Source organism: Nesoenas mayeri, assembly GCF_963082525.1.
Source record: "Nesoenas mayeri genome assembly, chromosome: 1".
In the NCBI taxonomy this organism is placed as follows: Eukaryota; Metazoa; Chordata; class Aves; order Columbiformes; family Columbidae; genus Nesoenas; species Nesoenas mayeri.
This window is the reverse complement of record NC_137541.1, coordinates 45,284,574-45,356,662: the sequence shown is the minus strand read 5'-3', so window position 1 is coordinate 45,356,662 and position 72,089 is coordinate 45,284,574. Positions and strand designations below refer to the sequence as shown.

Genomic DNA, 72,089 nt, shown 5'->3' with positions numbered 1-72,089 from the left:
AGACAAACACATTTGCTCATGACGCAGCTAAAGGGCAGCTGTCCAGTCAATGAAAACTGAAGAGAGAGAAAATGTTGTTTGTGTCCCAGTATCACCCTGGAGGGCAAAAAAAGTCAATCTTAGCCTCTCCTGGAAGAACCATGAAGGGGAACAAACACCAGAGCCGACTAGTGACAGTGTGACACCAGAGAACAGGGTCATGTTCAAACCACAGCAACCCTCAGAGATTGGAGACCAAACCCCTGGTGTGAACTGCTGTCATGGAAATTGAAGAGCTGTGCTCTCCAGGCTGTGCTGTAACAGAGCATCCAGCTGAGATAGCTTCAAAAGTTCTTTTTGCTGTTATTGAAGCTACCAAGGAAAGAGGTCTGAACATGCTCTTGGAAGATTTGTCCTCTGGTGTTGGAGAAAACTATCTGTGCACCTAATGTACTGCAGAATGTCTTCAGGTATAGTTTAGGTTTCAAGAAAATAAAGTTCTCATGAACTCTCACAATCACTACAGCCTTAGGGGTTTGCCAGATAAGCGCCTTTGCATAAATGAGCTGTGCTTTAGCTGGGACAGTGAAATCTGGAATCGGAAGGGAGCCTTGAGTCAGGCCTGATTCTCGTTTAAGTTGCTGATACTGGGTTTGTCCTATTTTATAATAACAATATTTGTTGATGAACCTCAGGGCTGCATGAGTCCCCCTGCTCTGACATGGGGGGAGCGTGAAGCCCCATCGTGTTTCTCGCAGGCTGCTCCCTGTGCTCGCTTTGGCACCCTTAGCAGAGCCATGCTGTCCCCCTCAGCCAGCAGCTCATCTTCTGGTAATATGCCTTTAGCTTCTCCTTATCTTGAACTGGGTCTCTCCAGCCTACGTCAGCCTAGAGCTAATTTTGTCTGAGATGAGGTACTGATTTGTATGGGAAGGGCAGGGTTATAGCAAGCTGTAGCCGTGTTATAGCCATAGTTATAGCAAAGCTCTGCCATGGCTTTTGGATGCAAAATTAGATTTTAGTAGTTCCAGTTAAAGGTTCTTTGCTGTGCCTTTTTCAATGTTGTTTTTCAAGAATGGAAACAAAAAAATGCACAAAATATTTGTTATTCCCTCCTGAAGTCTGCTTTTATTATCACATATAATGAAATAACATAAATTATTAAAGATAAATCACCAGATACTCAGAAACAACAGCCTGTGGGAGGAAGGAACTGAAAGCTTCCCAACCTGCTCCAACCTCAATAATCTGAAAAAAACCCACACCAACTTCAAGGTTTTTTGGGGAGAAGGAGATAGAAGGAGTGGGATATTTCACCCTCATGCTATCATCATGGGATTATCATCTGCTGTGGAAAAAAAAAACAAAAAGAAAAAACAATCTTTTTATTTTGAGCTCAAGATCACAACATGTAATAGTTAATAAAATTGTTCTTGGGAAAATCCGAGGTCAATCAAATACCCACTCAGTTTGACTGTAATTATTGTGTTAAATACAATGAAGTGTTTAACCAGTAGTTAGAAATAGAGATAATCTTGCTTTTGATCTTTAACGACAGTGATTCTTTGCCATCTCTGCCTACTCTTTTACCTTTAAAACTAAGAAAGCACGCAAATAGCTTCGCAGCCCAAAGGGAGTTTGCAGTTTACTATAAATGCACACAGAGGCTTCATAAGAGCAAACCGAATTCCTCAGCTGTATACGGACAGATTCCTTAAATCAGTGCAGTCATGCTGACAGAAGTAAAAAATGGACCTGTCATCTCTGAGGAGCGGTTAGTCCACTGCTGTGCTCCCATGGGAAAGGGAAAGGCGATTTTCCCAACCGAAGGAATTGCTCCATAACGTGCGAGATCATTGAGATGCAAGTAATAAACCAAAACAGATGAAATATGCACAAAGTAAATAGATCAAAGACATTGAGATAATTAATTACCAGCGGTCCAGTTCTCAGAGAAAGGCTGTTCATTCACAAAGAAGCTACTGTACCCAACACTTCCCAATATTGGTGTCTACAGCACGGATTTGCTGATGTTTGTTAATGAGTAAAGACAGAATTATTATGGCAGATAACTGTCTACTCTAAGAGTTTATGTTCTGTTATGGTAATGCCTTGGCCTACAAATAAACTTAACTACATTAATAATGTTTTATTTAAGAAAAAGTGCCAGGTCCATTTTCTTATTTACTAATGTGGAAGTTTTGATCTCTATCTGCTAATCATTTGTGTGTTTACATAGCCATTTCAAAAGAAAACTCAATGGTATTTTGAACCCAAATTCTCCTAATTCTTAGTGCCTGGATATCCATCTTTTTAATCCCATTAGTACAGTGGGAATATTTCTGCAGTAAGGACAGCAAGCGTGGAAAAGATGAAACCCTGCATTAGTGCTGGCTCTTTGTCTGCCCACACACTGAGATGGTCTCATCTCCTAAGGAATTACTGGAATGATATAAAAAAAATTGACTGGATTTATTTTGTGCTGCACACTCTGGTCTGATGTGGAGCTGAGCACCTTGAAGGCACAATAAGGCTTGTGGCCACAGGGTTATTTCTGTGAGGAGAAGTGTGATATGAACCTGATGTGAACACTAGGTTTTAGTTGCTCTGAGTCTGCAAACCCAAAGGTTTGCCAGGTGAGAGGATGTGCTGGGAGCAGGCAGCAAGCTGAAATGCACCAGGAAGAGTGAGGAAAGATGTTGGTTGTTACCTGGGAGTGGCACCAGGCACCTACCTGCTGCTGGAAACACCAAGAGCTAGATTTAGCCATTAGGTATCTAAATCTCTTTAAAGAGTTGTATTTGAAGCATTTCAGGGAAGCTGCGTGTTTCTCAGAGAGTTTCTGAGGGATGCCGAGGCTGTTCACCCTATCCATCCCCAGCACCTTCTCTGCTGTGCCCTTCAGCCCCTAATTTTGACTTTTAAAACTATACAGGTGACTGAGAGCATGGGGCTGGAGGTCTGGGCCCTGCAGTTTCTCCCACTCTAAAATAAAGCAAAACACTTTCCTGGAGAGAGAAGCAAGGAGAGTGCAAAGGAGTCCAGACAGTGGTGGGGAGGTCAGGACAAGTGAGAGGCAAGTATCTCATGTAGGCAGGTGCCAGTGATTCGGGACTTTTGATGTCCCAGCTCTAGCTCTGTGTCTCCTGGGAACTCCACTCAGGTGAGACTCTAGTCTTGTGAAGCTGCCTGAAGGATGGATGGTGCCATAGATTAGGATTTCACCCACTGACACAGGATCTGTAAGCCCATGAAGGGACTGGGCAGGTGTCTCCACCATTAGGGGACAACAAGGGAGGTAGGAAGACAAAGGGGCTTGGGAGGAGAAGTGGGGCGACTGCTGGGACCTGAGTGGGGAGAGGTGGGTAGCTCTGGGGTGGAGGGTGGCTCTGACATGGATGCAGGAAATGGGAGGGCTCTGGGAAATGGGAGGTGTATAGTGCAGTGTCCGAGTTTGGGAGCACTGGTGGCTGTGGACAAGATTGGGATGGTACCTTGCAGGAAATGGAGATGCATGTGAGGGGCAAGCTTGAGCTCTGCAGCACATGGGATGGGGACTGGGGGCTTTGGGGCAAGAAGGAAGCAGGATTCAGGAACCCTCACCTAGATGGATGGAGGGATGAAGGGATGGATGGATAATTGTCAAGGGGTGACTGGTTCATCCTCGTCCAGGATTATCCCCAAACGATTCTAAGCCAACTGACCGTGTTCAAACCAGACAGGCTTCTGAGTGTTTTCTTGTGCAAATTTGTCACAGAGTCCTTCTCCCTTTAAACAACATCTCAGCAACTATAAAAAAACCCTGGATAAAGTGCTTTCCATCTATTTATATGAAAGAGGGGGCTGCAGCACATCATCTGTGAGACTTTGGGCATCATATCCGGCAAAGACCTCGCCATTGTCAGGATGTAACCACATCTCCAGCTTTAACACTTTCCCAGAATGGTGTCCTCCCGCCAGGTTATAGAGACTAAGCCAAGGGATTTCAGAAGCAGCAAGTGATAGGGGACAAGTGTAAAAGGCTTAGTTTACTTGGTTTAACACAGACCTTTAGTTTTAGCCATGGCCAATATAATAAGGCCTTTTCTTTATTTATCTATGCAGCCATGGGGCAGAAAGGGCAGAGGAGCTTAAAAGACTTATTCATGCAAACGAAGCTGCTGTGCTAAGTCCACTATTTACACACTGTGAATGTATTTCATTCACGTTAATGCCATGTGGAGGAAAATAGATGCAAGTCATGTGTCTCCAACTCCATGGCAGTGCAGAGGCTGAAAGTGCAACGAGAGGCCAGCTATCTTTGTATTCACCCTTCCACAAAATGGAAAGCTCACCTATGTACAAGAGCTGAAAGGGTTTTCTAAGACACCCACAAAAGAAAATAAAAATGCTTATGTCCTGTGGCTAAGGAACGGATTAAAAAATTCTCTATCATGTCTCTGCCTGTTTTATTTTAAGTAGAATGATTTCCCAGCTAAGGGAGAAGTAGTTCAAGTCTGAGACGTAATTAGCAATTTTCAAGAATTCCTGGTTCTAGTCTCTTGCTTGTGCCAGGCAAATTGGTTTTGCTGAACTTCAGCACAGTTTATGGAGAATATTTCAACATGTTACGGGCAAAGCTTTGGGCTGTAGATTGGTGAAACCTTGGTAAAAGCACAGAAAAAGACAAAAACATAGGTCACCTATGCAAGTTGCATCCCTGAAGTAGTTTAACTGTTCCCATGCAGCTACCATGATACTGGAATGAGCTGGGATTTTAAGAAGAGAAGAACTGAAAAATCAAGGCCAAAATAGCTTTTTGTTTAACCCAGAAGCCTGTGTCGGGGCTGGGGACAAGAGGAGTGCTGCGTGACAGGGTGTCCCAGAGGGGCTCCAGCAGCCAGGAGGGACATGGGCTCCCTGTCTGCAGATCATGCCTGGCTGTCACCTGTCCCCCTGGCAAATCTGTCATCCTGGCAAATACTGCTGAAGTTGTGACAGCCATTCAGCTGTTCTTGCTGGTGCATTTTGTGCTCCATGTGGCCTGTGCCAGGCTGTGTGGAGGCCCTGAGCAAGGTGTCCCAGCTCTGCTCGTCCACTGGTGCTGGGGACACTCAAGCTGGGGCTCCGCACAGCATGTTGAATGCCACCATGAGAGGACAAAGCAGTAAAAGGCCATCACCTTTCCCATCCCTGCACCATGTACAACACTAGCACCCCTTTTCCTCCAGCTCTGTCATGGCTGAAAAGGAATACACCATTAACAGCCTGCCAGTCCTACTGGATGAGGATTCCTGAAATAACACCTTCTATCACCCCTCCCTGCCTGGAGCAGGGTTATTTGCCAACTCAACCCAAGGACTAACCTATACCATGGGAACCCCTATTTAAAGAGATGATACTTTTTTAGCTACTCCTTTTCATAGCTAAAGTGCCTGGTGAGAAGTCAAGAATGATTCTCAGGCATCTCTGAGCTGCTGGGTAATTTGGCTGTCACAGAAGCACTGGGATGTGGGGGCCAGGGTGGCAGAGGACCAGTTTTATCTGACTCCTAGTTTTAGAGTCACCCTTTCCAGGAACATATTCAGAACTACTCTGGTTCAAAAGGTGCATTTCTTTGCTCAGCCATCCTTGTTTCCCAGGTGATTTCCTGATTTCTGTCCTGGCTTGAACATTTCAATAAAGGATGCATGCTAGGAAAGTCACTGCTGGAAAACTGTAGCCTTCCTTCTTGTCTCTTATGGTTTAGCAAGGCCACTGAGACCAAAATACATGTTTTTCCTACTGCATTAAACATTTTGAATGTATGCTAAAAATGTTAATAGGTTATTGAAGGGACCGGAATTTTTCCTTCAGGTGTGATGCCTTTAGGCCATTTGTGCTTCACATACGATTGCAGGTAAGGGCTTGTTACACTGGCAGAAACATGTACTTAATGAAATGTTATTCTCTGTCTTATTATAGCAACAATGGGAAGGAGCCCAAGAAGGAGGAAGAGAGGGCACCAAAGAGCGGCAGGAATAAAACCTCTGGAAATAAGAAGGAATGGTTGGGGCAAGGCACCGGATTTTGCCCTCTCTATGGTGATGTATCAGCATGATTTTGCTGATGGCCCCATGCTTGGTAAAGCTGCACAGACATAGTGCTGCAGTCCAAATCAGTAAGGAGGCTCCCTGAGAGGTCAGGGACGTCCCTGGATGGTGTCCAGAGGCAAAACGTGCATGGGAGGGCAGGTGGCCTGGGGGTGCCAGGGCTGGCACCCCAGCAGTGAGCTGCACAGCCCTGGGAGGATCCAGTCAGTCTCCATGGCCCAGAGGTGCTGTAGGCCGGCTTCACACTGGGGTTGTATGGCAAGGTTAGTGTCACAAGCCCTGGTGCTTGAAGAAGCATCATACTCCCTTTGACAGCTTTGTAGAAATTGGCTGTGCTGCTCTGCTCAGGTAATACCTAGCTGGGGTGTCCACCTCAGGGGATCCCATGGCTGTTTCAGAGGCTTTGATTTTCCTTTCTGGCTAGGTTTATCATCTGTTGTGGTGTGGTCGTCTAATTCTCATTGGATATCATAGGTTAAAATAGTGCTATACCGGCTTATCTTTGTCTTGAAGCCTCACAAGGTGAGTGGGCTGAGTTCTTCTGAAGGTATTGATTCCCATGGGCTGAAGTTTTGCAGTATAACTTGAACTAGCATTGGCTTTCGTTTGGGTTTCTCAATTCAGGTTTAACTTTAGGCAATTTGAAAATGCCAGGGTAGGAAAGGGCACATTCCCAGGTAGTTGCACTCAGCACATAGGCACAGGCTTTCTTGCTAGATGTTGGCAGAGTCTTATTGCGTATCCATGAGCAGTGTCTTGGGGGACAGAGCATGTTCAGGGCATTAGAGGCGAATAAAAAAGCTCCACATGCAAGGAGATGGAATCATTTGGCTTTTCAGAAGGGAAGGATTTTGGAGGGGAATGCTGGGCTGAGCAAGACCCTGTGCGTCAAGTGTCCTCAAACCTCACTGTGTGCCACGGAGCTCATTGACTTGGCTGGGAGGCGAGTGTGCTCCGTTCCCACCACCATCCTGACCACCTTGCAGGACCGTGCCTGTATTCTGACTCCAAAACCTGTAGCCTCAGCACGGCTGGGCGCTGGTCCCAGCCTCTCCAGCAAGCAGAGCGTGCTGTTCTGCCTGTCCGCTCGTGGCTTTCGCCTTTCTTCTGTCCTCCTGCTATTCTATTGCTACCATAAAACGCAGTTCTGACCTTTTTGTCCTTGGCAAGCTATTCATTTAAAATACAAATGCTGTCCTCAAACAGCAGTCATTAATATGAGGCAGCAAATTCTTTTCTTTGTTCTTTATTGTTGATTTCCCCTCATTGGGAAACTGGGTGGCAGGAGAACTGCATAGCTGCAGGAGCTGCTTGCTAATTGCATACTTTCAAATACTAATTTGTATGGGTTTGTTTGGTTATAAAGGGAGAAAGAAACGAGCCAGGGGGTCATAAAAAAAGTCAAGGTTATAAACCCCACAGAAGCTCTCTGGCCTGGAATTTTTATTAATTATTTAAATGTAAATTGCAGGCCCATGGCTGCACATCCATGCCTCCTGCCGAGCGCCAGGTAGAACAGTGCAATTTGCCCTGCAGAGCTTTGGTGTAGCACTCAATGTGAGGAGCTGAGCTCTGCCCTCAGCTGCCCGGGGACAAGGCTGGTGAGATGCCAACCAGGCCACTGTCCCCATCACAGGAATTGCTCCCAGCTTGAGCCCAGCCAGCTGACCCAAAAGGGTTCAGATCGTGGAGGGGGGCAAACCTGTTTCTGCCTTTGGGGAGCTGTGATTTGGAGTGCCACCATAGAATCATAGAATAGTTTGGTTTGGAAGAGACCTCTAAAGGTCGTCTAGCTCAACCCCCTGCAATGAGCATGGGAATCTTCAACCAGATCAGGTTGCTCAGAGCCCTGTCCAGCCTGGCCTGGAATGTTTCCAGGGATGGGAAATCTACCATCTCTCTGGGCAACCTGTGCCAGTGTTTTACTACCCAGTAATGTTGTGTCTTTGATGGTCTAAGGAAAGAAGTGAAAGAAGATACACACTGAATGTCTATTTTTACTAAACCAAGAGGTATAGCTGAAAAAGGGACAAGTCTTTGAGAACCTGTGCTGAGATTGCTGCCCAGAGTTTCCCCTGGGTGTGTGAAACTCTCAGCCCCACCAAGGAAAACGCTTAGAAAACATGGACTGCAAGATCCCACTGTTCTATAAAGCAATTGGAAGATTTGTTATGGAAAGTAAACCCAAACTTATGGATATTCAACTCTTTTAAGTGCTCAAGCCCTTGGGTACCAGTTCTTACGGGGTTATTAGCAAAGTTTTTTTGAACAGTTGTCTTTTTTGCCTGTTTCCAGGGTTTTTTTGCCATACTTGATGTCTTCCTATAGGTTCTTCCACCCCACCCATGGATGTCTGCCACTTTTCTTCTCTTTTTAAAAGGATATTTTTACATGACCTCTTCTAAGAAGCTCACAATGCCCATGCATGGTACTCACGCAAAGCAAGGGCGTTTCTGCCTACAGCAATCAAATCTGCCCCGTTAGGACATTATTATCCCTTTATCTCCTGCCCTGTCCCTGTTACTTGCAGTCACAGGTTTGGAGAAGCACTCCAACACCCAGCAAGAGCAGAGCATCCCACGCTCACCCTCAGCACTAGCACTGCCCTTGCACCCCAGGACCATGGCTGCTGATGGCCTGTCCCCCAGCAGGGCTGCTACTCTTGTCAGGATGCCTTGAAACATGTGCCAAGCTGCTGCAAATGTGACAGACAAACAGCTCTAAGGACCTGCTGTCGTGGTCCTCAGTGAATGATGTGACAGCAGACGGTGCCAGGAGGGACCTTCCCAGGGCAGCAAGGGTTGAAGGGATGAGCACGGCACACGGACCCATGATTCACTGTCACTCTGGTCAGAGCCGCCACCGTAACAGCAGCTAAAGATACCAGAGGGCTCCAAGGCTGCGAATGTGAGAGAGGCAAAGTCAAGGAAAAAAATTCTTTTGTATTTTATATTTGTGTTATTTTGCGTCTGTTTGCATGGGAAGGGTAGCTATCTCTGGTTTTTCACTCTCTTGTTGTCACAATACATGATACGGAGTCAATCTGCATTAAAAAAAATAGAATTGTTTATCAGTATATACTGCAATAGGCCACTGTTTGTTTTTTTTTTCTCCTCTGCTTAGTAAAGTAATCACAGTTGCATGACAGTAACAAGAGAAAAAAAAAACATGCAGAGGCACCAACTCTATCAAAAATAACTTATATTTCGTTATATAGTAATTGGCCAAGTCACACTGTTCGAGTGGGTTTACAGTGGAAAGCACTGTAACTGCAGGACGGCACAGCAACAAAACTAGTATCTAATTATAACACAAATGTTGTGTTGGCTGGGAACTGATACTTGAAGGTTGTTTCTCGGTTTATAACAGGCAACATAGTGGATCCCTTGACAGTAATCCTTGGGTTTTTTTGAGTTATGTGATGCTTAACATAATTGACCAATTCATTTCCTTAACTGGAAGAGAAGAGACGAGTCAGTAACCTTTATGGCTCATTATTATTAAAATACTGTTTAATCAAGGGGTGACAAGGAGAGAACTGGAGTGGAGGTCAGTGTTCAGCAGCTTACAAGTCACTAGAGTAAAGCAACTCAGCCACAGCAAGGAGGACTTGTAGCACCTCTGATTTTTATTAGGTGACCCTTACTGGCTTTCAAGCCCCCCCACTCTCTCAGTAGAGGGATTCTCCCTGTCCCAGTCTACCAGAGATGGGCTGTGGTGGGCTCTGGATCCACACTTCCCATTTTGTCATGGCTTTCATATACTCTGGAAAACAGAAGATGGGTGGATTTTGAACCATAAAGAGTGTTTTACTACCGTATATATCTGGTTCTTAGCAGGCTAAGAATTACCTAGCTAAGCCATCACCAGGAGACCGGGTGCTGGCATATGTGCTCCCCAGGACCAGGGGTGCAGCCACATGGTGGGTTCCCCCTCTGCCCCTGTGGCATCTGTGGCTCGCTGGTGGCCTGCTGATGGAGGGGACAGGCTGCCCAACCTTCTGCGAAGTCCGTGTCAGTACTGCGGCAAGTGCGAGTTGTGGTGGTCTCACCATGAGAGTGCTGCTTGTGAAAGCTCAGCCCTACTCTGCTCCTGAGTAGTGCCAGAGAAAGAAAACAAAGTCCAGCCAGCAAGACAAGGGTGACAGCACTTCTCCCCCAAGCCCTGGTCTCCCCGTAGCCCTCAGACCCTGCAGATTTTGGTGGAAAACATCTTTGGGCAGCACCTCATGTAACCCAGCACCAGCCTCCAACAACAAGACGGGTGCAGTTGCTGCAATGACTGAGGAGGGTGAATTGGGAAGACTATAGCTCTGTTACTCCTCAACCTTTTTCCACAGATATATTTCCATGGACTACAGATGGTTAAAACGAAGTATGATGAAGAAACATTCAGAAGATTTCAGAAACTATACTAAAATCATGGTAACACTCAGACTTTTACCAGCAAAACATCAGTCTTCCTTTATTGCCATTCACTTGAAAAAAAAACATCCTTAACATAACATGAAAGCAAAGTCCTTGCTTCCTCAGGTGAGGGAAACTCAGGGATTAGCCATGTAGGTTTATTATTCAGGATGCCTTTGGATAAGCTGTTGCCCAGAATACACTATGCTGCTAAGTCACACGGCAGGAAAAATAACAGTGCACAAATTGTAGCGTGAAGTAAGAAGTTCTCTCGGTTGTGGATTTGAGCTTGAAACTGGCATTCAGCTGGTAGAGACCGGACGGCTATTAAGTACGTCAACAGCCGCTGATAAATGCCAGGATAGCCTTGTGAACAGGAACTCCTGATGGTCTTTTCTCTTGTACTGTTGCTATTTTAGTTCTATTTGTTTTTTCTCTATTTTGGATGTTACATAGAGGAAAAAAAGACGCTGCACAGCTAGAGAAAACAGTCCTGGAAGGAGAAGAAAGAGGATGCCAGCTGGTCACTTCTTTGGTCTTGGCTAATATAACCGCTACATGTTCGACTTTTTCCAAATCACAAAGGGTTTAAGTGACAGGTATGGTATGTCATCATCTGCTGGGTATTCAAGGATTTCTAAGGATTTAAGCTTGCCTGCTGCTTGAATACAGGACGAGCAGTGATCCCTGTTCTCTGGCATGTGTAGGGCTTCCCTGAGGGTGGAAAGGGAGACTGGAATTCAAAGCAATTCTCATTTATTTAGTATTTCCCTGTACAAAAGCCAGGAGTTTTCCGAAGCTGACTGGAGTGCAGTCATTTGTGGAGAACAACCAGTGGCTGCTACCTGGGTTATGTCGGCATGTAACAATACCTGTCTGCCTCATGAATGTCAGACAAAGCTGTCATAAATCTTCAAGCCCAGCACTAAAATTAATGGGAATTGCAGAGAGCAAGACCTTGTCAGCTTCATAATAGGTCTGTGGGTGGAAAAAAAATTCTTGTGCTTTCCTTCAGGCATTAGGCAACCCAGCTACTGATGCTCAGTGGCCATTATCCAATTATAAGTGCTTTTTTTGCTCAGAAGAATTCAGTCGTTATCGCTTTTAATGTGTTAAATAGTCACCAGCCTGGGCAAAGGATCAGACCCTGCTGCAGTCTGTGGCAGAAGTTCCCCAGGCCAACTCCTCCACTCACCCTTCGGTCTTGAAGCTCTTTGCCACACCGTGTGTATTTTGCCATTTGCAATATTGCTTTGTCATTTCAGAGGTGACCGGGGCACAGCGGGGGCCTGACTGATCGGTATCGGCCTGGGGTGGGGTGTCCTGTTTACGTCCCAAGCAGGACTGGGAGTGCTGGCCCGTCTCACCAGCACCGTCCCCAGTCCCCGGAGCGCTGCCACGGGGTGTCGGGCTCCTCGGAGCGCCAAGGCCAGGCTGTTTGTCTGTGCTGTTTGTCGGTGCTGCATTGAATTGTGTTTACAGAGCCTTTTGGGATTTTTGTCGGTCACCCACTGTGACCAGAGAAATATTTTTTTCCTCCTCTGCCGCATAACTTGGCTTCTGTTTTCTTGTTGTTGTTTTTTTCCTCCTGCCTTTGTAGCTGTTGGCTGCGAGCAGGGCCAAGTCACGGGGCAGGATGTGCCGCTTCTCCGGAGGTACGGACATGCAAATAAATTACATGGTTTTCAGGAACTTTTCCGGGTACTGGAAGGTGATGATCTGTACTGCCACACTGTCAGCACAGCTCCTGGCACAGCTCTGACCTGCACCACTTCATCCCCTCCCGATCCCCTGTCCTGGGGGATGCTGAGGGCCGGGACCCCTCCCAAAATGTCTGTTTCAGAGGTTGCAGACGGGGTGGTTTGTGCTGCAGAGTGGCTCTGGGCACGCTGTGTTTGCACAGACAGCTCTGTGCGGATGTTGTCAAATCCCTTTGGTGGCTGCCAGCTGCACAAGTGGCAGTGACCTGTCACAGGCTTGGGGTCAGGTGAGTGCCACCAAATTGGCCTCCCTGTTCTGTCATCTCAGTGGCTCTGGGGGCCTTTTAGAGGACCTGGTTTGCAGGTCAAGAAACGACCCCCTGTTGCAGCTCTCAGCTCTCTGGGGAAGGGGCTGATCAGGTCTGGGTAGCCATGCCAAGCGAGTGGCGATGGCAGCAATGACTGAGGCTTCCTCACCTCCCACCACTGCAGTTCCTTGTCTGTGTGTTTGCACACAGCTGCAGAGGTGGTGGTGTCCCAGCTTGGGCCTCTGCTCTGTTTAACTTCCCTGTCCCTGCAGAAATCAGGGGAGGTTAATTCCCTGCTCTTCTGCAGGTGGTGATGCTCTTTGAGTTACAAAAGTACCTGTGCACCTGCCTGCCCCTGACCTGCCCCTCTGGGGAAGCTGGGCAGCTGTAATGGCCTCCTCAGGGTGCTCCTGGGTCTCTTCTGCAGCCCTGGGGGGGTCAGAGGACCCTTACACAACCATCACCTGCCACCAACACCTCATGTTAGGTGGGGTGCATTTCCAGCTCTTGTTGGTGTATCTGAAATGTTTCCTTACCTCCTACAGGTGTTACTCAGGTGCAGCCCAAGCAGAGATTATGCAGCAGATTTGACCACATAAATATTCAAGGTCCAGACACGAGTTGCACCAGATACAAACAAAGGAAAGGAAATCCAGCTCCTATGAAGAGGAGACAGAGAGTAATTGTGGGGTTTTTTTTACAGCCATACATTCTAAGATTATAATGTTAGAAATATTTCTTATCAAACCAGGTAGGGATGATGTGTCTGAATCAGGCATGGGAAATAGAGTGATTAATGTTCTTTATTCCAGGTTAATGCCAGCATAATGGATGGTTGCTCGCTTTTGATCTCTTTTTCCTTTGTTTCAGTACCTCAGCCTGTGTCCCAAGCCTGAAGTCCAACTGCATTTTGCACTTGCTGAAAGGGGTACATAACCATGTCCACAGCAAGTCAGTTCAGGGAAACATCACTAATGTTGCATTTAGAAACAATTTTTTTATTCTCAGCAGTTTTCATATAGATTCAAGGGCCTTTTGGCAGCCCTGTTTTCTAGATGACTTAAAATCCAGGTCCTGTGCTCAAAAAGTACATATGATTTCTATGCGTAAGACTGGGAGAAGAAGCCAAAGAAAGAAATGACAGCAGTGTGAGCAACCTACCCTGTCAGAAGGAGCTCAGAGATGTGAGCAGAGAAAACACTCTCTGGGAAAGGAAGCAGTGAGCAGTCCTGTGGGGATGCACATGCACACACCTGCACCCATACCTACAGCTCCGCTCAGACCTCTCAGAAGCCTGATAGACTTCTTTTACACATGCCATGCTGCTGACAAAGCATCCAGGTAGAGCTTGGAGATACCCTGAACTGTGGATCACATTGTGGGGAATAGGACTTGGGCACAACAAAATCTTCCCTGGCCTATGTGCATTGGTGGGGCTTAGGCATATATGTGAGTGCATCACACTTGTGAGCGTATCACGCTTGTGAGCACATCACTTCTGCAAGTAGTCCAGCATTATTTTAGCTCCAAAGGAGTCGCGAGAGTGCTGGAGTACTGAGGAGATGGGCATAGTCTAGAGCTGGGCTGAACACACAGAGCGGCTCTGCTGATGCCCACTGTGGCACATTGGCCTCTCGGCCATACTAACATTTTCAATACGCCTACAAGTTTCCCATATATAGTATATTTCCCAGCCTGTGAGCTTTGCCATGGCCTCATTGCCTTTCCTTGAAGCAATAAAAGGCATTTGTAGTGTTCCTGTGCTGAACTGTGGGAAAAGAGTGGCAAGAAGCTGTGACCCCTGGGCAAGGGCATGCTTTGGAAACACCGTCATTGAAAAATCAACACATCAGCCCAGAAGGTCCACAGGCAGCCCATCTCCTCCTGCATTATCGGAGGGAGGGCTTCTCTGGATGCTAAGGCAGCAGCCACTGGACATTTTTGAGATGTTTGCTCTATCCAATGTTGATGCTGAAGTCAATATGATAACTAAAAATCACGATTAAAAAATATGCTGCGGCTATTTGTTCCCGCGTTGTTATGTTTACCCATACCAGCCAGGCTTTCCATTTAGGCAGGCCGGTAGTACCAGATGTTCAGTCATTTTCAGCAACATGTTCATATCCCAGAAGATTTAGGCTGCCAGAGCAACTATATTAAACATGCCTGTAATTTTCCACTGTGACTGGAAGATCGTGTCCCTCTGGGGCGATGGCTGGCTGGGTGGGCCCCACGCACGTGCAGTCGGCACAGCCTCAAGCCCTGTCCCAGATCTGGCAGTGGCTGGAGGGGACACCTTTCTGCAGCTCTGCCAGGGCTTGGTCTGGCAGCTGCCAAGGATGGAGGAGGCCCCTGGCAGTAAGACCTCCTGGGACGTGATGGGACATGCTGTTGGGGTCCACAGGCTGCCCAGTCACTCTACGGCCACCTGCTGCTATAGGGAAGGATGTGTCCAGGGCTGCAGGCAGATTCTCTCCCATCTCTCCTTGTACTTGCAAAAGCCTGCAAAGCCTGCAAGTGTCTGTTGAGGTGGTCTGAAGAGAAAAATGCTCTTTAACAGAAGAAAAGCAGATGTTTTACCTCAACACCTCTCTCCAGCCGCTTCTTGCTTCTTGATTAATGTGCTGAGCAGAGCTACCCAGCCCACGGGGCACACAGAGATGGGGGGCGCTCACCCTATTTGCAGATGTTTACTAGTGAGCAGTCAGTGGTGTAAGGTGACCTCCCTGAAAGAGGATGTGGGACACATCTGAGTATGGCCTGCCACAAGCACCTGGCTTCAGGTTAGTGAAAACTGATGGGCAGATTTGGGTGGCTTGTCCTGCTTTTATCCACAGAGGTGGCACAGGATGGTGGAGAAGGCTTCACTTGCACAGAACCATATGGATTTAGCTTACTGCCTGGTCCTGACAGCCCTCATGGCACAGGATTTGGTCTCAGAGAGATGCATGGTAGAAAGAGGGAGTGAAAAGTTGTTATTGGGGCTGGGTGTTTCCCTTCTCTGTGCTGAAGTGTCTGCTGAGAGCCCACGTGTGAACCCACTTAAAAGACCAAAAAATGTCTCCCGTGTGTGTCTTTGGGTAACATGGGTTGGATAATGTATAGACACACTGGCGGGGCTGTATTTGCTGTATCTGCTCTGCTGTGGTGGCAGCTGGCTCCAACACACCCAAGTGCTTCACCTCCTCCAACTCAAGTGCATGTCGCCAGCTGAGACTCATTCCTGCAATGCTGCCAGAGCACAGGGTCCCTGGCAGCCACCCCTGATCCCTATCACCAACACCCAGCTCACATCCAGTCTCTTGCATTGGAAATAGGGATGGTTGAAGGCCACCAGGCTTCCTTAGGGTGCAGGTGAGGCATGAGGACAACATGGAGATGCTGTGGGGAGAGCTGCTACAGCTCCTGCTGCTGCTGCCACTGCTTTGGCCCCTAAAACCCCAGCACTCACCTCTTCCCTCCAGGAGCAGCACAGTCCAGAGAGGGGCAGCTCAGTCTCCGGGGGGGCTGCCAGCTTTGCCTCCACCACCAACTCTTGTCTGTGAGGCCAGAGGTGTATTTCTGGAAGAACAGACCCTGCTGTGGATACTGCTGCCAACTTAGATTGCGACCAGGTTGGTTTTCCTGCCACTGTCACACAGCAGGATTGGCCAAGGCATTGCTACCTCCCTCTGGAGTTGTCAAGCAACAAATCTGCTCTTCAGGCAGGCAGGGACAGACATCCTATTACACATGTAACAGATGGGATGAAACAGATAAACCAGGCAGGCTGCTCTCATGAACTCACTCAGCTGCAAACATTTCCTGTCCAAACAAGCTTTTCTTGCTCAGAAAGCCTTGGCTGCCCATCTTGTCCCTGTGAGGTGATGTCATATGGATGGAGGGATATCCAACTCGCCCACTCTCAGTAAAGGGATATTTCTCCTTCCAGCCAAAATCCCCTCACAGAAATCTCTCATGGGCACATTTGTCCTATGGAAACGAATATCTTTCCTTCATAAAATCATCAGTGCCCAGACCCAAGGCTGGGACGTGGCTCAGACAAGGTGCCATAAGCGGCATCTGCTGCTGGAGTCATCCTGGTTCCCCGCAGTGCCAGAGCCGGCCAGGACTGCGGGCCTCTCTGCTCACACCCTCCAGCTTCCACAGTGCCACATTAATCAAATAGCTATTGCAAATGTAGTTTTAATGGCACTAAAAGAAAATCAAGCTGAAAATACATCAAGCGGGTCTCCCTCTGCCCTCCGTCCCGCTGGAGAGATGGTGTGGCTGCAGCGCGGTGCCCCGGCTGTCACTCATTAACCACCCACCCAAGGAGGTGCTGCCCACGCTGGGGTTACGCCTCAGTCTGCCGGCTGCTCATTTCTGATGCTTGACTACACTCTGCAGTGTTTTTATAGACTTTTTGCCACAGTGTTTGTTTCCCACAGCCTTTTTTTTTTTTCTTCTTTACAGTTTCAGCTGTAGAGAGCGAGCCTGATTTCTGCCATCCCCAGTTTGCTTTCTCTGGGTAACTCCTCTGCAGCTCAGCCATCAGGTCTATGTGCATGCAAGGATCTGGCCAGCTTTGAAAATGTTTAGGTGCAATTCCCCTTCTTCTGAGAAGAGCCTATGATTAAGCCTCTCAAAACAGAGGTAAAAGGGGATTTCTGTGAGCCAACAGTGCTTGACCTTTTACCACAAGGTGAATGTTACCCTCCTCCAGAGGAAAATAACCTCCATGGCAGCATCTGCCCACTCAGTGCTGTCTTTCTCGTGCTCTTTAGCGCAGGTGGGAAGCCTGAATTGCCAGTGGCATAAACTGTAGCAGGAGATGAAGATGTTGAAATCATATTATATTTATTACATACATGAGATATAAAAACAAATTACCAAAATAGTATCATTTTTTTTTTTGTGAGTCCACAGGACCTCGAAAGAAAAATACATACTTAAAGCAGATTGGTAGCCTCGTGGCTTTTCTGGTGTTGTATGTCTTCCTTTTCTTTCCCCTCACACTTATGAACAAAAGAGATTCTATGCAATGTGGTCTAAAGATGCTTTACAGAGAAAATAATATTTTAGTGCTGAAAACCGCAGAAACTGTGCTATATTCCATACTGGTGTTAATGAGGAAGTATAGTGGCTGTATATATTGCAAACAATAACACAGAAGAAAACAAATAAAATGTTCGGTTTTAAATACTAACATAAAAATAAAATAAACTCCAGGCCCACCATGAATTGCTGGGTTGTGATATGCGAATGCGAGTCCTTTCTGTTCTCTGCATCCACTCCTTTTCCTGCAGGCAGAGTTTTGCTCCTCTGGCAATTGCATTTTTTATCTCAAAGTCTCTTCTTCTCACACTGTTTGCGAAGTCTCGCTGGAGTCCTGCCCACAGGGTCCAAGTGCTGGTCTGTAGCTGGGACTTCAGTGCAAATACTTTATCTTTCAGGTTGCAATCTCAGATATTCTGAGTGGCCAGTGCCAGGCTGGCCATTCCCTTTATACCATTAACACCGTCCAACTGAGGGAGGTCTTCAGGAGTGCTTCTGTTTCAGGGAGTTTTTTCACATGTCACCTTCAGCCTCTTCCTTCCCCAACACAATTAGACTTCCCGCACTGTGAAGTGGCAGGTAGTAAAGTGCTTTATACAATGAAATATTTACACTAGGGCTAGCTTCATTTTTTAACACTTCAAGGACAAAAGCTCAGAGATGCTGCACCCTCCAGCTTTTCCCTGTGGCTGTGCAGCGGGTGGAGACCCAGCCTCTGCCCCACACCACACTTGTGCCACGGCAGAGGGATTCAATTCACTCTGGCAGCTCCATCTCACCAGAGGATATAGCCCCCAAAACCTTCAGCAGGGTGACCAGGGTAAAAGCACACAGTGCCTGGTTCTCTTCGAGGAGTGCCATGTCCAGACCCAAGGAGGTGTTTCTAAAGAGTGGTTGTCACTGCCACGCTGCCGCCAGCACCTGCCCGTTGCTGCGGGCATCGCCTTCCCCACAGCATCCTCTGGAAGTCGCTCAGGATCCACGCTGGCAGCACTGGCAGCGGCGTGTTGCTTCTCAGCTGTAGCTTGTGGGCACGCTTTCCCTCTCTAGGGAGGCAATTTAGTCAGTGGCTTCATAGGAGCTGCTCCGACATCGCACTGGAGCAAGACAAGCATCCGCCTTTCCTTTTGTTTCCCTCAACATATCGACGAGCTGGGCTCAGGCGAGCCCTTGGCAAAGAAGCTACAGGCAAGTGAATGAACGTTGGCCAGGAAGGAATAAATTAGACAGGCGCCTACAACTCTGAATGCCTCGCTACTCGTTTTGGCACTATTTTCTTACATTCCAGTTTTCGTCCTAGAGATCTTCTCTCTGTGAAGGCTGTTGCATTTTGTGCATAAAGAAATGCCACAGGTGGTCGCTCACCTCTAGTTGCAGTCTGTTTTCAAAATCTCCAGGACCTTTCTTCCAAGAGCTGACTTCCACTGATGGACAAAACTTTTCATGTTGACGATGAGTCTGCCTGTTTGGACATCCTCATGTCCCGCCACAAGATACTCCAAGCCTGCAAACCAGCAAAGTGGTCAGGGACTGCACAGGACTATGCTTAAGATGCCTATTGATTCTAAAAAGTGAGCCTAGATATTCAGTCCTGTGTAAAAAGCACTATTTGAAGAAATATTTATACATATTGATTCTCTCCTGTACCTGTATATTTATACCTCTATCTGTATCTATGGGAAAACTCTAAGTCCCTAGTCCTTAGGACCCAAGAGAATGGCAAGAAGATGTGCCATGGGAGGTTTAGGTTGGACATTAGGAAAAGGTTCTTCACCCAGCAGGTGGTGGAGCACTGGAACAGGCTCCCCAGGGAGGTGTCACAGCCCCAAGCCTGATAGTGTTCAAGAAGAGACTGGACGACGCCCTCAGACACATGGTGTGAACCCTGGGCTTGTCAAATGCAAGGACAGGAGTTGGACTTGATGATCCTTGTGGGTCCCTTCCAACTCAGGACATTCTATGATTCTATGAAAAAAAACATCTGGGGCACATCTGTCAGTGACATGCAGCATACAATCCTTGATTTTGTTGGCTTTTAAATATAAATTGAAGCTGATATCTGGGGGCTACACTACAAGTTTTTATATCTTGTTTGGGAAGTGCTATTACCTTCATCTGGCAGTCACCTGCCTCACCCCTCCCTAGGTCCCTCTCAGTGCCCTCGGTCTCCCCACTCCATCCTGACCACAGCAGGGAGTCTGTTCATGTTTACTTGGGTTTTTGTTTTGTAGTTCAGAATAAAGGGAGGGTGTCCCCTAGTTAAAGGTCAAGCGTGTTTTTCTTTAATTCAATACAATTTGTTATCTACTTTATCTGAGTTTTTGGGCACACACATCCTCTCTTCTGCCAAGTAAACACAGGATATGTGTATGGCAGTATCACCCTTTGCGAGACATTCATTTCGGCCATGTCACTTCTGCTGTTATAAACATCACTCTTCAAGGGATCCTAAATCTAACTCCTTTGAGAGAGAAATGTGGCACGCACCCTCAGAGAGCAAGCAAATATTGCTGCAGTTGCTGATTCAGTAGGGCTTTCTAGATTTTTCAACCTGATGTTACAGAAGTGTAAACTTAAAATGAATCATACAACTGAGACACCATGAGCCAGGACTTGAGGCTGTGTGTTTTGCCGTGTGTTGCTGGCAGATAGCTCTCTGCTTATTTGATCTGTGCTTGGCAGAGCCAAGGAGGAGAAGGGGCTCCTGTTCCCTCGAGTAAGGCTGAACCTTTAAACCTTTCAACTCGGTGTCCCCTCAATAAATCCAACCTGTCTCTGTGCGTGTGTTTGGAGGGGAAGGTGTGTGTGGATAGTGAATATCCCCTTGTAGGAAGTTAAGCGTATTATCATCTGAAAACAGCCCATGGAAACTTGATAAATGCTTGGAGTTTTTATTTCTTGCCACAGCCTTTAAGAGCCTACCCTCCTTTTGGTATCCTTGTAGTGTTGTGAAACAGAATAAAAAAACTCTTTTGTTTCTTTTATTTTTATCTTTGATCTCCTCTGTGTTTGTGGGAGATGTGATTTCCACTATAGCTATATGTCAGGAAATCATTTTATGTCAGCTTGGCTTTTTATCCAGCTGTTGTTGGTTTATTCATCTGCAGGTCATAAGCTCCTACTCTGAGTGGGTTAAATCTGGTAATACAGTATTGCCAACCATTCAGAAATGAATGTGGTAGCTTAAGAAAATAATGAGATTTAAAAATATATTTGAGATCCCTTTTTCCCTTTGAAATGACTGAATCCTAAAGATGTACACAGTTGATGTTTTCAAGTTTCTCATTAGGACCAAGCTCCACAACTTCTTTCTAACATGAGTCATAGAATCATAGAATACCAGGTTGAAAGGGACCACAAATGAAAGCTGAGATTAATTTATACTTGTGGGACTCCAGCAGCTGCATTTCAAGACAATATCAAACTTTGCAGTGTAAATCATAAGAGCTGATAAGGGAGCAACATCTGATGTGTCAGACACCTGGATTATCCCTAAAGACAATTGCACCTCCACCCTTCTCCTGATGTCCAAGTGATTTTCATTGATTTTGTGATTACTACCGTCTTTTCCTCTACTGGGGAAAATCAGTGAAGTTCCTCTGAAGTCAGTGGAAGTCACAAAGCTGGGTGTCAGGTGTGGGGCTGCCCTGCATGCTCTGTGTCTGACAGCTTTCATGGTGTTCCTCCAGGTTCATATTAAGGCAGCCACATCTGGGCTTTCTTGCTTGTGTTTGCATTGCATATGGGAAAATAAAACAGCTATATCTATTTAACTGTAGATTCATGGTGTTTTACCAATATCCAAAGTCTTACTGCACTTAAAAAGTCATGTCCTGCCTAACGCTGCTGATTCATCTGACCCTTGCACCTCACAAGGCTTCCTGACTACAGCTGTGCTGTCACAGCAGCCGCCTTCAAAGCCAAAGACCGTCAGTCTGGTTGAGATAAAAGAAGACTGCAAACACCCCATCAATGAATAACCTTTCTGTGTGATCCAGCTTCACAGACAGCCCGTTCCCCCTGAAGGAAGCTCTTAATGCTGCATATGTAAAGGACATCTCAGCACTGAAGTCGATGTTTCAATCAGTGATCTCCAAGAGATGTGTGCACCTCATGGAAACAAAACCCTTTATCTGAATTATTTTGGTAACTGTTGGTTTATCTCAGAGCTGTAAAGAAAAGTGTGTCAGCTGGCAGAGTTCTGCTCTATTGAAAAAAACCTTGAGTCTGCATCTCCTCGTCCATACCAGAGACTGGATGCACTGTTTGGCCACCACTGGTTATAATCCAGTGAAAGATAAAGATGATGAGCAAAAAACGTGAAGCCAAAGCTGTCCTCTCACTGCATAAGAGAATCTCTTCCAAATCTTGTAAATGCAAATCAGTGTTTCTTTCAAAGATACATCTTCCCTTGAGTTTAGATTAGAACTTCAGTACAATATAATGACTTAAATTAGATGTAAATGTGATTTTATGGATTCAAATTAACATTAGTTTTGAAAGGATGTGTCATGCAGTTGTGGCATGATACGTATCTCCCTCCCTCTGGGAACAGACTGAGACTAGTAAAGCTGTAAGACTGTTATTATGCTTCATAAAGAGAATTGTATGTTTGAAAGTCTATAGAATGATCCAAGTTTTTCTCTATAAAACTCAAATTTGATGGAGATTGCTGTTGGAATTCAAATGATGTAACAGTCATTAATTTAATCAACACTGGGCTGGAATCTCAGCTCACTGGCATGAGGGGACCGAGGGGTGGGAATGAAATCTACATAAATGTGGTGGGGAATGTACTGCTTGGGGAGTCAAACCTACCGGGATTGAGGATGGGACAAGTGCAGCCTCTGTTAGTCCAGGATTCAGGGTAGAGCGTCCTCTTCCCCCGTAGAATCTTCAGCTTTGTGGATTTCAAGACTTTCTTGATCTTCACGTTGACTTCTGCATGGGAGCCTTTGTCATGAGCTGACAAGATCTTCGTCTTGATCACTGGGAAGACATGAATTCAAAACATATAAACTATCTACAGTGCCTTTTTTTTTTTTGTCTAATTCAGGTGTCTCAGCAAAGCAGTAAGGACAATTACTTGGAGTTAGTCCAATGCTCCTTGCTAGGGAGCCCAGGGTCAGTGCAGCCACCAAGGGAATGCATACATAGGATGAAGGGCAATGCGCACAGACCGAAACATAAGAGGTTCCATCTGAATATGTGGAGAAACTTCTTTACTTTGAGGGTGCCAGAGCACTGGAACAGGCTGCCCAGAGAGGTTGTGGAGTCTCCTTTTCTAGAGACATTAAAAACTCACCTGGACACATTCCTGTGCAATCTGCTCTGGGTGAACTTGCTACAGCAGGTGGGTTGGACTAGATGATCTCCAGAGGTCCCTTCCAACTCCAGCCATTTTGTGATTCTGTGATACACCCCTATACCCATAGTCAGGAATGCTGCCAGTTGGTTTGACCACGGCCCCTGGCCGCAGGAGAGGTCCAGTGACCTGATTTTCAAAACTTGCAAAAGCCTACCCCAACCATGCTGATACCTCCACTGGTAGGTATCACCCTATGGTGGTGCTTTATTCAGTGCTGCACAGTAGGAAGCTCAGGGAAACCTCTCCTCCTATTGTGTGGCCTCCTGAAGCTCATGAGGAGCCCTGTAATTCATCTGTCTCTCCAGTTTAGCTGACACCTTTGCACATTGAGTGATGAAAGGGTGGGAAGACTGAGTGCACTTTAGATAAGATTTATGAACTTGAAGTTTTTGTGAGGTGGGTTTTTTAAAATTATTTCTTATCTTTTGCAAGATTAAACATGGTCACTAAAGCAGCCAGGGAGCAAAGCAAAGCAGAATCAGATTTTTTCTTAATATCATTAAGCCAGGGCTATATTTCAACAGCTGGCGGCCCCTTGAACTTCCCTTTATAGGTTGCTCTGCAGCCTGCAGAGGTAGGGGTTATCTCTCTCTGCATTTTCAACTTCAGTGCAAGACAGAACAGGTGCAACAGGTCCCTGGAAGCTTGTGTAGGAAGGGAGTGCTACACAAAGCATTCCTGGCTCTGCTGTGGTGTGGAGGAGGTGGTTCACTGGTACACACTGGAGAAGTCTTGGCAAACAAAGAACCTCCTCTCATTCATTTAAATCCAATAGATACACTGACAATATACAGCACTCCTTTGCAACAGCTGCGCTTTGCTGAGAGGGGGAAGCTCCCAGTGGCTGTTAGAGCTGTTTTCCCTGTGTAGTGGCTTGTGTGGTGATCACTGTCCCTTCTTACATTCAGTGTAATTCAGATTTAGTGATTTCTAGATTGTTCTTGGGGCAGACAGTTTTAGTGACCTGTTCTCAGTAACAGTGCTTTCCAGTCTGTCTTGGATCTAGACAACCTCTTAGGGACCCTTCCAGCTTTTGTCCTCCCATGATTTCAGCACAAGAGTATTTTGGCAGCAAGAGAGGTGGGTAATAGAGCAAGACGCTTCACCCACCTTGACGTGGCACCATGATATCTGTGTATTTTAGAAAGGTCGAAGATTTGTCCCTAAGTAGACCACGGATTTGAAGGGACAGAGTAGTGCACACAGCAGCACTTCTCATGCTTTACACACTTGTACCACCTTGCAGCATCTCCCTTCACCCACAACTCACCGTAGGTGTACTTCATCCCGCAGAAGACCTTGGGATTCCCTAAAACTTGCTCTTTGCATTCGCATTTACCTGGGGAATGAGAAAGAGGCAAACAGCTGTGGATTGTACTTTAGAAACAGGAGCCTTCCTGGGCAGAGCTTGGGACTTCTCAGAGGTTTCCATGTGGTCCACAAGCGCCGTGCAAAAAAAAGCCCTATTTTCAGATCTAGGCTGAATATACAATCTTAGTCCAAGGGCAATTATTAGTTGTTTACAATTAGAAGAGAAGGGAAACAAAGGCCTTATTATTTTGCCTCGGGATGCAAATAACACGCATGTCTTTCCCCATGGTATTTTCCACGCTGTAATGTACCAGACAAAATTTTAAAAGGAAATGTTGCAGAGGTTAAGGCAGATTAATGACTTCCGTGATCTTAGAACAAAGAATAACATGATATACTTATTTATGTTTAAAATGAAGTTGCTCAGACAAATGATGGAGCTTTGCCCTCAATTAACTCAATTATTGTATCTTTGAGATTTTATCATGCTGCCTTCTGAAAATGCAGGAAATGACGTTTGCCTGTTTGCATGCAGCGACTGCAAAGGAGGACGGGTTGATGATGCACCATGGGGCCAACCTGCCTCGCAGCAACCTCACGCAGCACCCACCTCCTCCAGACTGGGGGGAAATAACTTCCCCAGCTGACACTGTAGCCAAACGCTAGGCAATCTCTAATTGCATCATAAACTGCAATTGATGCAAAATTGTTGTGGGTATCAGGGAAGTACATTTTTATTTGGAAATTTCCAGTTCCCTGCCTATGTTACAATATAACAAGGGGTGTTGGTTTTAAACTAAATGAGGGGACATTCAGGCCAAATATGAAGAAGAAATTTTTTACAATGAGGGTGGTGAAGCACTGGCACAGGTTGCCCAGAAAGGTGGTTAATGCTCCATCCCTGGAGACATTCCAGGCCAGGCTGGACAGGGCTCTGAGCAACCTGATCTAGTTGAAGACGTCCCTGCTCATTGCAGGGGGTTGGACTAGCTGAACTTTGAAGGTCCCTTCCAACCCAAACTATTCTGTGATCCTATGAAAACCCAGCCTATAAATAATTTTGCCAATTTCTCCAACATGTAGTGCTAGTGAACACAAAGACACATTTAAAAGGTGATGGACAAAACAAAGAGAGTGTTCAGCCTTGAAATTCAGAGCTGAGGATGCAAATTCAGGCAGGTAACTCTTGCCTCACCTCAGCTGAACACTGGTGCAGGCTCTCAGCGTGGAGCATCTGCCTGAAGGGTCTGTATGTCCTCACATTGATGGGACCAGCCATAAGGTTCCTCCAGCTCATGGAGGGGAAGGAGGTGGTTGCACGGGACATTAATGGGGGACAGGACATTAATGAATGACCATCCCCTCCTGCAGCTGCCAGGGTGCTAATTACAAACCAGTGCAGAAGACTGCATCTGTGCTGGCTGTTGGTGGGAAGGATGGGTCAGGGAAACAGGCATGAAGCTGCCATCCTACCGGAGTGCCGGAGTGCCGAGAAGCCCTGCTCATCCTCCCAGCCCCAAGTGGGCTCGCTCTCGTTGAGCACTGCCTGGAAAGGAGGTGCTTCGTGGGGCCAGGTCACGTCTGAGCTGTTGGGGGGAAAGGGAGATAGTTAACTTTGCTCCTGGTGCCAGATGAAAGAAGGGTCAATACCAACCTGTCCTCTGGGCACATTTTGGTGGTGTTAAATACAAGGGGCAGTTTGGGAAAGTGAACAGGTTGAGTGTTGTCAGAGTGGGTCATGAAACCATTTTGCATTTAAAACATATTATAGGAATTTATATGCTATAAATAGCCTCAGTATGGTAAAAACCCCCCCAACATATAAGATCCAGAGAGTGGGGTACTATTAAAATGTGCCGTCTTCTACAAGTCAGAACTTGACTCTAAGTCCAACAGTCAATACATACTGAGTTGCAATGGCAACACTATTAATCCTTTGGTCTTCTTTCACTCAGATGTCCCTGAGGCCCATATTTTCCTTGTGGAGAGGAAGAAGCTGTGAAGGTTATAGAAAACACCTGACATGCTAACACCACCATGGAGAGCCAATAATCCAACATCACCAGTGCCCCGCCGTGGTGTGCCAGGCAGTCTCAGCTCCTGCTCCACCCCCAGTTCCTGACCATACCAAACTCCAAACATTTTATATTATGGATATTTTTCAGCCTGCCTGCCACACATGAATAGGGTTGGTGCAGAGCGTTCCCTGGGTCAGGGATCACAGGGGTCTGGTGGGGCTGGGGGTTGGCCAGGACCCCCCAACTCACCTGCTGTTGCGACAGTCGCCAGTGCGGGCGTCACAGCTGCGGGCGCAGTCGCAGGGGCGGCAGCCGTAGGCACCGAAGCCCCAGTAGCCGGGGAGGCAGCGGTCGCAGCGGGGCCCCGCCACGCCGGGCTTGCAGGGGCAGTCGCCGGTGCTGAGGTCGCAGAAGGTGCGGGGGCCCAGGGGGAGTGTAGCCGATCCCAGCGGGTGGCAGGAACAGGCTGTGGGGACACCATGGGGGGAGAGAGCATCTGTGAGTGCAAAAGCTCTGCAGGATGAAGACGCAGCAGGTGCTGCTCTGCCTAGGGACAATTACGTTTCTCAGCTTTTTTTCCTCTTTTCTCTTCAAATCTGACCAGAATTTCCCTGGAAATCGCATGACTTTAATTTTTGTGAGGTATCATCTTAACTAGTCAACCTACTCTGGTTTCATGTTATGTTTTGCCCAACAAGACTTTATTGCTCTCCTTATAGCATCTGGACTCCAGTCCAGTCAAATGCTCAGAGATGTGTCTGGCTCACAGTGATACTTAAGCAGGTGTGGGTTCTTCCTTGGAAAAATGAATCAGAGTATAATTGCTTTCTAAAGTAATAACAACTGTCTTGCATCCAGGAAGTTAAAAACCCCCATCAGAATTGTCATTTTAATTAAAGTGGAGGCTGAGTGAGAAGTACCCCTCTGTCTTTGATTTTCATTTAAAGCCATCATTTCAAAACATTAAAAAAACAGAATGAGGACACTGACAACTCAGAGATATGCTTTTGCATTTACTCCAGGATGTTAGTTTGCAGAGCACATGTCAGAAACATCGGCTGCTCTTTTGTCCTCCCCCCACAGCCCCTTGCACTAGAACGATGCACTGGAAGCACACTGGGACACACTGGGAAAACTGGCCATTCTCACAAATCAGAAAGGATGCCCTAGAACAGGTGAAGTTTTCTTGCCTATTTCTTAGGATTTTTCTTTTGCATAAATGTAATTTGTGTCTGTTCCAAGACTACAACTTTTTTTTTTTTTTTCCCCCAAAGATATTAATCTTTTCAAAGATCAGAAATACAGTTATCAAAAATATGAGCCAAACCTCTGATCATGTGGCCTCGCCAGGAGGCAGCGCGGTGCCCCACAGGACCAGTAGTTGGGTGACTCGTGCTCTCCTTCCCTCAGGGTTTTGCTCTCTGACCAGGATGTGTTATGGTCAGCCTCGTGCATTACGGCAAAATTTCCCTGCTGAAAGCTTTTGTCTAAAATTCCATTTACATAAAAATCAGATGTCCTGAGAAAATTTTGCTTGGAGGGAAAATTTTTACCAAATTCTAATACAAATATTTTAATTTTGCACCTATGTAGGCAGTAAAGCAGAAAAGTCACTGCATGCAACACAACCTTTCTTTCTCTTAAAATACTTATTGCTGCACACATATATTTAATTTTGCTCTGACAACATTTTTGTGGTTTCAGGGATTTGACATACCTGGAGTGGTGTTTCAAAATATTAACAGATAGATTAATATTGGCAGTTAACTTAGAGGCAACTATGATTCCAAAATCTTTGCCGGAGTAATCCCCAAATTTTCCCCACCCTTTCCATTCCCAAACAAATATAATTATATAAAATTAAAAGATTAGAAAGCCTGTCCACAAACTGCATAACTAGCTGCAGGCAGTGAACTCCGGTACCTTTAATAGCATAGTTTTCAACAGCGCTCACCAAGACTCGCATACCTTTCTCCTGAAGTCTGTGAAGTGTTTTACACCTGACATATGTAGCCAAACGGTCTCTTTTCCTACTAGATGTGGTGGGTATTTCTGGCATTCCTCAGCCCCTTCGGGGGAAATATCAAGCACTCAAAGCTCTTCTATTCTCTGGTAGTCAATGAGCTAAACCCACTGCTCAGAAAGAGATTTGGTCCTGTTTCAGTCAGGTTTCAACTGAGTTTTACACCCAAACTTATTTGGGTTCAAGCTTTTTATGCTTTAGACAATGCCTTTGCACAATTTTTTTCCTAATGGAAAATTTAATAGCAGCAGCAACACCATGGTGAGGCAAGAATATTACATTTACGAAGGCTGTTATGAAAAATACAGCAGCAAGTTCATAGGCAATTAAAAGGGCAATTAAAAATGAGAACATAGTTGGCTCTATTTTTTAATAAAAGCTGTAAAGAGATGTGTTGCAAAGGTTGGTCATTTCTACAAGGGCTGTGCACCCACCCACATGCACCCCATCCTTTGCTGCTCCCCCATGAGCTACCAATGCACCGACCTGCTTTCCATCGGCAGCCAGCAAATTGAAGCTTTTTGGTCTTGCATGTTGGGTGGAGGCCCAAGATGACACTAACTGGTGCTAATCTGGATGCTTTGGGTGGCAAATTTACAACATGGTAAATGTTTGTGACGTGCAGCAGTGGGAATGTGCTGAGCAATGCAGAGACATGAAGTGTCTGCACTGAGGGCAGAAATGAGACTCCAGAGCTCAAATGTGTGTTGTATCAACTTTGAAAGAAATGCATGAAAATAGGACCAAGTGCTTCTATACTATGGCAATGGCAGGAGGAAGAAGACCACAGGACTGATGATACTACATTTGGCAGCTGCAGCTATGGCTCCCTCATGGGCTGAGTGTTGGGTTTTAGACCCTGTTTTCATCCTTCCACCCAATCTGCACCTCACTGTGGCACAGGTACTAAGAGACCCACCTCTAGGAAGGTGAGAGGAACAGCCAAGCAGCAGATGAAGCAGCTACAGACAGTGTTGATGGCACTTCATGGTGGATACACAGGCACAGAGTGTGAGACTCTCAGTGAGAGGCTTCTGGGTTGTGCCTGTCTCACGTGTTGTGGCCACCCCACCAGGGAGGGTGGAGGTTTCCACAGCCAAGGGAGCTCCCATGAGAGAAAGGGAGCTTTTGATTCATAACCAGCATAAAAGGCCAATTTACCCTCCTGTACTACATGGTAATATTCTGCACATGACTTTGACAAACACGTGAATTAACAGCCACTTGTCCTGGAGTCACATGTGCTGACTGGGATCAAAATCCAGTGAGTGAGACTCCATCAGAGCTGGATTTCCCTGCCCTGGTTTGGTGATACTGTTGTGGTTTCTTCAGCTACCAGCTAACCTTTGGAAATGACAAATATTTACCCTCAAAAAACTACAGCTGAAAAGCAAAAATAAACTCGGCAACTATAAAGCCCGATTTATTGTCTGCAATTATACTGTAGCTGAGGCTTAAAAATTCATGAGGAATGTAAAGAAAAGGACCGATAGCATGGCGGGGGGAAAGAGTCATCAGATTGCTGTTTTAAATGGCAGAACGTCTCGTTTTATCGGGTACACACCTACTCCTGAGCAAATATTATATACACTCTTCGCCTACAAGAATCTTTAAAGTATCCTTAAAGATTATGGCTTAACAACTCCTTTATTTACTTTGACCTTGGTATTTTTAAATTTTCACTGCTGCGCCACAGTTGAGCAATAACGGTGCCTTGAGCCAGAAGCAAGCAGGCAACACTGTGGCCTTCCTGGAAAGAATAACAGGGCACCACGCACATCCCTTGTTATTGCAGACCATGGCACGGGCCTTGGAAATGTGCCAGGCATAGGCTGTAATTGGTCTTATATAATTTAATTTAACAGTCATTAGTCATTTCCTTTGGCCCTGCAAGCTGGCGGGCTCCCCCCTGAGATGCTGGGTCCCCGGGTGCAGTGAGCAACCCCGGCAGTAGGAGACCAGAAGGGAAATGGTGAGGAGGTCTTAGTGAGCAGAGAATTTGTGGAGGCTTTGAAAAGCCCCAAGAGAAATAATTTGTGTGTTTGTAGCAATAGGGTCTCTGAAAGGAAAGCACTCAAGTAATCCCTACATTTTTGTGGAACCCAGCCTATGCCAGGGCAAGTTGTCTCCCTGAGATATGTGAGTATTTCATGCTCTGTAATTCATAAATACCAAAAGAAAATTAAAAAAAAAAGCAACAAAGTAGATGTACTTAATATAAAAGATAAATAAATGCAGATTTTTTCTCACTGTGCTCAAGGCTATCTTACAGTTCTTGTCAAATATATGTTACCTTTGGCCTTTAAATACCAGAGTTCACGAATACATAGTGGCCCATAAAGAGGTTGGATTCTTGCATTGAAGAGTAATGGAAGCAAATGTATAGTCTTTATGTCAGGCACACTTTTTTGGGGGGTAAAAATGTGGAAAATGGAATGCTATGTGCCGGTGATTCAGAGATGAAGGCAGAAAGTCAATAGTACCAAGCACCAGCATACGTCAACAAAAATACCCATTAATCATTAATCATCTCCGCAGCTTCCTCCTGCCCCGAAGAAACTTTTTTAATTGAGTCTCCTGGGATTTGGCTAACATATAGTAATGATGAGATGTCATGTCTGACTTCATCAGCACTGGTCTAACTCGCACATAGGCACATGCACCCTGTTGACAGCCTTCCCTTTGAGCCATGGCCATTTTGCAGCAGTATGTCCTGAGACCTCTGTTTCCATCTGCTTTTTCAAGGAAGGAGGCTCCATGCTGGTCAGCCCAGGAGGTGCCATTTGATTTCCTACACCAGGAAAACCCTATGATGTGTCCCTTGTAAAACCCCATCTCCCTCATGAGAAGTCACAGGAGATGGTGACCACTCCTATCATCTCCAAGGTGAAGGGCATTATTTTTGGGTGTTTAGAAGAGCGCACTCAAATGAGTGCCAGAGCTTGATTTGGCTTCAACAGCCTCAGAAAAAGTGTGTGCTCTTCTCTGATGAGAGCTGGCATGTAAGGAGCACCAAGAATTGCAATCCTAGCAAAAGTACCACAACCTCAGTAAAAGCACATTTTGGAGATTGAGGGTCCCATACAGAATTTACTTTAGTCTTTCATCCTGTGTTATCTGACAGGAATCGATTACTCCAATGAGTTAGAAAAAACCCTCAAGCCCCTGCTTTGGGTCTAAGTGCAAGTTTTAAACCGGGTTTTTTTTTTTTTTTTTTACTAATGAGACTCCAAACCAATAGTTTGTTACCTAAGTTCTGGTAATAATTGGAGGAGGAAAGTAGCTGATGTTTCAGAGAAGGAGACTTGGAACTTCAATGTACAGAAGTAGGTAAAGGAACTTCAGAAAGTCATTAACTTCACTGTTTAAAAAACCAAGTTTGTATACATACTACAGAAGTGAAATAATTATTTAAAATGTAATAGAGAACTGTGGTCAATTCTATTTTCTTTCAAGAGAATTGGGGTTGTAAAACAGGCAGTTCAGCTGATGCTGCTCCTCCTTGCAACAAGTGAAAGGTGGAGAGGAAGGGGAGGACTTCTGCAACAGGCTGGTGGGGCCACCAGCATTCTCACGAGGATGATGCACAGCGAGGGATCAGGACAGAAGTGGTTTTCCCCACCCAGTCCCACAGACAAAAGGGAAACTGCACACACCCTTCCCATTCCAGGGTGCAGCTCCACACCCCAGAAAGGTTTCTCTTCCTTTAAACACAGGTACTTCTCCTTTGGAAGAGAGAGATGTGCTCAGTGTCCCCTCAAATGACACAATCAGGGTGTCAGTCAGATTTTTTTCTGCCACCCATGAAGATCCTCCTCCAGATGTGGGTCAGTGAGGAGAAGTCTGGTGAAGCTGGTGGGTGGCTGTAGGTGCAGAGCAGAGAGCATGACTGCACCCTGTATTTAGCTGACTAGTGTAATGTGCTCAGTGCAGTTTGGGGATACGGAGTCCCCTCTGGTGAGTCACCATCCTCACAGCGGTCCCTGGGGAGCATGGCTTCTGGATCGCTGCTTTTGCTTGGAAAATATTTAATTTCACATGTGGCTGAGTCGTTGCCTTTGGCCTGGCCTCCTCGGTGTCGCACCTTCTGGAATATCACTTAACTCGTGTTGCCGTCTCTCCCTCCATACCCACCTGCTGCTGAGAACACGCACTGGTGGGCGATGCTGTTTACCAGCTGCACCCCTGTTGGCTGAGGCACCCCGCTTCTGAGGCTGCAGCAAACACCAAACAAGGAGAGCATGCCAACATGATGGAGCTTTTGCAAAATAGCAGGAGAAAGTCAATGAATCACCTCTCTTCCCCCTGCCTCCATGCTACAGGGATCCTTGAGAGATTTGTCAACAGCATCTGCAGGCTTTTGCCTTGCAAACTGCACCATTACTTTTTGCTAACAGCATCAAAAAAGGTAATTCAAAGAGCTCTCTGTCCTTCACTGAAGCAAGAATATTACTCCAAGGAGGGGCAGGAAGATCTCACCTTTCCTCTGACACTCTCCCGCTTGAGAAGCATTTTACCAGTAAAAGGTCTCTGACTTACGTTTGCAGGCATCAGGGGCAGAGAAGGGCTTCCTGAGGTCCCGGTAGAAGCCCGGCTTGCAGCGCTGGCAGTGCTGCCCTTCTGTGTTGTGCTGACAGTTGTCGCAGACGCCGCCGCTGTGATTGCCCGATGCCAGCCACGCATCCATGTCAAAATGACAAGTATCGGCGTGCCCATTACACTTGCAAGCTGAGATGAAGCCAAAGGGAACAAAAAGGCTCATTAAAGCAGTGAAAGATGTTGATTTACAGAAAAGGGACACAGAAATTCAAACCATGTTTTGGAATGCGAGACCTGGTCAATGAACCCATTAATCATTCAAATGTATGAAGCATCATCACATTTTAATCCACACTTCTCAACCTCTACAGGTGACATTTAAGAAAAAATAATTTAACTCTTAAAAATTTCTAATACAAGTTTTCTGGTACAGGGATGGAAACTTGGTCAGGCTGATGCAGGGAGACCTCCCACATTCACTGGTTCTGCTGGGGCAGGATCCTTCCCTCCCTGCTCTAGAAATCAGCAGTGCCCCATACAGCATCTGCCACAGAGGTGCTATCAGGATGCAGGATGCTCCTTGCATTTGGTGGAGGGGAAAAAGCAGGTGGAGGGGATGTGTATGAGAGAGGGTGAGGAACCCACTCTCCTTGCGCTGGCAGTGGAGGAAGTCTGGATGCCCACACACCTGAATTCAGTGGCCAAGTGAGATCTGTTCCAACCCCTGTTCCTCAAATGCTGCTGGTGGAAACAGGGAATCCCTGTGAACAGGGTCACTCCACCATACAAATATGCACTGGGTGCTGGAAGGATCTGGCATTGGTTCTCCACTCACTGAGCTGCCTCGCAAGCAACTGCCCACCACTCTGGTATCTTCTGACTCTTGGAAACACAGGAAAAATGCGTAAAAAGAGAATCATAGAATCATTTTGGTTGGAAGAGACCCTCAAGGTCATTGAGTCCAACCATTAACCTAATTCTGACACTAAAACATGTCCCTAAGAACCTCATCTATGGACCTTTTATACACCTCCAGGGATGGTGACTCCACCACTTCCCTGGGCAGCCTGTTCCAATGCCTGACAACCCTTTCCATGCAGAAATTTTTTCCTAATATCCAATCTAAACCTCCTCTGGTGCAAACTGAGGCCATTTTCTCTTGTCCTATTACTTGCTACTTGGGAGAAGAGACCCTTCATGCTACAATCTCCTTTCGGATAGTTGTAGACAGCAATAAGGTCTCCCCTCAGCCTAAGAGGAAGCTTTTCAACCTGACAAAGGCTCTGGAGAGCTGTTCCCAGCTGGCTACTTACACTGACACTCTTTGGGGTCTCCGGTTTTGCCATCAGCAGCCTGCCAAGGCTGGTCGTTGTAGAGCGGCGCGCAGTGCTGGCAGTGGGACCCTGCTGTGTTGTGCTTGCACATACATTTCCCATGGACCTGGTAGGGGAAAGAGAGCAAGAATCACCCACAGCGAAGCCCAAAGGGTCTCTGGAGCACAAGCAATGCCTATGTACAGGAGATACCCTGTCAGCTAGGCACTATTACATAGACTAGAAAGAGGGCTGGCATGATGTGTGCCTTGATGTCTAATTCAGTCAAAGGCAAATATTCTGCAGTTACACTTTCAATTAGATTTGTGTTTGTGGATCTGCATGTCATGGTATTGTGCAATCATCCCTTTTTTTTTTTAAGATCTAAAAGAATATTTAGCAGAGTGTTTCCAGCTGCAACATGAATTTCCAGGAGAGACTAAAAAAAGCCAAGATTCAAAGCATCCTTGGGAAACAGTGTAAAACCTGCTTTTTCTCCTTCCCAAACATGAATACACCTTTGCAGTACTGTAAGAATAGCACCCACAGCCTCAGAACCCGGCTCTGTGTGCCCAGCCATCACCAACATAAATAAGTATAACAAAAAATAAATTCAAACTCCTGCAACATAGATATCTACTCATCCTAGGCAGAATTTTTGCCCCACAAAGGAAGAACCAAGGATAGCACAAGGACCATGAGTGACTGTACTTGGATGTGTTCATGACAGAGAGATAATTTAACAGCTAGACAGCCTAGTGTAAGGGGGTAATTAGAGATGAAAAGCCAGCGTAGCATGCTTGGTGCCAGCTGTCCTGTCAGCCGCTGGCATTACTCATACTGTTGGCAAATGCAAAGAAAACAGGACGTAGCCAGAGGGCAAGAACAGCCTGGCAGTCCCTGGACGCAACGAAATCCAGCTCTGAAGTAGCACAGCTTTGTCGGCAAGGCTGAAGGTCCTGCCTTTTCCTGTGGAGCGTGGTGGGCAGCTACCTACCATAGCTATTTCAGTGGTTGCCTGTGCTTTCAGCTTTACTCTGTTAGACATTTTACTTTTAAATACAGTTTCACATTTTGGCTGTAAGTCTCTCCAGATGTCTGATGCATGGCTACGTTCTGCATTTGCTGGAGCACGAGCTGAATGGTGCCTCACCACCCTGGTGCCCCGTCCTTCTCCAGCTGCAGGGAAAGTGATAGAGAAAGAGGACAATAAACAGTAACAAGCTGGAGACCTCAGCCCCTGCCCTGCCACCGTGGTCCCATGCCCATGCCACAGGTTGGCCACAAAACCAACAGAGCTGGGGAGCTGCACCAACCGCTGGCTGCTTCCAGCATCAGGAGGGACACAGAGTGGTGGGGGTGGCTGGTGATCTGGCCCAGAGCTGGGGCACGGCTTTAGCTGCTGCTGGGAAATGCTGCCTTTCATGCTGTTTGACTCGTGCTTTTACAAATGTGCAGCTCCTGACTGTGTGACCTGCTGTCGAGACCTGCCACGAAAAACCTGAACAGTAAACAAAACAGAAGAAGACCTTGAACATGTTGTAAACAGCTCCTGCTTGTTACGTAGGTGCACACACATGCACACCCCACAAACTCCTGGCTAATAATGACTTTCTGATTTATTTATTTTTAATGAATAGATTTCAGCTGCTATCTTACAGTGGTCGAACGTAACCAGTACAGATAAAACTTCAAGATTGACCTTGAAAGTCCTTAAAACACTTTTCAGGAGCAACACAAACAGCAACATCTTTCAAAAACTTTTCAAGTGATCCTTTCCTGCCTTATGAAAATGTCTGCACCATCAAAGCAGGAATAAGCAAAATACAGTACAGCAACTGGACTGCATGAGCAATGGACAGAAACAGATGGAGTCAGACAGAATGCGCAAACATCTAAGCTAAAGCGCAAATACTAAGATAACATCGGTTTCTGTGCTATTTGGCCCCATCGCAGATAACAGTTGGTCTCACCGCAGATACTAGTTGGTCTGTAGTTGGCTTATCATATTGATATACGCTTAAATGTTTGCTAATGTTTGCAAAGAATGAGAAGCAAATATAGAAAAGGAACAAAACAAATTTGCAGAGGGAATATTTCATTCTCAAAGTGTGTCTTGTGTTCTCATATTTTCATTTTTGCTACCACTTACAAAACATTCCTCAAACTCCCAGATGCCTCACTTTCCTAAATTATCATTCTTCAATAAAATTTCTCTCATATACTTTTTAGGCAAAGTCAACACACACAAACCAATGTTACAGAGCTACTTCCCACACATTTAAAAGCAGCCACTTGCATGGAAACAGAAATTGGTTAAACCCGTCATGTGGTCATCTTCTGGTGGTTTTGATGGAACCCTAACTCTTTGATGCCATTTTTGGCAGGGTTTTCTTGTGAGCCCTTTGGCCATTGGATGGTTAGGGCTAAACAGGTTGTAGCAGTCTGAACCATGTCTGTGACCATAGAAATCCTTCAGCATCTTCCTCACAGGACTGTCCCAGCTGTTGGGGTAGAGGGACCACCAGACCTGGGCCGTGCATGATCAGGAAGGGAAGGTCAGAGGGTGCCATGGTCAAAAGCAGGTGACCCCTTGGTGCTTTGGCCATCATGATGTCGAAGAAGGACGTAGGAGAAGACTCGCAAACAGGGATATGTATATCTAATACACAGGGTCTCTCAGGATCACTGTGGGGACATGTGCTCCCCCTGCCTGTGCCTGCAGCCTGACCCCTCAGATTGAGCTCCCCCCTTGCCAAAGCCACACAAAGAATCAGTGGGGTCTCAATCAATCAGACAGTGGATACTCAGCATTAATAATGTACAACTCTGAAACTCAGAAGCACCTAAGAAACCCTCAAAGGATTAAGAGTCCCAAGACACCAGCAGAGACTGAGACTAAACTCCCCGCCAAGGAGCATTCATGGTCCCAAGGCATAAGAGCCATTTTCTGAAAGCCCAAGTACTGTATAATAGAGCGTACTGTGTTGCCAGAACAGGGGGAGGTGGGCGAAAATAAAACAGAAGAGGACGGGTATCCCAAGAACCTGATGTGCAGCCATTAATTTGGCACACCGAGCTAATAAGTAATCCACTGAATAGCTGTGCACTGACTTATTAATATTAATCTGTATGTGAACTCTAAAGAAAGAGGGTTCACAAACTTGAAAAAGTGCTGCACCAGGAGCGGGCCTGTGGGGTCTCAGATGCTGTGGAAAGGAGTGCTGCAAAAGAGCCAGATTTGGACATGGTGCAAATCAAGCCAGCTGGTGTTTAGATAGACCCCAAGGCAGAGCAGGGCATGATGTTCCTCGCATTGCTAATAGCTTGTAAAGGTACAATGCACCTTGGAGGAAGCAAATGAATGATTTGGCTTAAAAGCTTAAAAATTATTAGAATAGCATGATTCTGACTTCTGCATAAAGGCAAGTTTTGGGATTTGGGCTATGAAGCTGACTCTGTGGTGCTGTCACCATCTGGGTCAGGAGGAGCCACGTGTTCTCAGTCATAAGGGTTGTGATTTGCATTCACCTTTCCCCCAGGTTTTATCACAACCAGATGCATTAGCATCTTTATCAGATCTTCCCTCCCAAGCCCAGATCCTACTGTGGACCCTGCACACCCTCTGCCCACCTTGGCATGGGCTGGGATGACTGCGCAGTAGCCCAGCCTGCCACGCAAACTTTGCAAACCCGTGCACCCTTGCTCACTGCAGGGCTGGGGACTTGTCACCTCAGTGGCATTCACATCTGGTTGAGCACCCAGAGAGGCATGGGACACGACAGCTCAGCTGGCTCCACTTCTGCATCGGATGCAGCCACCCGGGCTCCAGTCTTTAGAAGCAAGCTTTGGAAAAGGCGGCAGGCTTCTCAATTCCTGCCATGCTGAGCCTTTACAGAAGTGCTACTCAAATGGGCTGGACCTGACGAAACCTCTGCCTCTCCAAGGTCACCTCAGGTCTCACGGTGGTCCCATCCCTCTTGGCCAGGCAGAGTGGGGTGCAGACCCACTAATGAACAAGCAAAACAGCTAAATGGCTAGCCTCAGTTGAGTGAGGGAATTGGGGTCTTTAATAACTTGTTTCTCAGTGTAACAGTTTAGTTAATACCCTTTTTTCCCCTTTTCCCATAAATTTAATGAAATTCGGACCTAAGTGCTTCAAAAACCTTGCCTCGGGCCGATGTATTTATTCCGTTTCAATAGCATTACAATGATTACCCTGCAAAAGAGTTCTGCTTTAAAAAAAATCTCTCCATCCTACCTTCATCCCCTTGAAGAAAAATATCCTTTTTCTTCTACTTAATTCCAGCATGACAGAAAAGATTTTCATGCATTGGAAACAACAAAGGAAGGTGGATGCTAGCAAGCCCTTTCTTGCAGCCTATAGGCAGAAAGGTATTTTTTTTTAGTTACAAAGAAATATTGTGACAGCTGAAAACAGGAGAAAGACAGGACAACAAGAAGGGGTAATAGAAGGAAAAGAGAAGTGCTGGCAGGTGAAAAACAGCCAACAGACTATCTACAACTGGGCAAAATTAATGCCTCTATGAGCTGTAGGAGGGCCAGACACCAGACTGCGGTCCCCTGTAAATTCCTGGTCGTGCCACAGAGCAGCTGGGAGCTGGGGCTGAGAGACCAGCCCAGCAGCTCTGCTGGGACCCAAGGCAGAGTGGGGAAACGATGTACCCGGCCTCGAGGATTTCTCCAGCATCTCAGCACCTTTCCGAATGCAGAATGTGACCCCCATACATCGACAAGGGAAGGAGGATGGTTTTTCTTCCCTTTTTATTCACCTCCATTTATATTTAACTATCAGGCGTACCCACTTGGGTCATTCTGGAGCATTGCTAAGTACACAAACACAATTCCCAGTACGTCTTACCCCTTTAAGCATTCACACGGCTCTTGAATCGTTTAAGCGGCAAAGCCTTCTCATACCATTTTTCATTTTGTCATGGGGTCTTTGCATCCCAGTTCACTTTCACAGTTTCCCTTCTTAGCTGGACAGCCCCGTCACAACGTCAGTCATTAGAGGGCACAATGCAAACAGTGTTACAAAAGTTGACTTCTCTAAGATAAACGAGCGACTGATTTCTCTATACAAAGACAGTTGCTAGGGCATGCTTCCTTCCAGAGCCTTTTGTTGCTGAATTATAACCTTCCAGTGCTTCCTTTCAGATTGCAAATATATAGGGTTTTTTCTTTAGTCAAGTCCTATAAAATACTTCCCCCCTTATTTATCATGTTCTAAATTGTTGGGCAGTGAGAAAGAAATGCTGCATCGAGAGAAAAATGCTTTCAGTCACCTGCTATGAACTGATTTATACTGCAAGAACTCACCCACTATATAGAGTCCAACACAAACGCACACTAAAAGAAAACCAATGTCCCAAAGACCTAATAGCGTAAATAGGCTAAATAGCTGGGAGGGGCAACTGCTTTTAATAGAGTTTCTTTCTTGGAACTGCTAAAATAGTATTTTCTCCGTTGTGGTGGGTTTTTTTTGGTTTCGTTTTTGTTTTTTTCCTATGTTCCTAGAAAATGGGCATGATACGAGGCTAAAGGAAAATCACAGCATTCATGCTGAGTCTCTGACGATAGCTTTTAAACTGTGTTGAGCTTGAGCCACTGTGCCAGTTTTAGAACTGATGCCTACTGGCTGCTGTCAGCATGCCGGGAGGTATTCTTTCCCAAAGTAGCAGACAACCAAATTTATGCATGAGAAAATTCTCATATCCTATCTCGTTCTTGTGAAAGAATACAAAGCTTGTTGTCCAGGGTGTGGGGGCGGTCTGGTGGGGTTTTTTTAATTCCTGGTACAATAGGCTTCTGTCAGTGCTGCTGGAGAAGACCTTCAGCATCTTTTGATGTCAATAGCACGGCAGCAACTTATAACAGCAACTGGGTTGGCCATGTGGGAAGGGGGAGGAATATTCACCCTGCTCGACTATACAGAAGTGCTTCAGCATGGTAGCACAGTCTACTGGGATCCCAGCCATAGGGTATCCCCCCTCCACTTCATAACTATGGAGGGAGCCCAGGGAGATGAGCTGGCTAACTTAGGTGCATCAACTGCATGCCTAAAGTTAGATGAGGTATATATGTGCCTCAGTGCCTAATTGTCAGGCAGCTGCCAGAAATCAAGTTCAGATGCATTCACTGGTCAGTTCCCTGAAGTGGTTTGTCTGTTCAGCCTAGAAAATAAAGCACAGTTCCTGGAAAAGCCCTTGGCTTACACTGACACAGCACCTTGGACCACTACCAAAGCGTGTAAGTGTAATGGCAGCAGTACCATCTTGGTAGGGAAGCAGCACCTCACAAACTGATCCAACTGCTTTGCCTGATACAGTGTGAGCTGTGTTTGTCCACGCACATCTTTTCCTGATTGTGCATTGGGCTGTTGTTGTTGAGATTTGGGTAGCAACCCTTTGAATAAATTTGGGAGGAGTGGGGAAGAGAAGGAAGAGTATCTGTGTCACCTTGACAGCTGTTTGCGGCACAAATGTATAACAAGGGACAGTCAGGACTGTATTGCCCATGAGGAGCAGCCTTTGCCATTGCTGGAAGGCAGTCAGGTCCTTTCTGTAGGCTTCCCCTGCAGCTCATGGAGAGATACCCTCCCCTAGAGCAGGAGCCCCACTTGTACATTCAGAATTTGCCTAAAGGCTGACACGGCATTTCTGATGCTAAAATGAACCCAGAGCTTTCCTACACAAATTCCTTTCTCCTTTAGGAACTGCCGGCAACCTTTGCTTTGTGGTACCAAGACAGTAACTGCAACAGTGAGGGGCATCACGGACAGTTTCACAGCTGGATGGCAGGGAGGGCACAGAAACAAACCTTTGATCAGGTCCTGGCTATTGCTTTTTGCTGTTGGGACTAATGTGAAATATTTATTTCCCACAGTGAATGCTTGGACTCTGCAAAGTCCACCTTTGCTCTGACTTGACTCAGAGGGACCGCAAAGGAGCTTTTCCCACCCCAGTGAATGGAGCTAGAGCTGCTTCTGCTAGGGTGCAAGGAGCCCCTCTTCGTCCATGGAATCACTCCATTTGCAACCTGCACCCTGCACACCCCAAGCATGTCCTGGGTAAGTATTATTCAAAACTGTCAGCTTCTAGCACACAACAGCCCGTCCATCGAGAAAAAATACATCTGATGGGGGAAATTCTGTGACAGTGAGTTGGGCCGATGTCCTGAGCTGAGTGGAGCATCCTGGCCTGCCAGGTCAGGTTCCTGCAACAAAACTGCCCAAGCAGCAGCCACCAGGATCCTTGCATCCCCACGTGGCTTTGCCAGATGCCCTCGGGTGAGCTGGCTGAAATGCTTCTGGTCACTTTGCAAGATCTGCTCAAGACCTGGCACTGCGCCCAGTGCTGCCACAACACCCCGGCTTACTGCCCAGAGCAACCCAAGAGAAAAACAAACACATCACGTCCAGTTCTGCTGGCCAATGAGGGACTGAAACTAAGCCTGCAGTTAGGATTTTTTGCCTGTGGGCTGAGACCAAGTAGGGAGTTAAGAAAACCTGCACACACTTATTTTGGAAAAGTTTTTTTTTTTTAGAGGATCTTACATGTTAAATGTTGATGTTAACTTGTTGATGTTAAATGATGTTAAACATGCTTAAATGTTGATGTTAACTCTCTAACTTAGGAGATATTCTTCAGGAGTGCTCTGGTCTAAATAAGCATAAAAATGGAGTTAGATTTTATAATCAGATTATGAAATGGTAATGTGCCTCCCAGGTTTTGCTGTCCTCAGTATTACAGTGAAGGTTCTGCTAAAACCCCATGTAGATCATTACATAAAGGCAAGACTCAAGTCCCCATCTCACCCTTGAATGACTGACCGTAATTCTTCAGAATTTTCTTTTATGCGACCTTTTCAGGTGAAATGTACAAAAATGTTTCCTCTCAGAAATCCTACTCTCTTTTCAGAAGTTCCTCTGACTTCTCACAGCTAATCAGCCACTGACTTCGCAATCTTCTGTCCCTTTTCTGCTCATTCACGTGTGCCTTGCTGTCATCTTGGAAATAATCCTTTCTTCCCATCCTGAATGAACACACTGGCAAACCCTAGCACTGTATGCACAAATGGGGTGCTACCACAGTCCCAAATCACAGCAGCCTTGCACCAGGCAGGAGCCTGGCATGGACTGGGCTCAGCCCCAGCTGCCATGGTCATATGGTGGAAAAAATTGTATTGGGAGAGGAAATATCTTATTATTCCCTGACCCTCCCTGCAAACCATGAGGCTACGTCATCCCTACATCAGCACATCCCTCATGGGACATGTGGAACAAGCCGTAAGGCACAGTGAAATGAGTCAGCCTCACTGCAGAAACGTCACCTTTGGGACTCCTGCCACACACATATTTATAACTGGAGTTGAATTTCCAGTTCCCTTGAGGCCGTGCTGGGGCCTGTTGCTATTTCTTGCTTTGGTTTTCAGTGCGATTTTGGCACTTGCTTCCTTCCCACAGCACCACCTGCTACCTGCACACTATGGTTTCCATAGGCTATAGTTGTACTGGAAGTGTATTTGGCTGCAAGCTCTACTCTGACTCTCAGCGGTATGCTGGTGCATGCTCCTGTGCAATTGTATCCCACCGAAATAATCCCGAGCTAACAGTTCCTTTCAAAGACTTTTGCTCAGGGAACATCTATGGAAAGCAGAGCAGTGCTACTTGAAACAACCTTATCAATCATAGCGCTGCATTCTTTCAGATGGGTATATTTTAAAGACATTGCAAGACTGGCTCTATTAGAAGGGAAACATGCTGTCTGCTCCATGTCAGAGACCATAATTTAAGTGAGAGAGTTCCACGAAGAGCTGGACAGATGCCAGACCTCCTTACCTCGAGTAACCGCCTGAAGTTTTTATGGTGTCTCCATTTCTAACAGTATTCAGTGCAATACATTTAACTGCTCTGGATTTCCCTACCACTCCTCTGCCAGCAAAGCCGGGACTTTGTGAGACAGGCACAAAAGACAAGGTATGTTGGGGGCAGCAAGAGCAAGGGCTGCCACCCAGGCTTGCAGGGCACTGGCAAGTCACAGCTGTCCAGCTCACTGGCTGCTGCTGTGTCCATCACCTCCCCAAAGGGTCAGCGGCTCTCACTTCTTTGGGATGTAGGAGGTCTGTATTTTGGGTGTGAGTCAGTCCCAAGGGATTTGAGCTCATAACTCTTGTGATGTGAGCCCACTTGAAACTGGGCTTTGCAAAGGGTTTTGGAAAGTGCAATGGAAAGCCTGGGAACGAGAGGCAAATCCCAGCTCTCCTGCCTTTCAGCTGAAAAGCCCATCCAGTATCTGAGGATCCTCTAGAAGAAATGGCAGTCACGAGATCCCTAGTACCTTCAGAGAAGCTCTCCTTCCTCTCCCTCATCAAAATGTCCTGCTTTTATTATCTTTTCGATATTGTGTTATTAAGAATTAGCATTTGGGGAAATAAAGGAGTTAGCAGCTTTATTTTTTTTTAAGCATCCACCTAAAATATAAACATTACTGTGGAGTACCCTTGATGGACAAGAGTCCTGGCAGACCCTACACTGAAGCATGAGGGAATCTCAGTGCCTCAGCCCAGCATGGAGACCACCACCTTTCTAAAGACTGCTTTTGCTCACTGTGCTTGGAATTCAGGGCATCACATGTCAAATAACATATACTTGGACCTATACCGTACCCTATACTGTTCCCTATAATTTTTAAAACTCTTCTCTCCTGCAGTGCAAATGTTTTTGAGTGCAGGTACATACCACGTGGAAGACACCAGCCGCCTTGAGGGGCTTGAATCCAGCGACGGGGACGCAGTGGTCAGCGTGGCCATTGCAGAAGCAGCTGCCCTTCACGATGAAGTCATAGACAGCGTAGTGCAGGGGAAGTGGAGGGTTCGGGGGCTGGGGGCCCGGGCCTGCCGGGAGGCAGGGGCAGCCCTGCCGCTCCAGCAGCCTCACCCGCAGGTTGGTGATCTTCAGCTGAGCCTGGGCTTCCGCGCTGTACGGGTCCTCCACGGCGTAAGGTGGTGACAGGGCTCGGTAGATCACCTGGGCAGAGAAACGCAGCAAAGGAAGCAGAAAGGAAGATGTCAGCCAGCCCCGCGGTGGGCCAGGCGGTGGGAGCATCCTTTGGGAACACACATCGGGCTCCCTTGATGCTGCTCCCTCTCCGCAAGTGATGAGAGCAGCAAATCCACCTCCACCTCAGTGTGTGTGAAGTGACCCCCTGTGATCCCCTTTACACATGAAGTCTGGACCCTCTAGGTGTCAAACAAAATTTTGCCATTAATTTAAAGCAGAGGTGTGTGCCACTGGTGCGCAGTGTGGCCCAGCGCAGGGACCAGCAGTCCTGCAGGCAATGCTCAGGTGGGGGACTCTTCATTAACCTTCCCTCCCCCAGAATGGGTGTATTTTTTAACAAATAAAGCTCAGATTTCCAAATATTTGGCTCCTATCAGTCCCAGGCTGCTTCCTAGTGGAAAAGTGATTAGGTGTGGCAATTAGTGACAGCAAGCTGATAGTTGAGAAAACTGAGATAAGAAAGAAAGAAAAGTGGGGGGCTTCTGAAGTTCAAACAAATACTTATCAGTCAGTCTTGATTTTAACTTCAGCCTGATTGAATAGGTAAATATTGGCTCAAGTTGAAAATTGAGAGCACTAGATAAAAATAACCAATTTTCTTGAAGAGGTTTATTTTAAACTTGTTGGTCTAGCTGGCTACAGTGCAACATCAGAAACTGCATATAGTCCATATAACTGCCATTCTTATAAAATGATGTATTAGTTACTCATACATTGAATTTACAGTGACACTTTCTAAACACTGAGTAGCCACCGAAGGCTCAATGAAATACAAAATTTGTAAGCAACATGCAATCAGTTGCTTGACGAGTGTTTGAGGGTGTGATGCAGTCTAATGGTCTGATATACTGTTCCCAGCAGTGGCTTAAAATGTCCTCAAACTGCCTCACTGTCCCACTGACAATCCACACCACTCAAAACACCGGCCAGCCCCCTATGGACAGCAAGGAGGTGTGCAGCAGCAACGGGGGACTATTATTTCTTATCATAGAATCATAGAATTGTTTTGGTTGGAAGATACCCTCAAGGTCATCAAGTCCAACCATTAACCTAACACTGGCACTAAACCATGTCCCTAAGAACCTCATCTATGTGTCTTTTAAACACCTTCAAGGATGGCAACTCAACCACTTCCATGGGCAGCCTGACAACAGCCTGACAACATTGGACATGTCCAATGCCTGACAACCCTTTCCATGAAGAAATTTTTTCCTAATATCCAATCTAAACCTGGCACAACTTGAGCCTGTTTCCTCTCATCCTGTCACTTGCTACTTGGGAGAGGAGTCCAACACCCTCCTTGCTACAGCCTCCTTTCAGGTAGTTTTAGAAAGCGATAAGGTCTCCCCTCAGCCTCCTTTTCTCCAGGCTAAACAGCCCCAGTTCCCTCAGCCGCTCCTTGTAAGACTTGTGCTCCAGACCCCTCACCAGCTTCCTTGCCCTTCTCTGAACTCTCTCCAGCACTTCAGTGTCTTTCTTGTAGTGAGGGGCTGAACACAATATTCAAAGTGGGGCCTCACCAGCAGTGACTACAGTGGCACGATCACTTTTCTAGTACTGCTGGCCACACTGTTCCTGATACAAGCCAGGATGCTGTTGGCCTTCTTGGCCATCTGGGCACACTACTGGCTCATATTCACCTGGCTGTCAATCAACATCCCCAGATCCCTCTCTGCCAGGCGGTTCCCAGCCACTCTTCCCTGAGCCTGTAGCGCTGCCTGGGGTTGTTGTGACCCAAGTGCAGGACCCGGCGCTTGGCCTTGTTGAACCTCACACAATTGGCCTCAGCCCATCAATCCAGCTGGCCCAGATGCCTCTGTAGAGCCTTCCTACCCTCCAGCAGACCAACACTCCCACCCAACTTGGCGTCATCTGCAAACTTACTGAGGATGCACTTGATCCCCTCATCCAGATCATTGACAAAGAGATTATACAGAGCTGGCCAGGAGCTGCTGCGGGGTGCCCAGCTGTGGGGTGCCCGATGCCACTTACAGTCATCACAGCCTCCTCTCCCTAAATCCACTCCTCCCAAAGGATGCAGCTGATACATTTCGGCTAGTGAAGGCTTCTCTTCTATTTCACCAGGATTCATGTATCCTGGAAATAATGCCCCGGTTGCTGCCAGCTTGCCTGCTTGTGGGCTTTGCCTGCTGGCTGCCTGGCTTTTCTCCAGGGCTGCCAGGATCCAGTTGGAGAAAGCTTTATTCTGGCCCAGAAGGAGATTTAGAACTCATTTTGGAGCTGAATGGTGGCAGTGTGCTTTTGCGCATCCCCTCAACCTGCCAAGTGTGGTTCCTCCCAGCACACCAGTGACTGCAGGGCTTGGGCGCGCTGGTGCACAGAGACACTGTACACTGGCAAGCACGTCATGGATGCAGCCCCACGCCGCCATCCTGCAGATGCTCCCTCTCAAAGGTATTTCATCATCTTATGCCAGAAAGACATCGATAAAGGAGAAGGTTAATCAGGAGAGGTGGTCAGAGGGCAAGGCTAGTGAGCTGTACACCCCTTGTGAGGCAGTGTGGAGTCTGATGAGGGATATTAATAAATAGTAACGCATTTCTAAAGGGTGGGTTATTTTCTCCTCTCTTTCAGGAACATACAGTTTTTTTCTGCTTTCCTAAAAATAAAAAAATCAAAAAAGAAAAATAAAAATCAAAAAATCAAGGAGATATGAACAGAAACCCAACTAACCCAATTATCAGCCCCTTCACCTCTCCCCAAAGCATGTTATTTACCCAAATTTAAATCAATGTAATTCTGATCACATTTATTCATTAGTGGCTTTATGAACACAAGATGATTTCAGATATGGAAAGAGAATGTCTTGGAAAACATCCAAGCTGGAGACTGATTTTCTTTTAGTGGAGATGATGGAAAATGTCAGGCTGAGAATATTCCATAAAAACTAGCAGTTTGAGTAACTTGCAATTATATAAATTACTTCTCAGTAATTCTTTGTTTGTCCTAATTTGGATGAGAGTGGTGAAGGAAACATATAACTAGGAAGAAGTTGTGCTAGATGCAGCTGTAGAATCCTCTCATCATTTTCAGTTTTTCTTGTTTATCTATCTCCATTTAATGCACGTGACAATCGCAGCAAGGAAATCAATAACCCTGAGCGCCTTTGCGCCAAGAGAGTTAAATCTTGTCTGTGTGGAATTCAGGGGGAGTTATGCTGCTGATTTCAATGGAGCCTGTATTCCCTCTCAGGCCCTAAAATGTTACAAACATTTCTTTTTATGGCTACTTGAAAACAGTGATGCTAAACATGAGCCCTATCTGTAACTCCCAGGGGCTGTGGGCTCTCAGCCACTCCTCCCCGGCTGCCCTGTATCACTTGGGCTGTGCCCAGCAGCCCTGGCCTCCGTTTTGGAGCCACCCTGCACCCCACAGCAGTGCAATGGAACAGAGTGAGCCTGGTGTCAGTGCTGCCAAGAGAGTAAACACCCTCATCCCTCCATCCCAAATGCTAGTAGCTCTGCTTTAATAAAACACAAACCTGTCATTATAACATGTAGGACATCATACAAATAGCAATTCTTTGCTCTGCCCCAGCACAGTGAGCTGGAGCCCCCAGAGGCTGTACAATAAGGTCAAGGATGTGTTTCCCAGCAGGATTTCCCTGTGCAGTCATTAATGCTGCTGGTTCATTCCAGCCTGTCTTGGGAGCTGGCACATCACCACACTGTCCTCATACGGCTGTTATGGGTCTGCCCAGCACCACACACACAGACAGGTAACAGCTTTCATGCTTTTACCTTTCCTTGGACTTTTCCATCCAATTGTCTCACTGATATGATGAGCCCTGGTCTGCAGCATCTCATCTATGAATGAACCACAGTTTGCACAGTAAATCTGACCGAGTTTTCACACCTACAGTTCTGCCAGCAGCCCCTGGCTGCTGCAGTCAGAGGACTCCTCAACCAAAATATTCTTTAATTTTAATGCCACAGAGGAAACGTAGGCAGGATTCAAGAAGCATATACTGCTAACATGCATGTGTATCTGATGATGGGGTTTTGCGAGCCCATCAATTTCCCTGGTGCAACCGGGCAGGACTTCTCTCTGATAGACTCTGTCGGGCCAGTGCTCCACAGCCACCCGGCTCCTCAAGGCCTTCCAGGTTTATCTTGCTAAAACCATACAGAAAACACAGGCACCTGGCTCAACCTGCAGGGACAGAAACTCTCCCCAGTGGCTCTACCACTGTGGTCGTGGTCTTGGCACAAGTCATGTCAGTTTTTTAGCTGTTTGGGCAGCCCCTCTGTGAGACACAATGGGGGGACAGCAGTTCCCTCTCACCCCCCGGAGAAGGTGCTGCCTGCAGAGCCATCAAGTCCATTACTCTTCTTATCCCAAAAGCGCCGGGAGAAGTCATGCCTGAGGGTCTTGTCAAAGAAAGCTGTGTTGTGATTACACAAGGGAGATAATAGCTCAACGAGGTACAGGAGAACATCCTTTTTGACAGCTGACACCACTCTTGTTTTCACAGAGCAAGGCCTCTGCCAGGAGAAAGCTCCACAATGCCCAGGGGATCTCACCCAGCCCCTTGGTAAAGGAACAACAGCAGCAAAATCTGGCCATTTCACCAGCAGTGAGCCTCACCAGAAAGTGCCCCATGGTGACCAGACCTCTGACTTTCCCACTGAAGTCTGTCCGCACGCATGTGTCTTATCAACCATATGTCAAAGCCCAGCATTACAAAGCTGGGTAGACAATGTGACTTCACCCAGTAGTTGGCGCCATGTATGATAGTAAAGGGTGGTAGGCCTGGATCTTTACATCAGCAGCTCTATAGTGCACGCACTAATCCAAATTTTCTATTTCGTAGAACAAGTAGTAAGTAATAAATTGAAAACCCACAGCACTTCTATGCTAGACATGCCATAATATATCCTATCAGAAAGATATTTTAATCCTCAGTGTTGCTAGCTTGCAATAAATCTTATGATATGTAGGATTGTTGCTAGCTCATGATAAATCCTACAGTATTTGGGATTCTTCTTAAACACAATCCCAGGAACTAAACCTTTATCTCAGCTTCCACTTAAAACTAAGTATCTAGCAATTTCTCATATCTGGAGTGTAAATGTCACAAACCAGGAGGCAAATAAAAAGAACCTGTCTTTAAAAAAATATATCAGTATTTGGGGTATTGCTACTTCCACATCACATGGAATTATGCTGTTGGATAAGTGATTTAGAACTTGTATGAGGATTTTTTGGTGGGGGAGAAGTCTTTCTACACAGCCAAATAGAACTGTGGACTGCAATCCCTGAGTGAGGAAAGCCACTGCTAGACCTCGAGTGGGTTGGGTTCTCCTGACCCTCCCGGTGGGATGCTTGGTGGTGGCAGGAGGGACCTCACTCCACTCCCAGGGGAGCAGGAGCAGAGAAGCTGCTCCACAGCACCTCACACATGCCATGGAATAAAAATATTCTGCTCTTCAGCCGGGCCGCTCCAGCTGTCTGCAGTTTGGGCACATAATTACATAGACACCCTCTGATAAATTTCCACATTTCATAGACACCCTCTAATAAACTTCCATAGTGTTTCAATTTCCTTGTGGGCTGTCATGAGCAACTCTTGCTGTGTTGATTACTTTATTTTGTCTTACTGGCGCAAGAAGCCTTAGCTATTTGCCATTCCACAGATGCAATAATGTAGCCCTGTATATAAATAAAATGGCAGCCATGAACGTGGTGCACTCAAGTAACCACTTGCACCAGAATGACCTTGATTTATAAATACATAAAAGTCCCTTTGCAAGAAGTACCCTAGTATGTTTACACTTGAGAGGCAATGAAAGGACATCTTTATATATATCCACAGTGGGAAGGAAAATGCTAATGAATGATGCTGAGAGCAACAAAATTGGCTCTGAAGTCAAAGTTGCCTGAGGAAGTCAACAAAACCAATGAAAGATTTGCCGCCAGCAAAGCCTTCTCAATGAGTCACAGGCACATCTTGGACCACTGGAGCCTTCACCTGCTGCAGCTGCACAGGCCCGGACCTTTGCCAAGTTACAAGTGTCCACAGAGATAAAACAAGGCCCTTTGGGTTGCAATTGTCCACGATGTTGAAGAGATACATGTGATCAACAAGAAGCTTCTTCCTCACAGACCTTCAGAAATAGGCACAGTTGCAGAGGCCATGGGCAGGGATGTGCAGCCCCCAGGCATGTGCCTCTCTCCCCAGGTCCAGGTAGGCAATTGGAGGCACAACCCTCCAGCCAGGAGACCAGACTCAGCCAGAGCTTCTCCCCGCAAGCCTGGAAAGCATCAGGAGATGGTTCACAAAATGACAAGACCAGTAAACTACAGACAGAGAGAATAAATGGATGCAAGACTCAAGAAGCATATATGCATGGGAACAAGCCAGCTAATGGGAATACAGCAGAAATAAAAGCAATAAACAAATACTTAAAACATAACCACATTTTCATTCGGTTGTAAATAAAAACCAAGGTGGTAACACTGCACAAAGTGGTCCGTGGTTCCCTTCCAACAAGATCTCCAGATAAAAGACATTGATGGAGTGTACCCTGCATCATCCAACCTGGATGCATAAGAATGTATCTATAAATAAGCACTCTGTAATAATGAAGTGTCCATATTAGTGATCCATCTATTCTGCTCATGTGCATTTGATAAATTCAGTACTGCTTTATTTGTTTTCTTTTTTTTTAATTGTATTCCTTTCGATGTATTTTTCAGGAAAATGGGGGAAAAAAACCCAATAAGAATGAAGAGAACATAAGGTTTGTTGTCTTGTCCACATAGAGAGAGAGCAAAGGGATGTGCACTACCACACAAAAGGGCATGTGATGTCTAGGTAAGCATTTAAAGGAAAAGTTAAGGTTTGCATGAGGAGTCTCCAGTGTCTCTTGGCATGCAGGCACTAAATAAATGTGACTAATCGGCCTGTACTCTGGGGCCCAGTTGAATCTCGATGTCATGGGAAGCTATCTGGTTCATTTAGTGAGGGAGATATATCTTAAAGGCATTAAGCTCCTAAAAGTTTTATGAAAACAATCTTGTTCCTTCAGAAAACCAAGCCTGGTGGGCTCCTTCTCCTGTGAAGAAGCCACAATGCTGGCACCCTCTTTTGGCAAAACAGAATTATCTGAGGTATTGCCACACCAAGCAAAAGAGCTTTTAGGAGAGAAAACCATGTGTATCTCTGTGCTATGTTCATTGCAATGATCCTATGCTAAAAAAAAGCCTTTTTGGCAGATGCTGTAAATAATTCACATGGTGAGGGAAGCTCATCAGCCTGAATTGGGCAAATATCACCCACCAGCTCCTCTAATATATTTTTTTTCTTTTTTGCCTGTCAGATCAAGTGGACTGCAGGGAAGAAGAGCCTCTCATTTTTGTCACAGAGAGGTCCGACAATTCCCTGCATGGCACATTCACACTTCAGTGTCACCCAGGAGAGATGAAACAACACTAGAAATGGGAAACCTGCCTCGCCACTGCAGAGAGGTGACCCTCAGAGACACTAAGGTCAAACTGAGCAGTGGACCCTGTCTTCCGCGCAACAACGCGAAGCACTGTCCATGTCCCCAAGTGATGGTGATACAAACTCGCTGTGTACCATCAGTGGCAGTCCCCGAGCACCTTGAGGTCCTGAAGAAATGGCACTCCATTTTGGCCCACACCTACAGCCCTACAGCACATAAACCAAGGCAAATAATCGCTTGTCTCACCATCCAAAAGTTAGGCAATCTTATAAAGAATTCAGGAGGAAAATCCAACTATTTCAAATAACTGGCCCTTGCAGGGATCTTGGCAAGTTATTTTACACCAAGGCACCATTTATCTTCTGGGGAAGTCAAGGCATTCTTCTGCCATTCTCAAAAGCAAGAAGCTATATGGGATGAACTCCTATTCACTCACAGCAGCCAGCTTGTGAGGGGCTGGGAAAGGCATGAGGGCAGCTAGGCAAGAGCTTTGGGATTTCTTCAGGATCCTTGACTATTCTGGCAATAATCAATCAGATGAGAGCCATCTTCTCAGCTTTCCTTCAACATCCCACTGCACAATTTCATTAGATGAAAATGAAACACTGCTAGGTCATGCCTGTCTTCAGGGAGACAATGATCACAGAAGTAATATTCTTACCAGAAAAATCTCTCTCCAGCTCAAAACATTTGGATTTCTTCACCTCCAGTTAACAATGTTTCTCCAAGAATCGACAGTTTATTCCACAATGGCTTTATTTTGCCTAATCACTACATTCACTCATCAAACAGATAGAAACACTCAGCCTCTTGGCTCACAAAATCTTCCAGATGCATGATATAATCAGCTATGCACTATCAAGGAAAATAATTTTTTCTCATCTTCAGAATCCCTGTTTCCAAGGCTGCACTGTGCCACACAGGATAATAAACCAGCACATGTCAGCTGGTGATACGAAGAAGCCCTTTGACCGATCAGCAAGAAAGATGGTATTTAAATACTCTTCCCTCCAGCAATTCCCCTTGTTTCCCCATCCCCACAAAGATTTATGGTTTCAGCTTTGGCCTGCCGGCAGTACCTGTTGTATGTGTAGAAGACCAAGAAAACCTGGAACTAACTCCAAAGAGCCAGACAGAGAACTGGACTTGCTTGTTCGTAGGCAGGGCTGTAAGAAAAGCTGGCTCACACCCCAGAGTTGCAGAATAACCCCTTTAACAGCTTCTGAGCATGACGCACCACTGCAAAAGCCTGCAAGGCAGAAGGTTAGCGTGTCGGCAAGAATGTCTGTGACAGTACTAGGGCTCAAGGGGATTTCTTTCAGCCTAAGAGGAACCCGATTTCATGAATATGTTTCAAATTGCTCTTGTCTTCAATGAAAAGGCTTTGTGTCTACAGAGCTGGTGGCTTAAACCACCTAGTTACCACAGGCTACACTTAATTTCGGGAAAAAGAACACCTGTCTGAATTATATGTAAATACACATAGTCAAAAAGGCCATGAAAAACAGCACTGCCCTTTCAACTCACGGCTACAGATTTTGACCACACCAGTGAGGGACGCTGTGCAGAGACTGGTGATAGAGAACCATGATGTATGTGTCTAGTAAGTTTGTTTTTGGATATTAACTTCTTTTCTTCCTGGAAATGTTGCCCAGGGAGAATTTGAGGACTCCACCATTTGTATGGGATTTTGAACGTTGGTGGATTAGTTATCTCATGCTGACACCCATTGTGCATGGCAATTAATCTCAGATTAAGTCCCCATGAGCTTTTGATCCAAAACTTCTGAGATGTGTCAATTCACTGCTTTAGGTTACACACTTCCCATGTAACCAGTTGTACCCAGAAATTCCAAAGAGAAACATGGCAGCTTCACTTTCCAGACAGAAAACTGGGAGCTGAATAAGAGAGCCAGTCCTCCCTTCATGCCAAAAATGAACTGTGAAGTGAAGCAGTGGGGTGCAGTGCCTGAAGAGAAGCTCTGGCTGTTCCTCTAAAATCCCATGGCACTTTTCTCAAGGGAAGCAATAGTCTTGCTACCAAGGCCAGATGCCAATTTAGAGAATTAAATTCTGCCTCCCCAAATTCCTCTTGTTTCATGTGGGTACAGGGCTCTTCACTTCCTACATAAGAAGTTTGGAAAGGATCTCCTGGAGCACTGGGACTCATTCCCTCCTGCTGTTGGCAGCCTACAATATACCCCCTTTCACAGACTGGTCAAGCTCACTCCGAGGAATAATTTGTTTTAGCCATAATCGGAGGCTGATCCAGAAGTCTTGATGTGCAGTTGTTAGAAATTTGCTGTTCTAAAGGGAGGACTGCTGATACGCACTATTAAACACTGGCTATGCTCCATCACAGGGGTGGCTGCATTTCAAGAGCTGGCCAAGCAGAGGGACAATAGCCAAGTGTCAAAAGCACTGGGAAAGCCAGAGAGAAAAGGAGACAATGAGACCTTCCTGTGGGGTAGCTGTAATGGTGGGGACAATGGTGAGGATCATCAAGCAGGTTGGAGAAGCATCTTGCCCCTTGCACATCCTGGTTCTCCAGAAATGCAGAGATGCAGAAATGCAGAGCACCCAGGAGGCCCAGCAAAGGGACATGTCACTGCTCTGGGACTGCCTGTGGCAGATAGAGATGGTTTTGACACAACCTGTCCCAGGGACGTAGGAGTATCATCTCTGGTACTCCATGTGCGGAAAAATTAAAAAGCAGGTGGCTGGTGCCAGGAAAACAGCAGTTGTGTTGCTCAGCCCTGATGGTGCCCAATCTCTGGAGGGAAAGTACCTTTCATGGTAAAACTCCCCGGAGACCAAAGCTTTACCTCCACGTGTGCCCAGAACTGCCCTTGTCTCCTGTCCTCCCAGGCACAGATTAAAAACTAACCTCAGGTTTACCCTTTTCCTCTGAATCCCCTCCATCCACTGTGCTAAAACCAGTGAAAACAGGGCTTTAGATGACAGGATCTCCAGGGTCCTACATAATTTCATTGTCTCCAGCCTGTCTTCATTTACATTGTCTCATTAACTTTTCCCCTATAAATCATTATTCTTGCGCTTATGAAATAATGGCTCCCATGTCTTGGTAAACTGACTGATATAATGCAAAGAGTTGGGCTGGGTCTGGCCATCACCCTCATCACTGCTGGCCGCCAGCTGAACAGACCCTCCTTTGCACATGGCATTTCTGTACAGAGCCTGACAATTCACATTTTCCCAAAGACAGAATGATCAGGAAGGTGCTGTTAAAGGTTGTTTGTTTGTTTGTTTGTTTTCCCATAAAATGCACTTCTACAAAATGTAGAGATGGAACTTGAAAACATACTTCCCCAGCCATGTCCTCACACGTCCCTAGCGCTGTTGAACATCAGCCAGGATCCTTCTTTCCTTCTGGTCAATTTGGGCCTTTGTTTTCTCTCTGTGCAGACACCAATGGCATGGGATGATTGAAAAAAAGTCATTTGCAGCCCTCTAATGGGCTGACATCCCAGGCTGTTTTGAGGTTATTCTTGCATATTTGCCCAGGTTCTTTGTGGAGTCTCATTTCCAGCAAGTGACTGAACTCAATCTCCCATGACTCAGAGATCCTTGAAAGATCTCAGAAAAATGGAGATGTAGCTTCAGTTAAGGACAGCAATGATAAGCTTAAAAATAAACTTATTTGGGCCTAAAAGACAACCAAAAAAGGCCAAAATCTTCTAGGCTGCAACAGTGTTTCTACAACCCAAAATTAGGGCTCTAAAATAAAGAGTACCTTTAACTCCTGCTTGTGTCAGCGAGCATTACAATTCCTTACTGTCTATCAGGGCCAAACTTGTGAGTAGCAGGACACAATTTATTTCTCTACACAGCTAATTTCAGGTAGAACCAGTAGGGCTGGTGCCCAGACCCTTAAGGAACGGAGGCAGGCTGCATGCAGTAGCAGTGCAAGGCAAAACATTTGAAGGCTTTTCTGCTACAGAGACATATGAGATCAATAAAATTGTCAGTGAGACACACATCCCACAGTAAAACAGCAGTATGTGATGTTTCAGAAGGTAAAAGCACCTTAGAATTTCTTGCTGGAATACAGTTGAGCTGCAAATATGCCTTTCCTATTAATAGCAAACAGTAACAATAGCTGAGGTCTCAAAGTGATTTATTAGCAGTATTCTGAATAGATGAATGCTCAAATAAGTTACCAGTTTACTAAAATCTTGTCAAGGAGACTCTGCTTCAGTAAGTCCTTTTATCCTGGAGCTTGTCTAAATGGGGACACTCAGGCGAGCTAATCTGAATTGACCACAAATGGGAACATAAAGTGAATGAGATAATTGCATTGTAGAGTGGACAGTCATTCTCCCTCACAGTTAAAGAATTAACATCTGCTAAGGGCCCCTTGTCCATGAGCCTTGTCCATGATCACTGTAACAGTGATCAGATTAGAAGAAATGTTAATACGATCTGAACTATGAGAGGGAAGGTAGCCTTTTATTCATACTAATAAAATTGGCACTCCTGTCTGAGCATGAAGCTGAAATAGTTTATTTCTACTTCTTGTTTGCTTAGATCAGATTATTTTTGGCTGGTGAATCCAGTTCTGGTTTCCCTTGCAATAATGTGGCTGAGGGGTTACACCCTGGAAAATGGTAGAAATACTCTGGATTTGTAGCACTTTCGTATGATCCAGGCTAAAACTTGGCCTTAGCCTTTTCTCTTAAGACACCAATGATATAAGGCCAGCATCTAGAGGTTTCTATCCATGTCAAACAAACTACTGCTGTGAAACAATAGATTCACTAAATTAAGCATGGGGAAAGTCTTCAGTGATCCCTCTGCGCGCAGCTGAACCAAAACTATTCTCTGACAGGGAAGGAGTTTCTTGTCCCTTTCACCGTGTTGCAAATCCAACCCCTCAAACTGGCAGGTGCTTGAAGCTTGCTGGAAACCCAGGTTGTTTGTACTGAGGTTTCCTCTTCCTTCTCACTTCTCCTTTGCCCATACCAGATGGGCCCCAAGACAGGGGACAGCCTGGCCCCAGGTGTCGAACACTGAATGGTCCCGAGGGCAGTGTCAGCCTGCGGGTAGGTTTCTTTACAGGAGGCACTGAGTGCCTGGGGATGCCAGGGCAGGACGTGGGCACCCACCATCTGCCTCTTTTCGTCTGTTCCCTACCGAAGAGGGGTTCAGATGTTTTGTGTGCCTCCTGGACCTTTGCAGAGAAGTTTTTGCTTTCCTGGCTGCTGAAAGGGTGGTTCTTCTTTGCATGAGGCCAGACTCATCAGCAAAGTCCCTGAGCACATGCTGACCTGTGAACTCATGCTTCCTTCCACTGAGAAAGCCTTTAAGACCAAACCCAGGGTATCAGTGCAGTGTCCCTGATATCACTGCTGTGCCATACAACCTTCAACCTCTTTCCTCCACAGCTCTGTCCAGATCTGCCCTTTCCTTCCTAATTCCACCCCCTGGCCTGTTTATCCTCCAGCTCATGCCCGCTTCAGAGTAGAGGACTCAGATGCACCCACAGCAGAGGACAACCACGCCTGGTGGTTTTGCAGCATCAAGGACAGGTAGCAAAGAGCAGAGACTTGCCAAGTACCTGCCAAGGTGACTCTACCCATCAGTAGACCTGCCAAGTGCCACACAGGGTGTGTGACAATACCACTGCTGGCTCCCACCACTGTGGTGGCTTTCAGCTCAGGTGACTGCAGCATGGTGACGCCCTGCAGCCGCGCCATGCAGACCGCTCTCCCAATGCCCTCCACCACCCTGGTCCCACCACTGCAAAGGGAAGCCCAGAGACATTCTACTACAGAAGAAAGACAAAAGGCATCTTCCAGAGCCAATACAGTGTCTCTCATTTCTCCACCAGCTCTGAACTCTGGATCTCTGAAATGAACCCAGAGGCTTGGCAGCTTGCTTTCTGTGGTATCATAAATCTCCTCAAGGTCAACATCATGGCAAGTTGTGATGAGGGAGGATCTTTGTCATAAGAGTTGAAATAGGCATCTAAGGAATGACTCATAATGATGAGGGCAGAAGAAACCTAAAAGGCTAATTTTTCTTTTTAAAAAAAAATGAAGCAGATACACTTTTGCTACAAATTAACACATGTGATTTATTAAAAAGACACTGTAAGCCCCTGAGTACTATGAGCTTCTGCACGCTGCTGCCTTGAAACAGGGCTCGCACATGCCATAATGCTCAGCAGAAACATGGTTGGATCAGCGCTGGTGCCATCTGGGATGAGCCATCATCTCCTGAGGCCTCCCCTGAGCTCTGCAAATTGATCATCCAGGAGGACGGGCAGCAGTGACTGAGCTGCCAGCAGCGTGCACACACCCTGCCATTCTGCAACACCCTGCAAGCCCTGACCCCGCGCCTGGAAATGCACATGTGGTGCTGAAATGTTTGAAGTGGGAGAAAGCGGTATACAGGCGGCGTGATACACAGTTTGGATCACAGCTTACAGTTGTTGCATTGCAGTTACCAATCTCTAAAAAGGTAAAAAAGAAATCCAGTAGCACTCGCAGAATTTACGTTTGTGCTTTAAAGAAAACTGTAGCAATTGAGCTGCAATTATATAATACCCTTCGGACTTGGACATTTCAGATAACTGCATATTTGAAACCACTGTTTCAAGTGAAATTACTTTTTCCATATGTCTGAAATTAGGTGCTACCAGAAGTGGGAGTAAAGCACAACATAACTCCAAACAGAACACAAAACTCTGATGTTTCTTTAGGTGAGATACATGTTGCTATTGGCAGTTACGAGTAATTGCTGGAATGTAGCACACTGTAATAAATTAAATGTGATATTTGCTAAGCATGCAGGCTTGCCATCTGGTCACCAGAGAGCTGCTGTTATTACTTTGCAGGTAAAAAGCACTGTTTAAGTACAGGGAACTGAAATGTGCCATATAAATAAAATCTTATAAGCTCCAGCCCCTTGGACTTAACATTTGTTTAAAACCTGGAATAATTAAATGATTTTGACTTTTATAGCTTCTTTGCAATAACACTAAGTAAAGCAATGCCAAAAGAAAAGATCCCATGGGAGCACGCTTGGCAAATAGCCTGTTTTTGCAGCGTGCTACTGCAGATGCATCAAACGCCACCAAATTCCTTTCTTTCTTGAAATGTATAGGCACTGGTTTCTACACACACGACCTCGATCCTCCTGTCTCCATGCACTGCACTGACCTGTGGAGGATCTGGCCTGAGGCTGGCATTTCATAGAACCATACCATGTCCTGAGTTGGAAGAGACCCACAAGGATCATCAAGTCCAACTCCTGTACCTGCATAGGACAATCCCCCAAAAATTTGCACAGGTTCTCACCAGACACAGCCCCTGTCCCGGTATGCAGGTACATCACTGTGGTGACCACACTGAAAACTGTGCTGGGGTGCTGGCTACTTGGAAGCCAGCACAAATGAAGCAAATACTGCCCTGAATGACACCCTGGGTTTCTCATTCCTGAGAATGATCCCTGGGAAAGCTGAAAAAGGAGTGTACAAGTCAGAGTACCCCAGCCATGTCCCACTGGCTGGCCTGAGAGCTACAGATTTCAGTCCCCGCCCTGCATCACAGGCTGGCACAGCCTTGATTCAGGTGGTGGGACACAGAGGCTGACAGAAGTGCTGAGGGCCTGGAAAATTCTCAGAGAGGTACATCCATAATTTCTTTTGCAATACTTTGTAGTTAGCCCCAGTTCAGAACCACAGAATGGCTTCAGTTGGAAGAGACCTTTAAAAATCATCTAGTTCAACCTCCTTGCCATGGGCAGGGACATCTCCCACTAGACCAGGTTGCACAAAACCCCATCCAGCCTGACCTTGAACACTTCCAGGGATGGGGAATCCCAGCTTTTCTCTGCAGCCTGTTCCAGTGTCTCGCCACCCTCATCATAAAAAATGTCTTCCTTATATGCAATCTAAATCAATTTCATTTTAAAACTGTTGCCACTTGTCCTGTCAGAATCAGGCATGGTGAAAAGTCTCCATCTTCCTTATAAGTCCCCTTTATGTATTTCACTGTGAAAGGAAGTTCAGGCAGCCTTTTGGGGGCATGAGCAAAAGGAGGCAGGAGAAGAGAGGAAGATAACACTCCCTCTCACCAGTCCCCTGACTTAAACCCTTTTCTGGGTCTGTCTGGCAGGTCTGGAGATCCTCGTTTCTGAGCTGACGAGAGCACAGAGCCAGCTTCTCCTAGAACAGGACATTGGCTGCCTCCTGAGATGCAGATAAGAGATGCACTTTGGTGAACAAACAGTTTGCAGCATTTCTGTAGAGAGTGGCTTGCTATTCAGAGCCTGGCTAGAGCTGACCCCAAATGACTGCAGAGGGATCTGAACAGGTGATTTTTCTCAGGCATGAATGCTTGTCAGAGGGCAATTTTAAATGTGATTAAACTTTCAGACAAGCTCATTAAATGAGGCCACTAGAGGGAGCAGCCTTTAAAGTCCAGGGCTGGTCACTGGGGACACGTCCCTACCACTGGGGATGCGGGCAGGCAGCCCCACGGCTGTGGGACCGCGGGAGTCTTTCCAGCACCATAGGACAGGCTTAGGCACCAAAGAGAAGAGCATTACTGGCAGCACCTCCAAGTGCATGATGTGTTATCTGCTGCTTCTGATACTGAAAGTAACCTGATTTTTTCACAGAAATTTTTCCTCTTAGCAAACATGATGTTCTTCTTCATTTTTTTTTTTTTCATATAAGTGTGCACAGAAAAAAAAGAAAAAAAGAAAAAAAGATGAGGTATAAATTTCTTAATTACCTGGCTAATCTGGTTTATGGCAACCATGGTTCAGTGTGGTCAGTAGATATTTTCACTGGTTACACACTTGTCGGTGAAGGCAATCACTATTAAAAGTAAATCTGGACACATTCAATTTTAACATAGCTGCATTTTGGTCAAAGTCACTCCAAAACCACAAGACTGCCAGATCTGGAAAAGACTGTCAAAAGCAACATCCCCTCTGGCTTTCCCGAGAAATTGGCAGCATCTACCTTGTTTGCAGTTGCGTGAGGGAGTTTCCCTGTGTGAGGGGAGAGGAGTTTTTAGGAAAGTAAAGGAGATTACGAGCTCAGCAAAGCAAGAGGCAGGGTGGTGCCTGCATCACCTTGGAAGGAATTATGTTAATTCACCTTGTGAAATAAATTCAATAACAAGGGATGTCGGTGCAATAAATAAGCATAAAGGCTAGAGTGGAGATTGCAGAGGGAAAGGGGGCTGAGTCAGGACTTTCCCTTCCCGAATTCGGCAGACCTACCTCTCCTCTGGTGCAGGGGAAGGGACTCGAATATCTGGAAGTGCAAATGGCTCCTCTCTGCTTCATGTCGTCCTCCAGACCGAAGGTGGCCGAGCAGTTAGCAGCAAAGTATTTGTAAGGCTTCCACGTCTCGCCGAAGTCCTGGGAGCGTTCCAGCACCATGGCAGCTGGCCTGGGTGACTTGAAGACCAAAATCAAGTGGGTGAAGTAGAAGGCGGTTTCCAGGTCCAGCCGGATGGTCTCCTGAGGGGCATCCTGGGCTGCCTGCCACCAGGTGCGGGGCAGGCGGAAGGGGGAGTCGGCCATGGCGGCAGGGGGGTGGGCCAGCCCTGCGTGGGCTGCACTGCAGCGGCCGCAGGCCAGGCGCTTGCAGCGGCGCTGGGCGTCCTCGGCGTAGGCACAGAAGGGCTCGGCAGCATGGCGCCCGCAGGCTGTCTCCGTCCGCAGGGCCCGCCCGTGAGCCAGGTTGCCCATCCGGGGGTTGCAGGCCTTTTCGCAGGGGCTGCCCGCTGCTGCCACGCTGCCCAGACCTGTGAGGCAGAGAGAATCATAGGGTCACAGAATTGTTTCCGTTGGAAGAGAACCTCAGGATCATTGAGTCCAAATATAACCTAGCTCTAGCACTAAACCATGTCCCTAAGAACCTGATCTAAATGCCTTTTAAATACCTTCAGAAATGGTGACTCCACCACTTCCCTGGGCAGTTTGTTCCAATGTCTGATGACCCTTTCCATGAAGAAATTTTTCCTAATACGCAATCTAAACCTCCGCCGGTGGAACTTGAGGCCATTTCCTCTTGTCCTATCACTTGCTACTTGGGAGAAGAGACCAACACCCTCCATGCTACAACCTCCTTTCAGGTAGTTGTACACAGCGATAAGGTCTTCCCTCAGCCTCCTCATCTCCAGGCTGAACAGTCCCAGTTCCCTCAGCTGCTCCTCATCAGACTTGTGCTCCAGACCCCTCACCAGCTTTGTCACCCTCCTCTGCACTCTCTCCAGCACCTCAATGTCTTTCTTATGATGAAGGGCACAAAACTGAACACAGTGTTCAAGGTGCGGCCTCACCGGTGCCAAGTACAGTGGCACAATCTCTTCTCTAAGAGAAGAGCGTGGGGATGAGGCCGGCTCCCGAGGTGGGTGTACCACACCTTGGCAGGAGCACATGTACCCCATGGCATGATTTTTGGAGACGCTGCCCCTGCCAAGACCACATGTCGCCAGTATTGTTGACCCCAGGAAGGGCTGAGGGAGAGTGTGGCACAGCTGCTCATTGCTCCCCTCCACAAAGTTCAGTTTGTCTATAACAGCAAAACAAACCAAAAACCCCTAATTGCTTCCCTGCTTGGGAAAATCACCACCAAGTTGCAGAGCAGAGCAGGCAGCATGGCAGGAGGGATGCCTCCACCTCACACTGCTGTCCCAAGGGAGCCAGAGCAGGGCTGAGGCTTCGGGGGCAGTGGCTGTGGCCAAGTCACCCTTGCACCAAGGCCTCCAAGGAGATCCAGGTGGTGCTGGGGAAGGGGAGAAGCTGCCAGCGACACTGGGGCAGCCCAGGCAGCGTGCTGGTGGGAGACCAGGAGATGGCTGTGGGGGGACAGCATCACTGCACCCCAGCTCACCATGTGACAGATTAGGTGTTGGGGGTGCAAAAGCTGGTGGGAATATCTCCTGCCACCAACGACCTCAAATCTTCACCCCCTTTCCCACCCCTGCATTCCTAGCCCAAATCTTGCGACAGTCCCAAACTGCTGCTGAGGCCACGGTTGAATTGAAACACCGCTTAAGTTTGGGAAGGCTGTCACTGATGTGTATAAAGGGGGAAAACCCATAAATAATCCTTGGTTGAAATGATGCTGGCAAGCTGCCTTGCAGCTGAGGCTCTGTGGTTTCTGTTCAAGTTTCTCTGGAAGCCTTGTCAATTTAAAAATCCACAGTTAAACTGTCAAAGAAAAATAAAATCACCATGGGGTTTGGTGTGAAACCATCTGCAATGTAACACTCCTGGTGCAGGAATGTTTGATTGGTGGCTCTCCACCTCTTTATTAATAAATATAACAGTAGGTCAAGGCTGTATCTGATGAACCGTAACTGTTTAAAATAAAAAAAAAAGCTCTAATGTCTTGGATGTGGGCAAGCTAAACCATCCGAGGTGCATAATGTCTTCTTTATCGTTGGGCCAGTCATATACAGTCAGCTTTGTGCACCAATTATTATGACCTCTTCTTGGCATTTTTATTATGTCCAAAGGTTGTTTCAGTTTAGCATCCAATAAATCCTTTATTTGGGGTTTATTCAGCTTTTGTCTACATTGTCATAGTTGCAATTAAGCTATATTATGTACTAGCAGAGGCTAAGCCTTCAGAGCCTGACAGCACTCCCCACTCCTTCTGCTCTTCAAGAAAACACCCTGGAAAGAAAATATTTCTACCACCACAGGTCTATATAGGTTTTCTATCCCAATTATTCAGAACACATGTGGACTGCTGCTTGTTATGCACCCATTACAAAACACTTCTGAATCCAGTCTCTGGATTTCACTGGGTAAGCAGTCCTGGGAAATTCTTAGTGAACAAGAAATACTCAGTCAAGTTAGCTTCTACAGAGACCTGGTAAAACTGTGTCTGAGATGATCTATATTAACTGTGCAGAATACATTTGCTGTAGAAAAGTAAACACATATAACTGTAAAATTGATGTAATATCACTTATGTCTCCTAAACATCCTTTTCAAAGCACTGTATAAACATTAACTAACGTACGCAGCTCTCCTGAGGGGTAGGTAAGTGCTATTATCATATTATCAGTTAGGCTTGCCACAAGTTTGCCTAATTTATGTCTTTGGCTGCTTTCCTGAATTCTTTGGCTACGTGCAACACAGCGCAGTTAGTCGCAAAACAAATAGATGAACATTTACCGTGGTTCCCTCAGTTGCGGGATTGCAAAGCAGATTTGGAAAGACATAAAAAGAGCAGGGCTCAGTCAGCACCCTGAGACAGGTCGAGATTATTGTTTGTGTTCATCAAGTCCTTTTGTTTTTCTGCAAACCACCAATTACTGCCCCTGGGGAGGCAGTGGAGGAGGACACGTCCAGTGGGAGGTTTCCTGGTGACTGGGGTGGTGGCAGAACTCAGCATAGCTGTCCCCAGAGCAGAGGAAAGGCTTTGCCTGAGCCCAGACAGGACGGGTTGGCTACCAAATTCCCATGTGAGACTCCGGGAGGCGAGAGTACTTGATTGCTTCCAGTTCCTGGTACGCTCCAACCCCAGTCACTCATGGTCACTGACTGCAGTTGTCTTTGGGCCAGGCATGGAGGATCCCTTCCTCACCTGAGACCTGATTTGGGGTCAGGGACCTTGGCTTCAGTAGGGTCTGAGAAATGCTGCTGGCACACAGACCCTACTTCCCGTCCCACGGGCAGGAGGCGGGGAGAGGAAACCCCCTTTGAAAGGGTGTTTGTTTTCACTTGAATTGGAAAGAGTTGCATGACGGATGCAGAGCACTGCATGTTATGAAAAGTGACAGCTTTCTAGTGTAATGCTGGCTGCCACAGGAATTCAGTAAAAGGACAAATGAGAGCATGAAGATTTCCATGCCGTCAACCACAAGCTCACAACTGCTCTGCCACAGCCCAGGAAAAGGTGTTTTTCTTCAGTTGCACTTAACGAATCTGCCCAACTAAGTACTCCCATCCTATATACTGTACATGCCACTGGACGGGGATCTTCAGTAATGAGTAAGAGCATGCAGAAAATACCGTGACTCACCTGTAAAACATCCATGGAAAATCATATGCTTCCTGCTTAAGCATTTTAGCAACACTTGCCTTGTGATGTTTCATTTATATCTTGTGCCTGATTAAATGTTTGTTTCCCATCTGGGTTTTTTCTTCTTTTTAAAGAAGAAAATTGGCACTCGGCTTGCGACCGGCCGAGGAAGTGTTATGCAAACTGTTTATGCCCAATTGTCTCTGCAGTGGCGCGGCAGTACCCCGCTGCGGGCAGATCTGAGCCGCAAAGTGTTTATGCTGCGGGAGGGGGCTTTGAAAACCCTGCCTGCGCTGCCTGCCCTGCCCTCCTTGCCGCGCCTGCCGCCCCTCCGCACCCCGACCGCTCGGGGCACCGCCACGCAAAAGCGATGCGGAGCCCTCAGCGCCTTTCCTCCGCGTCCCGCCGCTGCTCACCGCAGCGCTCCGCGGCCGGGCCGAGCTCTCCCGTGGCATCGCCCGGCTCCCCCGTGCTCAGCCCCCGGGACGAACTCTCCCGACCCCGGCTCCCCGCGCCGCTCCGCCGGAGCCTCGGGGCGCCCGGACCCCTCTTTGTCTGCGGCGAGGGGCGCGGGGCTAGGAGCGCAGCCCCGGCCCCTTCCACATAGATACACACACACGTACACACATACTGTGTACGTACATATGCATACACAGCATGTACGCACATATACGCGCATGCACATTCCTATGTGCGTGTATATATATACGTGCATACGTGTGTGTATATAGGTGCGCACATGGATTCGTGCTACTCGATACAGGCGCGCACCTATGCACACGCACACATACGTGTGCGTACACACAGGAATATATGTACATACACGTGTATGTACACACACGCTCACATACGCACGCACGGTCCCGTATCTACCTCGTACGCCTGCGGAGGACGGAGAACGCCGAGCGCCGGACGGTCGCGACCCACCTGCAGCGGCAGCGGCGGCGCCCAGCAGCAGCGCCAGCCACATCCCGCGCCCCATGGCCGAGCGCCCCGTGGCCGAGCGCCCCACGGCCACCCTCCCTGCGCGCCCCGCCGCCCCGCGGCGCGACCGGCCCTGCGCGGCATCAGCGCCCCGCGCGGCACCGGCGGGCGGGCGCGCGCCGCCCCGCCGCCCGCCGCCGCACCGCGCCGCCCCGCCGCCCGCCGCGCCGCGCCCCGCCGCCGCCCGCCCCCGCGCCCCGCCCCGCCCCGCCGCTCTGCCCTCCCCTCCTGCCCCGCCGGGGCGGCCCCGCCGCGGGGGGCGGTTGCCGGTGCGCGGCGAGGCGCGGTACTGCAGCGGAGGGAACCGCACACCTCCCTTCCCGCAGCCCGGGAGAGAGACCCGCGCCCCGGGGCAGGGGGCTGCCCGCACCAGGCCCCGGGAGGCGCCGGCTCCTGAGCCCCGCGCTGTCGGGGCGGAGCGGGTGGAAGCTTTGAACCGCAGCCTGCCCCCGGCCCGGCTCGGTTTTAAAAGAGAGACCTAACTAGTCGTTGACTAAACCTGAGTTACTCAAAACTTTGAAGACGTTTCTTGTTTCGTTGGCTCTTTCCTGGTATCTGAAGGACTGAGTGGTGGAGCCACATAAATGTAAGAGGTTTTCCTGTCTTTCCAGGACCTGGCAATCTGTGGATTAGCTCACAAGTTTTAAGAGACAGAGAGTCCCATGCAGTCTGATCAGTTCAACAGCACCCACCATCATACCTGAACAGAAGTTTAGGGCTCTGAAAACAGGAAAAGACACAGTCACCTCTACTTTTTCCCACCAGACCATTACCTTTTAGATCTCAGCAGAGCAACATTAGGAGAACAACGGTGGAGCGCTTCTGAGCAGTCACTTTTTTTACTTACGTGAATCTAACCCGGGAGGTGAGCGTGTCGCAAGTGTTACAAAACGTTTCATACTTGTTACTCCACACTTAGAACTGGGATAACTTCAGAATGGCTCTGTTTTAAAAGCCAGCCTGATGGTATCTTGAGGCCGCTGTGCTGCCTGCAATGCAATGCCACACATTTGAGGTTGGTTGGGTTTATATGGCCACCAAAATGCTCCCTGAGAGGTATTTAGTCTATAGCAGTTGAACATCTGACTCACGGGAAGGTGTTGTCTCTATTATCTATACATTAAAAGGTACAGGTAGGCTGATCTTTGTAATCTGTCAAATTTTTTAGTGCTGCCTTACATACCACAGAGAAACATTTTGCTCGCATTGCTGCTGTCATTTTCTCTGGCCTCCAGATGAGTGCATCTAGACAAGGACTTCCAGGCCCCAGGAACCTGTCGAGCCCTTGGGGCTGCTTGTGAGCTACTCAGGGGCTTGTCCTGCTGCCTGCTCATCACGGTGAGGGCTGCATCCACACTCTGAGCCTCCTCATGGCAGTGGCCATGGAGGAAAAGGATGTTCTGAAGTGTTTCTGCCTCATGCCTCACAAAAGGGTAATGTGTTGCTGAGGAATCACACAGGGGTTTGTGTTGTTACGACCAGGTTGCAGCAGTCACATCATATAGGGCTAGGAAAGGGAAAGTGCAAGCCATGGGCAAGGAGTTTATCTCCATTGTAACTCATCACTCATAGTTCCTCCTGCGTTAAAATTGCCAGGTGATAAGTCTGCTGTAGGGTGATAAGTCTGGGCAGACCAGAGCAAGAGCTCACTATAGGTGTCAGGAGCACAGGGCAGTTGAGGTCTGTGAGAAGGAGGAGTAATTGGAAAGGAGAAGAAAGGGCTGGCTGGGGCAGAGGATGGCTCTGGAGAAATCCCTGGGGCATGAGGGAAAGAGATCATCCAGACTGAAAAACTGTGGAACAAAATCCTGAGGGAGTAGATGGATGGTGGTATCAGTGGCTGGAGAGGAAGAGGGCAACCAGGTTTGGTCTTGAATTAGAAATGAGAGGGAAGAGCAGTGGCCATCAAGGGAAAATGGGAGGGGGGAGGAGGGAGGGTAAGAAATTGTTGGGATAGGTGAGAGAGAAAGAGCGTGTGGAAAGGACAGGTTCACAGCTGGGGCAGGAGGTCTGATATTGCTGAAACAGGTCCATTGCATAAAGAACTGGAGACAATAACGGACAACTTCCAGGTAACCTCAGGTAGGACATCCCAAAAGGCACCTGGAGTGTGCAAATAGTAAGAACTTTTGAACTGTCCTCACCTTGGTATCATAAGCCTGATCCTTCAAGATGCTGCTGGATCATATGCCTCGGTCCTCATAAGCCAAATAATTAGGTCATACTTTCTTTCCTACCTAGCACCTCTGCAACCTGATAAAACCTGTTTGATCTTCCTAGATGAATTTGTTTTACTTCGTGGAGGCCACACAGCTTGCAAGTCCAGCCACGGGCAGCTCAGATCCCCCTGATGCCCCCTCCTGGCTCTTGGTCGCTTCACGGGATCTGCACAAACATGAATTCATGAGTGCACTGGTGGTGGTTCAGTGAATACCCCCTGCAGAGCTGTGCATGGCCACAAGCTGTGGGCTTGCAGGCATGGCTGCCTGCTGCTTCACAGGGCTGGTGGGAGATCAGTAGAGGGTAGGAAGCATGCATAGATGTTTCAGCACAGTTTTATTTTCTTTGTCTGTTGCTGTTGCCTATTGAGGTGCCAGAAGAGAAAACCACAAAACTACGAGGAGGAGTTGACCTCTCCTAAGACTTTTTTCAGATCATAGGCTTTTGGGTTCATACTCTACTGCTGGTTAAGGAAGAACAAGAGGTGTTTCCAGCTATCACTCCTGCAGTGTGGTTATAGGTAGCCAAGTAGATGGAAAGGCCCAGAAATGTGAAGATCACCTGTCTTTACCTGGTCTTTGCATTTCTCCATTACACTTAAAAAATCTTCAAAGAGTGATGATGTTCCCTGAATATACGTGTCCCAGTATGTTAGAGAGGAACAAGCACAGGTGACAGGCCTGGAAGATGACCTCTGCCACTTCAGAGATGCTGAGGAGGTAACCTGGAGGAAGGAGCAGGGCCTGCTCCTTTGGCAGAGGTCCCCAGGGATGGCATCATGTGCCTGGGGACGGGTGGCAGAAGCTCTTTGGTCTTTTCTGTCAGGGTGAAATCCTGACACCTGAATTGGGTGACAAGAGAGGATCCTCTGTGAATCTCTTCCCCCAAGCCCCTGTCAAGGGCAGGATTGAGCCCAGATTAACATTTTCAGCTGAGCATGTGAAACTAATTTTAGAAGCAAACCACGAGCGGAATACCTCACCTACCAGACAGTCAGAGCCATGTGGCCTAGACTTTTGTCAGAAAAATCTCAAAAATTCAGAAGATCAGATTTACTTTTTAACTAGAGGCTTGTTCAAAGATCACTATTTCCTCTGCTGGCATCCATGTAAGTATGCAGGATGCTTGTTACAGTTTAACAGGAGGCCCTTGGGGCTGACACAGTCCTTCAGACATGCCTGGTGGACCAGGCATGGCCCTCTTGGTTCTGCATGGGGAGCGGAGGCGACAACCCAAATGGAGCATCACCCTTTGGCAGGGAAGATGAGAGGCCATATTTGAGTGCTCTCTGCCAAGAAGTGTAACTGCAGGGCAACAATTCCAGTTGAACAATTACCTACAGGCATTAACTCCAGAGATGCTTCTTTTCAGTTTGTTATTTTTCATTGAGGAGCCCTTTCAGGTGTCCTCTAGGCAGGACTGGATGGATCTCCCACACTGCTCAGCAGTAGGTTGCTGGTGGGACACACAGGGGCAAAAGGATCCTTCCTTCACACTAGTGCAAAGTGCTTTGTGCAAGAAGAGCCACCACACTCCTGTAGAGTCCTTCCCCATGGCAGCTACACCATGCTCCATATAATTTTCACTGACCTGTTTTGCCTTTTCCCAATGTTTTGGTTGACCAACATAACATATCAACTGATATCATACTTGAGCTTTCCTCTACTGTGTGGTAGATGGTGATGCTACTGTCTTTACAAGGGACCTGGTGGATTGGCAGTCCTTTTGACTTCAGAGATCTCATTCAGATCTGGTGGCTGTTGCAGTTTTCAAGAGTTTTCACTCCTCCATTCATGAACGGAGGTTAATGTACCACACACACATTTAAACATGTTAAAAGATCTTTGTTGAAAGGAATAGTATCTTTTTCTTTTTTTTTTTTTGTCTAAAATAAAAATATGGTCTTGATTGAAAGTCCACTGAAGTCAATGGAAGTTGACATCTGATCAGTGGATTTTGGATGGAGTCTGAAGCCACCTCACTCTTGTTTGTTTTCGTATCACATCTTTAATGCTTTATATTAACATCCCCTTGTTAAGTCTCGCACTTCTCAATTTTTTGGCAAATCACTGAAAATCTTCCAACCATCATCAAATGAGCAATGAAAACATTTCCCTGACTCATCGTGTTTTGAAACAGCTTGATTCCTCAGTTTTCTGTACGAAATTCAACCAGAGGATAATCCAGAGTGACAATTACTGATTAAAACTTCATTTTTTTTTAAGTTCCCATTAAAGCTGCATTCTGATATATGGCACCACCATACAGGTGATTGGAGAAAATGAGGGAACTAAAGTGCCACTACTTTCCCTGTGCCCAGTGATCAACTTTTTGGAGCAAAGTATTTTATATGCTGGACCAGCATGGATCCAAGAACAGATCCAAGCCTTTTCATGGGATTTAGTGTAATTGGAAGTCAAAGCACAGAAACATTATGGCAAAGACAGCACTGTTCTTCAGAAGTCTGTAAAAAGGATGGAAAGGACCCTATTTCTGCCTACCACGGAGAAAAATGCAAAGGGTCAGTAGGGAACCTGGAAAAGAGAGGAAGAAGAAACCCTGGAGCTACTCACTGAGGTTCATTTTATGTGGAGGCAAAGCTGAGACCATCGGAGTCTTTGGGTAGACTTCTACACATTGCACGTAACGAAAAATCCCTTTACTGAACACAGACAAATCCATTTACTTTCTAGTCTGGCAAAGACTTAAATAATCCTTCTCCCTCTGGTTACAGCATTACCCTTTTTGTCTGCAAAACGGTCTCCTCGCACCAGTCAAAGGGAACCTTGCACTGCAGCAAGGGTTCATTGCTTGGTCATGAAATCAGGTATTGCTTCCACTTACAGTCTTCTCTTCGGATTCGTGGGACAAACAAGAGGATTAAAGCTTGTCCTGGAGTCCAGGAGGTCTGATAGTGGCTACACAGAAGGCACCAAAATGCCTTCTGACAAGGATTTGTTTTAGGAAGGAAGGTCAGCCCCCAAGCCCAATGTCTCAGGGGCTTTCCTGGTAGCACACAGGGCTGGATCCAGGTGCATTAAATTCTGTGCATCCACTGCTAAAAAAAACCCAAGCAAACCCCAAACCATATATTCAACAATACTTTTTAAAGGTTCTGCTGGTTCTGATAGTAAGGGTTGAGCTGGCGTTTTGTTCTGCAGACCCTAGTAGCTCAAAACCCACATCAATTATTTTTCATGTGCAGCTGGTTTTTGTCCACAGGCCATGGCTCCAGGCATTTCAAAGGGTTTTTTTCCTCTCTCTCTCCCCCTCTCTTCTTACCATCCATTTTGGAGAAGCAGGAATGAAGGGGAACCAGCTAATCTGCCCATATTCCATTTACAGGGGATTCAGGAGGGAAAAAAGCAAAGCAAAAGAGAGAAAGAGATGGGGAGGACTTGCTGAAGAAAGAAAAGTGTTGGTAGGCAGTTGGCTTAATTTTTAGCAATAGAACCTATACTTGCCCCGTTATTGCCATCACTGTTTCCTTAGCTCCCATGTAACCTCTGCCACTCCTCATTCTCTCCTTTCCTGGGTAATTGATATGCAGATATCAAGACAATGATGAAATTTGAATGCCATAGAAACCCACAACACCGACGCTTTCTATGGCAGCTCTCCCCTCCATCCTGCACACTACAAATTATGAGGAGGATTAACCTGCCAGCTGCTTCCTGAAAGCCACCTCTGCCAACTTCGGCATCTAGCCAGGAAAAGTCTCCGAAACGCTCCCGGCAGCCAGAGAGAGCAGCCGGGGCGGTGAGAGGTGGCCAGGGCAGCAAGGCAGCCATCCACGGCCGGCAGCATTACGGCTGGCAGTGGGACAAGGCTGGGCACAGCCCTCCCGGGCGCTGGCTGCCTCTTGTTTCAGCTTTGGCACCCGGCCCAAAAGCTTGGAGTGGGGTGCTAGAGGTCAGCCCAGGAGCCAGCAGTGGCTGCAGGATGTGGGACCAGGAGGAGTGAGCTGGGGGACAGAGGGAGAGGGGTTAGGTGAGGACGTCTGCTGTCACCTCTTTGCCCTCTGAGCTGTGTGGGGAGCAGGTCCAGACGCTGCCTTGTGCTGGGAATCCACCAAGTGCAGCAGGGTCAGCACATCTTTCGTCTCTGAGAAAACGCCTGGCTGGCCACAGTGTACTGCAGCTTATTTCTCAGTTCCTGACAGGGGAATATGGCTCAGCGTTGCTCTGCCTCACTGCTGCACCACAGTATAAAAAGGATATAAAGCTACTGAGATGTGTC

At 46.9% G+C, this 72,089-nt stretch overlaps 1 protein-coding gene across 1 annotated transcript; it reads right to left on the bottom strand.

The window, feature by feature from the left end:
- Positions 1 to 18,868: 18,868 nt before the first annotated feature.
- NTN4 (netrin 4) lies at positions 18,869 to 65,628 on the bottom strand (the record flags this gene model as incomplete). The annotated part of the gene is made up of 10 exons (XM_080354731.1): positions 18,869 to 19,005; positions 22,320 to 22,490; positions 24,140 to 24,208; positions 25,654 to 25,766; positions 26,448 to 26,664; positions 32,761 to 32,949; positions 34,074 to 34,200; positions 43,834 to 44,121; positions 60,881 to 61,410; positions 65,574 to 65,628. The coding sequence occupies 10 exons, from the start codon at positions 65,626 to 65,628 to the stop codon at positions 18,869 to 18,871; spliced, it is 1,896 nt and encodes a 631-aa protein (XP_080210857.1).
- Between the last annotated feature and the right edge of the window lie 6,461 nt (positions 65,629 to 72,089).